The sequence below is a fragment of the Nothoprocta perdicaria genome, unplaced genomic scaffold (assembly GCF_003342845.1).
Source record: "Nothoprocta perdicaria isolate Ctin4 unplaced genomic scaffold, notPer1 scaffold_68, whole genome shotgun sequence".
Lineage (NCBI taxonomy): Eukaryota > Metazoa > Chordata > Aves > Tinamiformes > Tinamidae > Nothoprocta > Nothoprocta perdicaria.
Window position 1 is genome coordinate 590,702 of NW_020455954.1, and position 72,089 is coordinate 662,790.

Genomic DNA, 72,089 nt, shown 5'->3' on the forward strand with positions numbered 1-72,089 from the left:
GTGGAGTCTCCTTCTYTGGAGATCTTTAAAACCCGCTTGGACGCAGCCCTGTGCCACGTGCTCTAGGTGACCCTGCGTGAGCAGGGGGGGTTGGATTCGATGACCTCTGAGGTCCCTTCCAACCTTGGGCATTCTATGATTCTATGATTCTATGATTCTAAGCTGGGAAACATGGCATGTATAACAGTCTATGGACTGTCGTAGCTTTTCAGCATCTTCCACTTCTCTGTGAAGTATAAAAAAGGCTGTATTATTAGACTATAGTTATTTTGGTGATTTTTACAGTTATTTGAGGCTATATCAATTGCTATGGTAATTTTCAGCTATGTCTATTTGCCTATATATATATATGTGCTTGTATGCAGGATACTAGMCTTCTTGGAGGAGCTGCAGGCAAAATCTCTGTAAAAATGTATCTCTGGTAGCAATGCGGTCATCGCTGCTTCTTGCAGCACCAGCTCCCTAGGCTGTAATGCTCAAGAGCTCCTGAAGTCCATGTCAACAGCTGCCCTGCTGCGTCTCATAGTACTAGCTAATATGAATTTTAAAAGCATTTCTTACTCTTTCTTTTCTTTGTGGGTACCCAGCAGTTGGGCAAAAGTTTATTTCTTTTCAAGACCAAGGGATAAACCAGTGCCCGAAGAGCCAGGCTGTGAAGTGCCCATCTCCCACATTGATTGCAAGCAGGGATAAGGGAAACAAACAAGCGAAAGCCCGGAGCTAATAGAGGAAATATTTTATTTGTGCCCYTTCGGCAACAGCATGCATAAGGAAACCAAAGGCACAAGAAAAGGAATCCATGAACTCGTGTAAAGTGGAAGGGATTTCTTCTCTTGGAAGGCTGCCGTGAGTGGCAAGCCCCGACTTCCAGCACCCCTAGCTCTGCAGCTTGCAGCTCAGGCCGAGGACATTATGTTTGCATACTCAGGGCACGAAGAAAGGAGGTTTCTTTTTTTTTTTTTTTCTCAAACTATTTTAATGTAAATACAGGGGCGTCTCCAGCTAACCAGCATGGCAGTTTGACTGGGATGGCTGCCAAGGGACAAATTTAATGCAATGTATTTCATTTACTCCTAACAATGGGTAAATGGCTCTCTCTTTTTTTTTTTTTCTTTGCTGTTTAAATGGCATACCCACTGCTGCCTACGTGTCTTCCCACAGGTGTTACGCACTACGAACACTTCCATTTGTTAACATAAATTTGTTCGCTCGTGTTTGCTCCCCTCTTCTAGTGTGGCGGCTAAGCCAATCAAACGTACAAAACCAGACGAGTACAAACACTTCTTGCAAAGTGTGTGTGCAGCAATTACAGCACCACAGAGGAGGGTGCAGAGCTTTAATTGCGCGGGCTGCTGGCCAAAGAGTCGTAGCACTGAACTGTACGTCCCTGCATCAGCGTAGGGAAGGAGCAGGAATTGCCCTCATGCCTCTAGCAGAGATGTTCTTTTCTCCAGAGCCAAGCTATATCCTTGGCCACACATTTCGCAGTAATGATAGCAATGATGAAGTGTGACAAAAACAACCAAATAATTAAGAAAAAAAAAAAAAAACTTCAAAGCCTTATGCTTTCTGCAAACTCTTCTTTCAAGAATCTTTTTTTTAAGCATATATATCATATAACATCACAAAAGTATGTAAACTCAGCTCATGTAGTTTTTCCTTTGGTTGCAATGTGAAAACAAACAAACTGACCATCATACAGCTCGCCGCAGTGTTATGGTCAGTGCTGAATTTTCAAGTTTCCATTTGCTTTCCTATTGCTGTGGAATAACTGGAAGTGCACCCCAGACATCAGCACACAACTAATGCTTGAATTGTATTGTTTATAAACATCAGACATTATTTATATCACTCACACACACCTCTCCATGGAAACAAAGTAATCCCCATACGATTAGGATGCAATTTCTCTGCATAGTAAAGGTGAACAGTTACTTTGCTCGTGTTGTTTCCCATTACCGTTCATTGTCAGAGATCCCCTCCCAAGGACCTTTTTGGATCTGATATTACTTTTGATGGCTGAAGAAAAGTGTTTCAGTCTTATATCGATCTAACAKCTCGGAGCAGAAAACCTGCATCTGGAAATACTGATCTACTGCACAGGAGTGTTGTGACCTACTCAAGGATGAGGATTCAAACACACAAACCCAGGAATTTCTTCCCACCCTAAAGAAGATCACACTAGGCCACTGCTTCTAACCTTGCTGTTGCTGATTGTCAGTGGTTGTTAACTATCTGTTTAATGGCTCACGGCATAAATGAAGTTGTATTGATTTAGGATTCTACATATGTAAAAAAAATATCGTGAAAAGACACATAGCTTTCTAATCCTTCTAGTATGGTCAAAGTTGAATAGCTGAAAGACATAATTCCCTCCTCAGAGACGATCACTTATATGCACTACAAATCTTTAAGAGTAGACAGAGCTTAATCAAATGAATATAGAGGCAGAATTTTTAAAGGATATATATGCCTGCAGTCATAGATAGGCATCCCCTGAGATTTTCTTTTTAATGTAACTGAGAAAATAGKGCATTAAGACCTTTACTTTCCACCTGGCACTGGGAAAGGAGGCTATGATCCAAAGTAACACATTCCTCACCACAACAGTGTTAATGACAAGATTATGACACCTTATGAAGCAATAATAGCTTCCTACTCGGTTATCCCTGCCTAACAGGAGCCTCCCTAAAAGAGTTAATAGAAAGAGGATGCTAATTGATCGAAGCATCACACCAGACTGTAATAACCATGGCTGGAATTAATCATATATGTTTTAATGCAAGGAACTTAACAAAATTCTCTACTGAAATTAACAGTCTTCTCAGTCAGGATGTTCAAGAATCGGCTGAWTGTACCCTTGAAATTTTAATAAAGTGTTCACACTGAGGGTAATTTAGCAATATCACTGCAGCCAAAACTCCCCAAAGATGCTTTGTCTGTATCAGAATCGCAAACTTACTCAAAAAAAAAAAAAAAAAAAAAACTGTATACACAAACAATCATTATTACATGAATTTAGTTTATCTCCCAGCTAAATTTCATATAAGTTGACCTGCATTTTGTCTCATTAAAAAGTGCTTTTGAATTCAGGATGGTGGATTCCTTTGTGCAATCAGTGCTAATAACACTGAAAGCAGAATGGCTTCTATATTTCTGACASAGGCTCTTTTTGAGAAGGGGGGAAAAAAGAGTCTTCTCTCTCCTTGCAGATGTAAATGCTGCAAAGTACTTTGGGAGCCTTTAGGATAAAAACTGCTCTAGTAAACACAGGGTATAATTATCATCATCTGTCATCTCTGCGAATACATACATTTTATATTCCACTTAAAACAGAAAAAAAAATCTTCAATGGGATGTCTTCCAGTGAACCAATTTAGCTAATGAGAGTGAATATCAATGACTGCTGGCTAATCAGAATGGTATTAGCATAAATTTTACTTAATGAGGATGTGTTTGGCTGGTGCCAGGAGCAAAATGGTATTGAGTTAGAGTGTAAAATGCAAAAGATGGGTAAATTTCAACTGAAAAAAAATAGCAGGGCAAATAAACAGAAATTTAGTTGAGGTCACTATTATACTGGTCATTTTAAAACAACCCACACTTTAACTTCCCTTGAGTCTTTTCAAACTTTAGTATTATTAGCATGGGCTCTTATCAACCCTTTAACTGTGATGAATAAAACACCCTAGGGAACAGTTTGACAAGAGATTCAACTGAGCGCTTTTAACCTCGTGTTGATAGGTAGATGACTAAGGGAACTTATTTTCTTTTTAGTTTAAGGCATGCAATACACGCGCTCTGCTGCACAACAGAAGTATATTTTTTCCTTTGTGTATCGTGTAAGATTCTTTTCTGAAAAAATGCCCAGACACTGCTCTCAGCTTCAAAACGAGCAATGTTACATTGCCCTCTGCCTGCCCGTTAGCAGTCCTGGGTGGAAAATTCCCTTCTGCTGCTCTTGTCTTGAAGGAGTTAACTTCTAACAGCATCCAACCGCTGTTATGCAGAGTGCATTTCTTCTTCTATATATATGATCCATATTAGACAGTCTGAGAAGCCTGCATAAARATTATGAACGATTTTTGTCTACAGCAACGTAAAGGGGTTAGAGTTCAATGCTCTCACAAAATATTTAATCTTGTGAAATGTTATTTGTAGTGTCATTCTTGTATATACCTGCTTTGAAATTCCTAACCTTAGATTCCTCTATGTAAAGGAATATAGGGCACAAGTGGTCTTACCTTTGATATACTATAGGATCTAACAATATTTAACTGGTGAAGTCATTTTTGTTTCCAAACCTGTGTCTCAAATATGCTTGGGAACGTGGAAACTCACAATGCCCTTATTCATGACATCAAAATCAGTTCCATGGTAACACATTGTGATGACAAAATACACAGATTGCAAGGTCACAAGTCACACTTAAGAACAGGCAGGGGAGAAATTGTTAGCTTAATGAATAACATTAGCCAAATSCAATAGGAATAAAAATAAAGGAAAAATAAAGTGCGCACAGTAAACGCCCTTAAATGCACTTCAGAACCATTTCACCTTAAGTAGTTCTTCAAAGGCAGAAGCTTTTCACAGGTTTCACCTCTGCGGCAAACAGAAACAGATATTAAAAATAAAAGAAATTGGACGTACAGTAATAATTGCACGAGTAGTGCTTTCCCTGTATATGCACAGAGAGAAACAATGACTGCAGGGAAGAAATTTCAGCAGAAATGAAGCAGTTGGCCTTAAAATTTTTCATTTTATTTCCAGGATAAGCTCTGCAAAGCAGCTAATGATTCTTACACTTTACAATGACTTGGTTCTCACATACAGACTAGCCACTTTCAAACATAACTCTTGTATTTCCTTGGTTTATATTCAAGTCTTTGAAATATGTGTGTTAATCAAGTCAGCAACTGCAACATAATTGCAGCTTCTTCAAATGTATTTGAAGTGATTACTTCATTGCTATTTTACTAAGCAATGTAAAAACAACCCAAATAGACAAATACATAAATTTAGCTTAAGCAGGTAGAACTGCAAGCTCAATATCCGAACAACAGTCCAACAATTTAAAATATGTGATATTGTTTGTAACTTCTCAGAACAATTGTTTGAAAAGCTTGCAGCCCTAAAAAACATAGAAAACTAAAAGACAACCCATATTCATAGTTAAGGGAATGTTCTTGTACGTAGACTATATCTGAAGATGATGAAGACGTTACTGTACAAAAGTTCTTGTCCGTAAAGTTTCAAGAATACACTTGAATTGATATTTTATTCTAACTCTCATGGAGGTAAGCTCCTTTGAAAACTCTACTACAATACAGCAAAACAATCTTTGTGATGCTGCCATGTCATATAATTGGTACTGTAACTTCTATGCTTCCCACATTCTGAAAGGTCAAAGGAGAAGATGGATTTCCTTTAACCTCTTGTTTAAATAGCATTTGTTTTTTATTAGAAAAGAGCTTATTTTTTCACATTGGCATGGCAGGCAGCCCTATCCCAACATATCCTAACATAAACAGTGACTGAATGGCCAAAAAACAAATTGCAACTTAAATTCTACATGGAGAATTTCAGATTCATTTCCTTTCTCCCTGTCAGAGCAAAATACTTAAAAGCCTGGTACATTTCAAAAACATTTTGGGAGGAAGATATTTGATTTTGTTTAGATGGTGTAGAATTGGTGGATTATTCCAAAATAATGAAGCATGTTTTGGTAAGACATTAACATTTCCAACATATCGCTGCACTCTGCCAATGAAGGAGGTGGTAAAATCCCCCATATGTTATATAAAGCAGCTTGACAGTTGCATACATACTTACCACTGGTGGGGGGTTCTTCTTAAATTGGCGTCTATCATGTGATGCTTCATAAGCAAAGAACAGCAGGCCATGCTGCTTCATTCAATTGGGTTATGCTTTTACTCTTTCTTCCTGCATGTGAAAAGCATAACAGAGAACTAGCAGAGCAGAAGTAAGATGTGTTTTGTTAGTTGTCTGAAGCCCTGGGGCCCGGAACCGGATAAGTCCTGATATTATACCCTGGATTGAGCAGAATAAATCCATTTTGTGTCCTACAAACATTTAGCCATTAAAAAAATATGAGATAGAAAAACAGACTTTGCTGTCTGCGTGCCTTCTTGTAAAGCTTGCATTGTGGAAATGTCAGAATCATTAGCTCATTGGCATATATTTTGCAAGCTAATGCTTCTACTTTAATTCTCACTGGGGACTGCATGTCTGCTTTTCAAATAAAACCCAGACTGAAGAAGGTGAAGAGAGTTTAAAATGATGCTGTTAACACTCTATGATGGCTGATAACACTTTCAGATATGATTAATTATGAACTATCAGCAAGGCTGATAAAACCATGGCTTTTTAAGTACCTACGCTAATACCAAGTCCCACAAAAGTAATTGGAAAGTGTTAAAATTGCCTCAGAAATATTTGTGGTTCCTTTTAAATGCACACAGAGAAGTGTGAGTGAAAAGGCAGCACAAGAAACAAATTCAAAATGTAGGAGTCTGTATACAGTACAAGAATATAGCACATTTCCAAGATGACAAGTGGATGAATTAACACCTAAAAGAGAGAAAGAAGAGGGGGTCACAGAAAAGTAAGCCCCATACCAAAACATTTACTATTCTCTCACATATATTTTGCTGATGAATTGGGCATGTTCTGAAGTAAGAGGTTAACAGTAAMTGTGATAACAAGCAGAAACATTCTCAGCTCACAATTGTATAAATTAATTTCTGGAACTTGTGGCAATAACTCCTCTCTTTGACCATGTATTCCCCAAAACAGCTTTTTWAATCTCTCTCTCACAGTGACACACATGTCCTTTCTTTCCTGACGAACAGAAATTCTTCACTTCCCGACTTCTAAAAGAAAGATGAACTTCTTCACTTGTTRATCAGAATTTTGCAGAAGTCAGCCTATCATATTTATACAGTTTTGGTGGCATTGCCTTAAGTTCCTTTTTAGGCAGATGTTTCAGTTTTTAGTTTGGGGCTCTAATAAACCCCAAATAGCCTACCAAAATTCAGCCAAAACCTAGCAGTGCTACCTGCTTTTCTAGAACTGTCAGTTTAGACTCTATGAAACCACAGGCCTAGTATGATTTTGATAGTGCTTTATAAATCAGCCTAGGTTTATTTGAACATGAATTTAGAAGCAGTAGACAAGTTAGTGAACTTGAGCAAACTTTATGGCAAATGCAGTTTTTATCTTGAATTTCTAAAYAAGTCCTCAAACTAAACAAATCTTGTGCACTTTCTGTTTTTGCCCTAGACATCTTGCACAGCTCTAACTATTTGCAGATTTCTCAGTCTGCTTTTACATTTCTGATCCATATTTCATGGTTGCATGCTCCATAAGAATCCTACCGGATATATCTGGACTGACTTTCACAGGAACTTCATGTTCTGCGACACACTGGATTACAGTTACATCGCTCCAAAGCATGGGGAAATTAGCTGGGAACACTGAAAGGTGCCATTTCACCTGGCATTCTTTAAGCTGATCCATTTATCTCCCRAGTACTTCTGAATTCTCCGTAGGATTGGTAGCACACCCAGTAGACTTTTAACAAATCTAAACTTTTCTGTAAATAATCTTAAAGACAARATGCAGACCCAAACAGATCACTAGCCATGCATAAGAATAATTTTGTAGCACCATTGTTCAGATATGTTCTAAAACTCAAACCATGTTCCCATCCAGCAAATTTCTTAAGGTTTTGTTGAGCTCTTTTCTCCATCCTTTCTCATTTCTATTTATTTTATTTAAAATCATTCTGGCTCTAAAATCTATGCTGTGCATTACAGAAAAGAATATGAAGATTGTTCTGTGTTTCTTCTGGAAGTAGAGGAATGACAGTTGCATTTCTCCTCTGGCTTTTCTGTTCTGCAAGTAATCGCTGTGATTATCAGTAAATAACTCATTAAAAATGGAATACCTTTATTTAATTCAGTTTATGATTCATCCCTATTCTTCTTCAGCTAAAATTTGAACAGTTCAAGGCTTATTAGCCATTCTGAAATGTAATTTCAGAAAAACTTGAATGCTAAAATAAAATACTGCATGAAATAATTGGCAAAATTTATGCCAAAGGAACATGTTGTGAACATATTTACATGTTGTGCCATGTAAATAATCCTGACAAAACACTAGTTTATGACTAATAAGAGAACATCAGTCTTAAGTATCAGTACTTCCAGTGAAATGTCTGTGGACAGACAAGTTCATCTAGAAAACTGTGGATAATCCAAATTAACACAGTTTCTTCGAAATCCTGCAGAAATTTGGAAATAGTCTTTTTTAAAAAAATCAGAATTAGCTTTGCAAATTATCTCTGATTATTGGTTTAGTAGTGTGTGTGTGTGTGTATATATTTATATATAAAAAATATATGAAATAAGTATATTTCATATATATATTTAAATCGCTGCTCAAGAAAAGGTTTGCCAAATACTATCCTTCTGTATTTTCTTTCTAGCTCAAGCACAAGAGTAGCCAGAACATGATTTACAAGAAGAGCATATTACTGATCCTGAGACAAAGATGGTTTTTGATGAGTCTGGCCAAGTCTGAAGGACTAGATTTACGTGCAGGAGAAAAGTAAACCAGTTGCCATCTAAAATTACCCTACAGTGACACAGTTTTAGAAAAAAAAAGAAGAAACTTCTAGGATAGGACTTTCCTACGAAGTCTAGAAGGGTAGACTTTTGAGGCATTTATAACAAGTTTTTGTACACTGAGTCAAATGTCCCCATTTGAGGACTGTGAATTCTTAAATTTATAATCAGATTTTAATGTGGATGACATACCCAAAACTGAAAAGAGAAAGACTGATTTGATTTTGATGTAAAAAGGAGGCCCACAGAAGGCAGAAGCAGTGTTGGGCTACCCAAAGAGGAATACAGAGATGTTACTTGAACAYGCAAGAACAAAGTTAGGAAAGCCAAAACTCATCTAGAGCAAGGAATCAACTAGAAACGAGTTGAACTAGTTCTCAGCTAGAACAACGAGCACATTGGCAGCAAAAGAAATGTTAAGGAGAGCAAAGACCCTCCTTGCTCAATAGGGACCTACAGGTAAGCAATAGGGAGGAGGCTGAGGTACTTTGTGCCTCCTTGGATAGGGCTTGTTCTTAGGTCTCCGCAGTCCCTGAACCTCCTAGCAGAGCCTGTGGACCTTCACAGTAGAAGAAAATGAAGTTAGGGATCACCAAACTCATTCGGAGGTACACAGCCCCACAAACCAGAGCAGATGCATCCAGAAGGAGCTGGCCACATTGTGAGGTCACTCTCTACTGTCTTGAAGAGGTCATGGCAGTTAGAGGAGGTTCCTGATGACTGCAAAAAGGAAAATTCTTCTTCTAAAATGGCAACTAGGATACAGGTCAGTTAGCTTCTGCTTGGTCCCTGGGGACGCTGTGGAGCAAATCACCCCAAATGCCATTTTCAAGCACATGAAGGAAAAAAAGGCAACAGGGAGAAGTCAGCACTGATCTACTAAGGGTAAAGCATGTCTGAGCAACGTCCTTTCCTTCCGTGACAAGGTGACCTCTGTCACAGGCAAAGGGAAGACAGTGGAGGATGTGTGCCTTGGTGTTAGTGAGGGTACAGACACGGTCAAATCAGAAGACAAGCTGTAGGTAAAAAGAAACAAACGCAGGCAAGAGGAAAACTTCGCAAGGCTCTTAAAAGCTACAATCAACAGCTAAAATATCATTTTTTTAAAGATTAGATTTTGGAGTACAAGTTCCTTTCATATCCAGACAGTGTATGCAGTTACTAGCTAGCTGAAGTTAAAATAAAGGATTTGAAGAGAAAGCCTATTTATGATGAAAAAAGATTAATAAAAAACTTTCTTTGATCACACTACAGTGAAATGAAGCTATGATGTGTGGATATGAACTCCATGTGAAAATATAATAAAACCTTGAAGAAATAATATTTATAATTGTTTTCTTATAAAACACTTTCAGGAAAGGGAATACTTACTCAAGAGGTGAAAATGCCAGATATTAGGCTGTTAAGAAAGTGAATACAGTGGAAGGACAGAAGCCACTAAAAAGTAGAAAATATATTCTCAAATGTTTTTAATGGCTTAGAAAAGCTATCAACAGAATATAAAACACAGTTAACAGAACTCAATTTCCCAGTTAGACATGTGCCAACACATACCTAGAAGTGTACTTAAACAAAAACTTAAGGAACAAATCAGGTATTTTACTCTGAACATAGCAGAGACTACTGAAACACCTTTCACAGGAGTCCCCTCTCTAGCAACTCCACCTCTGCCTCCAGCCTAAATAGCTAAGCACATGCATAGGTACACAAATGCACATACCTACGCCGGGGAAGACATTTCTTAATAAGTGATTTGTGTCAGACACCTCTCTGCCCCTCACCCCATACTAGGTACTTCACCTGGGTTGTAGAAACTTTCTTTAGAAAGAGAATTCACGTCTGATATTTTAACTTTCCCCCTGTGAATACACTGCTTTACAGTAAAAGTATGTTACGCTACATTTTAGTTATGCTCTGCACTCGTATCGTTTCACAAAAAGATTTTTTAAAAAAATCTTTTGAAGATACTGAAGGCAAAAGAATTTACAGATGATATTTTGCTATGAGTATAAACCATAGAGCAGTATCTGTGAACACAGAGCTTATGATTCAAGCTTGGAACAGAGAGAAGTGTAAATTTAGGGTTAAATAATTAACCAAGCTCAGAAAAATATGACTGATCTAAGGGCCTCTCCAAGATCTTGGTGGGTTATAGATAGTTATCAGTATTTCTCTACTTGCAGAGAAGGAAAGCATTAAAGAATGAGAAACCTGGCTGAAAAATTTACATCCAATCCAGCTCCCAAAAAGTAATCTAAAAACATTAACCTCTAAAAATGCATAGGCAAGATGCTAATCACAGTAGGTACCATTAAAACAGTTTATAAAGAAGGTAGTGGTTCTCTTCTGGTAATTCTTACACCAAATTGTCAATCAATCCTTCTTTGCAAGACCTTGAAACACTTTTTTGAAAAGATGGGAACAACTGGAGACTGCACTCAATGCTGCAGTGCTGCAGCAAATCTAATTTAAGCTGAGTATCATTAAAAAAAAAAAAAAAAAAAGCAGAAAAAAAATCAAAAAAGCTCTTGTGCTTATACATGCATGAAAATGAAGGCTCCTTTATGGAATAGGAGTACTGCCAGAAGCAGACTGCAAGCCATTATGACAACGGGGAAAAATACAACGTAGATGGAAGAGGTTATTGTTTCAATTGCAGTTGGATGATTAATAGCTAGAATATAAACCTGCAAAAGACCTTATATTTAGCAGACACTCTGTCTGAGCTTTCAATAAAAGAGGGGTAGTACAAACACCAGAGCCTCATGTTGTCTATGTAAATATGTTCAAGAAAAGGTTCTTGGTCTCCAACAGGATGCAGTCTGTCACTGCAAGAGACCATAATGCAAACTGAGCCTCTGCACAAGGCAGTAAGAGCGATTAAGGCTGGCTAGCCTTCAAAATATAAACCTACTCCTTTTAACAACTCTGGAAGATAAATTTATTTTATAAATGCTACTTTACTCAAAGGTTCTACATTGGTTGTGTGTAAAATTTTAAAGTAGGAAATGCAGAATTGCATGCATAACAGATACGTGTGCAACAAGGAGAGGAGAAGACTGGTTAAAAACACATCTTACTTGCTCCAAAATTTGTGCAGCTGTAGGGAATAAAAAGACACCAACACAAATCTGAAAAACAGAAGTACTCAGAAATTGGAGGAGGGTTAGAAGARCAATTTGTCATTTTATTTTTAAGCAAGGTTAGACCTATAGTGCATATCTGGCATAGATATTTTTACATATGCAGTTGGATAACAATCCATGTTTTGGATTCTGAATTTCCAGAATAACACCATTAGAGAGTGCCAGCATTAAAAATGTCATCTCGTGTTTAAAATTTACCTTTGCATAAAAAAAATACCTCCCCTGGAGAACCAGTGATGCTATAAAAGCATTTTTGTGAATTTTTAAAAAGGCATTAAAAAAAAAAAGGCAGAAAATACACTGTGATAGTACATTCCATGCTTTAATGTTTCTAGTCACAAAATAGTGCACACAAAGTATTTGACAGCAAATACGGGTATAAAACTCACTTGTTTCCTGTAAAACAAGTTTCTTCATTTCTCTGAGATTACTAAGAAGGGTCATGCAAATAGTGGCCATCTTAAGGTTGCACAGAAGGAATAGGAAAGACAAATATCCTGAGGCTCCAACCTCCAAAAGAGAGTATATATCAGAAAGGAACTGACAAATTAGACACCAGTGGAAAGTCTTGAACAAAACATTGGGGAGAGCTACAGGCAAAGGAGTCAGAGCCTGAGAACTATGGAGGATTTGCTGTATCATCATTACTCATTTTTTTGCCTTCCTTTATAGGGAAAACAAAGGATAGTTGTTCATCTGTGAGGTTTACCACCTTGGCCTGACTCAGATTTTCTGCTTTTCATGTGAGCAACCTGGCTTTGAACACAGAGACTCATGTCCCTTTCTCCCAAGCTCTTCTTTTCAGCTGACAGTAGCTTACATTAGAAACAATATCTAACTTGTTGATCAGCAGCTAAAGACACAACAGTAGCCTCACAGAATTTGCAGTTCCAGTAGACAACCACGACAATGACAGATGGGAAAAGACAATGACAGATGGGAAAGGGGAGCCAATGGAAGTTGAATATTAAAAGATTGGCGGACGGGAAACCAACATACAAAAACTCCTCTGCTATTTTAGTTAGACCTCAACTGAGGAAAAACCCTCACAAATGTWCAAATTTACAAATTTAATTTAAATTTACAAATTTAAAGAGGTAATTAAAACCTACAGACATCAATAGCAGATAAGTACATAATTACTTATTCCTAGAGTAAAGGATGAGATTTGAATATTTAAGTGCATTTCTWAAAGTATTTTTTATGAGAGAAGTCTGCATCCTGTTTTGCTTGCCAGTAAAGAAACTAATACAAAAACTTCTGTAAATAAATAAAAGCAGAATGGTGGATTGGATAGGTGGATTTAAGAAAGAACCTATACATTTTGATTTACTTGGAATATCATACATTTTAACATATATGAGTGTAAACACTTAGCCATTTGTTRTATGTGTATAAAGGGCTTTTTCCAAACAGCATCATCTACCTTTTGATTTTTCAAGTATAACAACTGGGTTTCTATTTCTGAATCAGCCTCTGATGGTCATTCAGACACAGAACACAAGAATGTTTCCTTCTCCTTTTTGTGAGGCCTGTTTGATGCTGTTTCTTAATCTTGGATTAGCAGTTGACTCATATCAAATGCAAATCAAGCTCTTTTACAGTCTGAATCATAGCTGCTCTTGGTCAAGGGGTAAGAASAGATGAGAAAGGAAACATTACATTTCTGGACAATACTGATGACTGAGGGTTGGTATGACTCATACTTTAAGAGGCCTGATATGCACTTTCAAGTCAACAACACATGAGATTAAGATGTGATTTCAAACAGAGCTTTCAAAAGGAGAAGAAAATAGGAATTGAAGTAAGCAACAGAGCAACACACAGGCCACATCCTGGTGTTCTCACTGATGCAAGATTCCCATTGACATTAACTTTATGGTTTGCAAGCACTAAGCTGAGAGTTCATGGTTTAAGGCTGACTGTTAGTTATACAGGAGTTTCAAATAGCTCAAAGTCCACTCAGTAGAGTTTTTATTTTTTGGTCAGTTTTTGTGAAACAACAGGAAGCCAGACGGCTGCATGTCATTTTCCACAAAAGAAAAATTTGCTTCTCACATATATGGGCATCAAAAGGAAAAAAGTGGACATAGCTGTGGTTACAAGGAAGAGGCTGTGTAGAGGGTATTTGCATTTACTGAGATTTAAATGTGGAAGATAACTCAAAAAACAGCATCCAAAACACTGTTTTTGTATCCCAGGTGATTTTATTCTATACAGATAATTCACACAGAATTAGGAAAATGTACATGTATTCAGCAAAGCATCTCTCTGCTGATGAAAAAGATGAACAGAAACAACACACTATAAAATGAGCAAGCCATAAATGTACCAACTTTTGCTGTTTACTTTAGATAGGAATGGCCATTTTGTCACAAAGGTAAGTGAAAAGTTATTTTCTTTTAGTTCCCTAAAAATCACGAAAGAGACGTTTAACTATTTCTTTGAAGATAGTTTTAGTTCTTCCTTTAGAGACTATTTTGCRGGGAGGGATGGTTTGTTTTTTTAATCGAAGCTTGCTCAGGGCATTACCATCATACCTACAACCTACATTACTGCACATCTGCRCCTGTTGTATTTGGGAACACCAGATTTTATAGCAATACCTGTATTACTCTCTCTGGAGGACCAGGAACCAACATGTCTTTTGTGTACCAGCAAGATTCTGTCTTAATCCTGTAATAATTTCCTAATTCCTTTCATATTCCTGTCACTAGTGCTTAAAACAAAAACTTGGCAAAAGGGCTTGAAAACGAGGTCAAGGTATTGCTCAACCTATTAAAAAAAGAACAAGAGAGAAGAGATTTACTTATTTTTAGAGTTGCAATGAAACAAATACTGATTTTTACTTTTAAATAGCGTTAGTACCTTGCGTTTAAGAACATTTTGRATCAAAGAACAAATGCAATTGGCAAATTACTTGGCAATTACCCTGGGGTAATCAGCCAGTGATTATGTACAGAAATACCTCACTTCTACGCAGCTAACTTCTACCAAAAAGAGGGCTGTGAGCAGGCAGCCATTCGCCCATCCTTGTCCTCCAAAATCTCCACGTCCGCCTGCCCATTTCTTGTCAGATGTAACAGGGTATAGGGAACAATGTGGACTTGCTCTCCAGCTAGGGTTCCCAGGGACCTGAGCCATGCACTGCTTCCGTATGCTCTCCTTCCTGCTACTCTAGACTATGCCAATCAAGTGGATGAAACCACGGCTTCTGATGCAACAGATTAAACATCACGAATGAGGAAATCAAACAGCAGCTGAAATCCACATGCTAGACAAATATTTCCAATTAATTCTGCAGAAGGGGCCAAGTTCACTCCAAAACTGGCTTGGTAAGTAGAAACCAAGTGGTTGGCCAGACGGGTTTCATGTGGTTGTTCTGCACTATGTTCAGCCTGGCCCAGGGRAGGCCAGCCCTGTGCAAAAGACACTGTGAGAGGTGCACAAAGCTGGTGTGCATGCTTCAGGGCTGGCCCCTGTGCTACTGGGTGCCATCTGAGCAGTCAAGGGAATGGCATTTGGGTGCTGAGCTCCCTTAGGGCACCTCTGGGCTGCACTCAAGTGCCACAATGAAGAGATGTCTCATTTATGCTCTCGTCTAGGCAGGTTTTCTTCCTCAGCCCAGCCCTTTCAGGAAGAGAAACACATGCCAGTTTCTGTTCATTCAGCATGGTCAACTGAGGCGTCCGACTATCTACTTCACTGACACCGTTAATAAACGTTAAACCTTTTGTCTGGCAGAACTGTTCCTAAGTCTGTCAGCATATTGCTCCTTTAAATGCCATTAGATTTCCCACCAGAAATGCAGTAACTGCAGATCTAAAGTTTTGACTAGTACAGAAACCTGTCCCTGTAAAATACACCACACGTACTTTCTAATTTGAAAATATTAGCATCAATAACAAAATTTTTCACATGCTTTCAGCCAGTTCACCCAAGAACTCTTGGTTTAAATATTAAAATAAATGTGTCTGTTCACGAAAAGGGCCAGCATGCACTTGTGTCCATTTTTGCCTGTCGAAATTTTTAAAAAAGAAAAAAGAAAGATATGAAGACGGTTGTCTAGGATTTCCCTCTTCTTCTTTAATATTTCTCTTTTTAAAACTTTGGTTCAAATATCTTAACATGAACACCAAAATGCTGGAGGAATTAAGTCCCTGACAAAAACGACATATATATTTTCTAATGTTTCATCACACGTTACATACCAGTGCTGTTAAACCTCAGCCAAAAAGAGACAAAAAAAATCTGCAACGTCCATAGYCCCACTTGAACGTGTTCTACCTTCCTCCATATCACAGCTGGAAATGGATTTACCAAGGGCCACTAGTTGGTCTTGCTCTGCTAGCACATGCGACCACAGCACATTGCTTTGGGTCTCCAGATAGCAGCCTGGCCAGAGGAGAATATAAGATGTGACTAGGAAGCTGCAAGGGCTGAGCAAGATCCCACTGTGCTAGGACAAACAAACATGCACAGAAACAATAGCAAAAAGTAGTAGTGCTCTGGAGAGCTTGTAGTCCGAATAAGCTGGAAAAGAAAAGGTGGAAAGGAAAACAGACAGTAAAAATGTAGAATACTGTTGTGGCTGAAGTGGCTGCAGTGCCTTAGAAGTTAAAGCCTCGCTTACTTTGGAAAACTGCATCCAAAATGACTTCTCCAAGGTCATGTAGGAAGTCAGTAGCAAAGCCCAGGATCTGAGTAGCAATCCAGCACCCACAGGACCCCAGGACTTCTCCGAAAAGGCTGGAGGCAAACTCCAAACACTACCGACAATCAAACCATGAGATTAGACTCCAGTGAGGAAAAAATAGTCCAGCAGTGCTGTTGAAAACGAGCAATATGGCACTGGCGCCAATGCAAGCCTCAGCATCCAAACCACTGAAACGAAAACCATGGCAGCAAGGCATGCTGAAGAAAGGGACTCAAAACCTCACGAGCAGTTATGAGGGAGGACGAAAAGGATCTGAAAACTTGTGCTCATCCATACAAAACTGCAGCAAGCAGATGTACTGGTAGCAAGGTTCTCCTAGTGTGATGAACAACCCCTGGTTTGTGATTTAGTGCAGGCTTAAGATGAAAGAGCTGCAAATGGAAAAGAAAATGAGGATAACTAGAAATCAGAAAACAGAAGAAGGGCTGAGTGGGAGGGAATAGACCCAAGTCCTTCATTTTTTCTCATACAAGAAGCAGAAACTCACAAATTTAACAAACAACCTTGGATTTTTATATATATATATTATATATATATATTATATATATATATTTTAATCTGTCTACTTTTTTCATATTCAATTATAATGCCAGCAATAGCAAATCTTATACTACATGAGTTGGCCATCCAGGGAGGTAATGAACTGGTAAATACTTGATAATAGTCCTTAAGGCCTCAGACCTCTGCCCTGTCAAAGGCTCCAAAGTGTTGAAGGACAAACCAGCACTGCGCCTAGCCTTCATGGGTCAGGGAGTTAAGCACAGCCAAATGAAACTATGAGGAGTTTTTCAAGACCCAGGGCTTTTGGCAAGATCCAATTTGCTGCTCACACACACTGCAAATTTACAGCCCCATGCTTGTGCTTCCAYACCTAAGGAAGCATAGTGGCTTGATATACTGGCACATATGACTGGGAAGTGCACGAGAGCATACACACAACCAGCACAAAAACTTGTTTTTAACAATTACTTAAGCGACAACAGCAATTACTTTAGCTGCTATTCTAGATGCCTTTTGTCTGCAAGCTGAGGCTCTGTGCTGTCTGTTACATATCTCTAACAGTAAGACTTTGGTAGTATCAGATGCACACAATATCAYGAGCTTTAAAATTCTAGACGGGTCTGAGATGGGTCCACCCAGGATCTTATCCTAAACAGTCTATTAATGTTTATAATCTCGAAATCCATGCTTATTTTTCCTTTTCAGCATAATAAAAACTCAAAATSAGACAGAACAGAATATAAAGACTAAAAGGAATTACTTCCCTACCTGACTATGATGTCATTGCAGGTGCAGTTTTGGGCTTGCTTGCTTTTCCTGGCAAATTCTGCAAGCGGCCTGGCAGGACCTGAGATAGAGCTTGGGAAAACAGCTAGTAGGAAGGATAAGTGTGGACATTCACTGATGATGCTGGCATGTGGCTTCACCTGAGAAAAAGAGYAGCCTTGCGTTAGAGAATGTCGCTCACTGACATCACCAGTTTCTCCTCCCTGTATAAAATATCCTGACAATTATGAGAGCTACTCCACTGTGCTACAGATGTACTCACAAGTCCATCATTCTCCTGTAAATTATCCTATTAAATCGATTCAAATCTGGCAATTTTATTCAACCCATTTCCAACTATGTTACAATCTACTAGCCCGGCTGTCCTGTTCAATGGCAGTGTTCAATGGAAAACAAATCTTTTTCCTATCTTATATATATTAGCAGGAATGTTTCCTTGAAAAACACAGTCCTGTAGTTTTCCTTCATGTGTGCCCGCTCTCAGGAACAGATTTTAGGGGACAACTCTTGAATGTTACTGTGGGAAACAGACCTGCTTCTTGTGAGAGATATCTAGAGCCTCTGGAAAGGGCATTTGCTGGGCATCTGRAAGCATGCAATCAACAGGGAAAATCATTCAAAATGCGGAAGCACTTCAAAATCCTTTCTTTGCATAGCACAGGCAGTAAATGTCTCACTTGAAATATTGAAAGGAAACTCAGCTAGGCTGCTTAAAGGAACTGTGATATAGAATCCAGTAATTAACAAAGAGATTTTCGTTCTTACAAGGTAAAATATAGTGTTGCACATGACAATTTCTAACATGTTGTATTCATCTGCAGATAACAATGAGGGCACAGTTTAAAATAATGCGTGAGACTTCAGTGGAAGGAAAAATTAATCTTAAAAGGCGCTTCTTCCCAGCAAGGATGCCTGCCCCCTTCCAGAATGATGCCAGTCTCTCTGTGGCCCCTGGGATCCCCGCTAGCAGATCATATTTTGCAAGATGGGAGCCCGAAACGTGGCCTAAAGGGATTCAAGCCTATTGCTTATGCAAAGGGCGACGTTGGGTGGCTGCAATAGGAGCGGAGGGGAAGGAGCCCGGAGCCGGCCTGAGCTTTCAGCCGTGGGGATGCGCTGAAAGATTTTGTCCTGTGCCTGCTCGGGCTGCAGCGACAGCCGCGGCGCTGGCTCCGCACCGGCCTGGTTCCCGTGCTTGCCGCGCACTAGCTCGGCAATGAAGTCATTCAGTAGCCTGATTAAAATAACATCTTCTAATTCCCCTTTTTGTTGTAATTTACAGCCTCTCTCCTTTGGCTGAACCTGCCAGCCATCCTGGAGGTGAACAAAGGGAATGTGCTAAAGTTGCCAATTCTGGGGCCTGGTGTGAGAGAAAGCTTTTGTTTCCAGAGGTTGTRTTTCCTCTGGAGACAGTTAATCAAATGCTCCGCAGAGCATTGTAATTCTGCTGTTACTTTCCTATGGGTATGAACTCTCAGAGTCTGATCCCCGTGACTGTCTTTCAAATCCCCACCGTAAGCTAACCCAATTGTAACTTACACTAGCACCGGTTAAGAAAGTTCAGGCTTTTGCAAAATGGCTTTAGATAATTAAATTAGATCACTAGTATTGGGTGTTTTTTTTCATATTAGCACCATGGACACCAGCTAACTTTCCTACACAGCTGAAATGAGTGTCAAGAGCAGTTCAGCAGAAGGACGTTCAACCTTTGCAGACCATAAGGGGAGTTAAGGGGAGCCAATTCCAYGTAACATCAAGGCAGCAAACGGTTGGGACAATAGGATTGATTTGTCAAACGCCTAGAAAAAATAAGAGACGATCTACCCAGGAGCATCTAAAATGAACAGGTGATAAAAGTGTGTGAATTAGATTTTCTGATCTTCACCTTTTTTTTTTTTTTATCAAGCCTCCTCTTTCTTAGCAGATTGCCTCCAACCATAAATAAAATTTGCACATGCTGAATTCATCTGATGAATCATTTGTCCTTCTAAAAGCACACAGAAAACTTTCTCTGAAGTACTCCAATGATGCTGAAATACATTATTTTCTCCAGGTATAGCTGAACAAAATCATAAATTATTTCAATTTAACAGATTTCTTAAGTGGTTCTATTACAGTGTGACTAAACTATCCCATTAAACAGTCTAGGCAGAAGTATACTGAATTTACCCATGTTACTGACACTCTGGCAAATCTGGATGAAGGCTTTGCTATAAAGYACTATACTCTATTTTCTGTAAAGAATTAAATACAAAGGGAATTTGCCTGATGGAAAAATGGCATACTACTTTACATGCAAATATTTTAAGCCTCTTTTGAAATACAGATATTTGAATAAACAGATTTGTAAAGCTAGCATTTTTTTTAAAATAAACTAGAATGGACTCAGTTGCCAGTTATACTAGGTAAACATTAAATATGAAGATCATTCATTTATTTTTAAACTGCTATTTATTTTTTAAATGGTTCCATTACACAAATGCAAACAAAGTACACCAGAAACAGAACACTGTGCAAAGTCCCCTGAGCACTGTCTGCGTGCATATATCCAGGCCAGAATATGCCTTATGGGCATTGAACTCCAAATTATTTCAGCCTATGTCCTTGGAGAGAATGCTGTTGCATCTAGGATCAGTTCTGGGTGGTCTCCAGTTGCATCAGGAGAGACTATTTTAATACAGATAACTTAACATTGTGAAGTATTTAGTGACTCTTTGGGGAGTGATAATGGTGAGAAAATTACACTGTTTAATACACTTCCTTCACTATATCTATGAGACRAACCATACCAACACCTACCTATGCCACCTCCTGTTTGTGTGGAAGTGTTTAACCTCCATAAACTTTAACTCACTAAACTTTAGCCAGTAACTTTTATTCCAGTGAGCTGCTAAAACAAGCACTCAGGTTCTGGTGGAGAGGACTTCGAATTGGGATTCYGAAGTTTGAGTTTGCTCCCTTAATTTACTCCCGATTTGTGGCCTTGGTTCACTTTGCCTTTGCTTCAATTTTAGTCTTCACAATCCACCAGCAAACTCTTGTAGAAATCTCTACAGCTGTGAGCAAACTGGGATTTCTTGTGCACTACAGCCCCAAATCCAAACAGCAGCAGCAAAACTGATGAGACCTGTGAGATCACAGGTATTTGCTCCCTTGTCTCTGAGCAGTAGAAACTGTGAATTGATGGCATACAGCATCCTTTCTGCTCTCCCAGCACTATGTTTCCATTAAAGCCATTGCAAGAGATACTACAGAAGCACAACCGGTGCTTGGGATCTGTGACACGAACTCTGTGTTAAAACATAGTCTACCGCAGGAATTAAAGTAAAACGAGTCTCTGAGAGACAGCAGAGGAGAGCAATCCAGAAGCCAGTGTATTCAGATGCATCAAAAAAGACCATAGTCAATTACAAAAAAAAAAAAAAATGCTTGGGCATAAAAGCCTTTCACACCATCAGATGACTATGACTCAATATGACAGATGACTATGGCTCAATATCTACCTGAAGCATTTGCGATTTTATTTCCAGTTTATTCACTTTTGTGTTGTTAAACCCAAGACAACATTGAGAGAAAGCCGCTGCTAAATAACATGCTGGTGCTTATCCTTGTGCTTAATCCATACCCTGCTAAGTCACACACTGCTGATAGACTAACAGAAGTGACTCAAAACCACAAAGAGTTAAATAAAACAGGGTTTTATTTCCTTGTGTAGTGCTATTCTTTGAAATGGTAGGCTTTTGACTTATTCTTTGTTATAAGTGAATATTGTGTCACAAAAAATCTGTGGTGAAATCCAGCTCCTACTGAATGACAAAACTCCCAGCAAGGCCAGGAAGAGATTTCATCCCCTGTATCTATAGCAACTCAGAGGCATAAGTTGCATCCATGGAATCTTAAAGTCAGAAAGCAATGGGTGGCAATCATAATGAAGTTATTTTTTTCCCAGGATTCTTAGAAAACAAAAGACAAATAAATAGAAATCTAGAATATTTTAACATTTCATTTCCCCAGCTCCTCTTCACAAGCAACTACAAGTCTTCAGAGCTTCCCATTGCCAGTGGTCAATGATATCATTCACAGTGATTTTTCTACACCCTTCATTCGCTGGCCTTTCTTGTTACGGTTTCCTGTGGGCTTTGGTTTGATTTGTGTTTTTCTTGGCTGTGAGTTGATCTGAAAACATGAGGCTATTTTGAGCAAAAGTATTAGAGAACAAACAAACAAACAAACAAACTGCTTTTTTTTTCAGCTCCTATGACTGTGCCCCGAAACCTTCTGCCATTCCACATATTTCACATTTTTCTTTAAAAGTCAKAAGATAGTTACACAGATTCTATTTTAGCAATTAAATTCAAGCTGTTTCAAAAAGTGCCAGAGATGCTTAAGAGAAGCACAGGCTCTGACCAGACCTTGATCTCTCTTAACCAAAACAGACTTCCTCTTGCCACACAATGCCACTTAACACCACTGTTCAAGCATTGATTCAAATCTGGGAAAGCAGCCTTCATCCTGATGAGGATCCACTAGCATCTCCTGCACAGTCTCTTTGGGCTTTATCTCCTACTTTGGGCAGCTCCTACTGCTTACCCTACAGGCAGAGTCTGATGAGATTTCAGGACTAGGAGATACCACAAAGAACAGTAAAGGTTACAGTTCTCTCTATAGCCTCACTTTTTCTTCTCAGGAAACTTCCCAAGCTTGCCATAGTACAAATTGACATAGTATTTTAAGAGACTGTCTATGTATCTATGTGGACATCCAAAAATATATTTGAAAAAATATTCTAATATTCAATTAATGGTATTTTTCAACTAGTATAACACCGTAATCATGACATTACAGGACACTTGCATATTTTGATGTGGTCTTTCTATAATAACATGCAAGGCAATGCCATCATTCTGTCCAACTGAAGATCTGCATGGTGGCATTGAATCTAAATATTTCCAGCTGCTGAAGAGAATCTTGACATTAAAAGAAAAGAGAAGAAAGAGTCACCAAGTTGCATCTCTAATCTGTTGCAAGCTGTACTTAGCCCTCCCACCCTCAAAGTCCCCAACATTCTACCCTTAAGTCCAGAACTCTAGATTTATGCAGTTCTCCTCACAACTTCTGGCAACATTCATGAAACACCTTTAAATTATTATTAGGTTATAAGATGAAAGTTATTGCAATGGCCATTATTTAGAACTGCATTCCTTCTTAGAGGAGAAGGGCATATAGCAAAGCACAGACTAGGCTATGCATTGCATAACTACTTTGAAGGAACAATATAAAATGATTCAATAAAATAAGAAACAATTTTGTCTGTAGGATATGGGAAGTATAGGACGTGAAATGATCTGAATTTTCTGCATTGTTYTTTAATATATTTGCTGAGGAAGTCAGTTATGCTGTGCTCCAGGAAAGTAAGTGTACAAACAACCCCTCTGATACAACAGGCCTTTTCTGAGTTATCACTACTTACAATAAAGGTTGGAGTTTTTTAGCCACAACATCACACAATCACAGAATGGCTGAGGTTGGAAGGGACCTCTAGAGATCATCTAGTCCCACGCCCTGCTCCAGCAGGGACACCCAGAGCACGGGGCACAGGGTGGCGTCCAGGCAGGTTTGGAAGGTCTCCAGAGAAGGAGACTCCACAGCCTCCCTGGGCAGCCTGTGCCAGGGCTCTGGCACCCTCGCAGTCAAGAAGTTCTTCTTCACGTGGAGATGGAACTGCCTGTGTTGCAGCTTACACCCATTACCCCTTGTCCTGTCACAGGCCACCACTGGGAAGAGCTTGGCCCCTTCCTCCCTACATTCCCCCTTCATGAATCATGTTAATCAGATCCCCTCTCAGTCTTCTCTTCTCCAGGCTAAACAGGTCCAGTTCCCTCAGTCTCTCCTCATACAAGAGATGTTCTAGTCCCTTAATCATCTTTGTTGTCCTCCACTGGACCCTCTCTAGAAGCTCCACGTCCCTCTTGTCCTGGGGAGCCCAGAACTGCCCCCAGTACTTCAGGTGAGGCCTCACCAGAGCTGAGCAGAGGGGCAGGATCCCCTCCCTTAACCTGCTATCAACACTCCTCCTGCTGCAGCCAGGATCCCATTGGCCTTCTTGGCCACKARAGSAMACTGCTACCTCRTGGTTAATTTGGTGTCCACCAGGACTCCCAGGTCCSTCTCCATGTAGCTGCTTTCCAGCAGGTCGAGCCCTAATCTGTACTGATGCCTGGGGTTATTCCTCCCCAGGTGCAGGATCCTGCACTTCTCCTTGTTGAACCTGATGAGGTTCCTCTCTGCCCAACCCTCCAGCCTGTCCAGGTCCCTCTGAAACATGTCTGWTTCCTGGAGAGTTTTAATTCACTTAATGCTTTGGAAACACCCAACTTGTTGCTTGAAAAACTAGTCCAGGCTATTCAACAAAGAATAGAGAAAAAAGCTATTTGGAAAAAGCCCTTTACTATCAAATAAGCAACATAATGAGTATTTGGCAACTCCTCTGTCAAGAACCACTTGTCAGAGATAAACTACTGAACGATGATGTTCTTGCTGACCTCGCTGCCCACTCTGCAGCAGACGAACCAAAAAGCTTGAATATTGAACCCTAAGAGTGTATCCAAGCATCCCTTCACTAAAGGGCGCATCAGTTAGTAAGGTCAAAATTTCCAGTAAAACACAAGTAAAATTTCCAGTAAAACACAAAATTTCCAGTAAAATACAACCCTTCAGTACCTGTAGCCCTTAGATATCATCAAGGCAGTTCTTCCAAAAAAAAAAAAAAGTCTTTGAGCACATTGGGAGATACATTGCTTCTTTTAGCATTTTGTTGCAATGGAGAATTACTCATCATGTAATTACTGCTCCAGCTGCTCCAGTAACCCACTACAGAATCAGGCCAGTGACATCTATCCACCTGTACACATACTTAAAGATATCCAGAGAAAAAAATATAAAATATTATATATGCATTTATCTGCAGCTGATTTCTCTGCTGCCTAGCTAAAGCTGCTTTGATCTCCTTTTGGCCAGCTTCTATGCCCTCTTTCACTTCTTTTGAGGAAGATTCTGGGGGGTTTTTTTGTTCGTTTATTTGTTTGTTTTTTCCTTCATTTTCAGGGTTATTTTATGCTAAAATTCTTGTAATTATCCAAAATGATGCCTACCTTTAACTTCCTAAACCCTTCTTCTTTGAGCACTTCAATGGTTGCCCTTGTTTTTCTCAGACTTTCAAAAGAAATTACTTCCTGAGACATCAAGCACAGGCTCATATCTCTAAAATCTCATATGAGAGCACAGGCTCATATCTCTAGAATTACAGGTTTCCTTTCATGGATTTAAAGATCTTGAGAAGAATGCCTATACACTGGATTACAATTTTGCATCACTAGGCAGCAGTTTCTAAAGTGGTCATAAATATTTTAAATCTCTACCGGTCAACAAGCTACTTTCTTGTTGGGAAGCCCCAACCAATGCACTCAATGGCACAGGATCAAAATCTTAACAGATGTCTACAGGGCGTGTGGAAATACTTGTGAGACCTGTAAATCRTATAAGAAGTGGATGTGTGCCAAATGTATATACTTGGTGCTGTAATTTCACCAACTCTCAAAGTATTTCTGGGCTATAGCACTTTACATTAGGAAAAAAATAGAAATAGACTCCAAACTTCGATCTASTGTATGTGTGTTCCACCATCATAATGATCTATTTTAGAGTATTTCAWATATTTAACCTTCGCTCTGTGAGACAGAATATTCTTACCTCCATCTATCAGATAAGAAGCTAAACTGCCAAGTCTTTTAAAGTTAACCTGAATTAGTATGTTCATTGATAAATGAAGATAACAGAGCAAAGCCAGTTTCTTTTTTGGATTTTAGGCTGATGATTCTCTATCCTTTAAATTTYAAACAAAATGACATTCTCTTCAAATTCAGAGGTACTGACATCTGAATTGGTTTCATCACCTAGGACATTATTTAGACATTCCTTTCAGAATGATAACACTAGAAATGTGACTCATAGCTTTCTAATACCTTCCCAGATTTACCCATGGAACAGTTTATTCTCCAGTTGTTTAGGATAAAGCATCTCAGCCCAAAGGACCATAAAATATGGTCTAACACCCACACATCAGTGTTGGAAAAACATGTGGGCAGAAGTTATGTTGCAGAAATGCTCTTACTGGGCCTATGTTAATTTGAGCCAATTTCCTGGGTTAACTTTGCTGTGATGACCACTATTTTGTGCTATGGACCTCTGTGGTTACAGAAGAAATTTGTAATGAAACTTACGTTTGAACCCAACTATTTCACTTCCTAACCAATATCCTGACTTCTGGTCTATCCTTCCTCTCAAAATAATCACTACACATCAAAATGTGCACCTTCAGGACAATTAAGCTATCAGGCAGAAAATTTAAAATGATGGTAGCCAAGCTGCATTTCCAAGCAATATGAACAGTTCAGAAATAGTCAGAACTTTCTGGTGAGACTCATAAAGTTGGTCATACAACATAATATGCTGGCCACAACGTAGGGCAGACTCAGGTTGCAGTTTGAGACACTTACGACCTGCTAGAAGGTACAACATATTTTTCCTCTCAGAGACAAATCAGTGAAGCGATTACATCCCTGCCCTGAACTTCCGATTAAAGAATTTTCTCCATATATAAACATAGAGCTTACTAGCTTCATTTGGCAAGAGTAAATATGTCTCTCTTGTTGCTAATTGGCTTTAAACTTGCCCTCCACATATCTTTGCTAGATACTGGTACTGGGGAAACAAGGAACAACTCTTTGAAGTTCCTGTACATGCAACTGCCTCCAAACCTATAGACTAGCCTCATCAATCACTTACCAGCAATTTTTGGTCAAATTCATTTGTAATTAGATATTTTCACAGAATCACAAAATAGTTGAAGTTGATAGGACCTCTGAAGATCACCTGGGCAATGCTTCTGTGCAGACAAGAACCTCCCTGCTCAAGCAGGAAGATAACACTAAGTCATTGCTCAGTGGATGAAAAATGGCACCTGTGATGACATATATTAGCAGTGGGACTATCACAAGACATACTAATTCCTGTGAAGTATTACCAGAGCATGCATGTAATGTTCTTGTCAATGGTCACCTTCATCAACCTGAAGGACTACAGTTGTGAGGGTGTGAGCTGGATAGGTACCCCAAGGCACGATTCCATCTTCTATCTTTCCAGGTTTGCCCTGAAAAATATGGGCACTGGAGAAGGCTGGAATTGTTGCCTGGTCCACCCTGTGCAAGGGGTCTGTGCTGCACTGAGGCTGCCGCAATCACAGACCTCACCTGGCTTAGTCTGCACTTTAGCTGTGYTGTTACCAGTGCGAGGCCTCTCAGGCAGTGGGCAAGACCATGCCATCAAAACCTCCACCAGACAAACCAGACTGTTCTCTACTGGACTTAACACCGGTGTCSGCACATGATACATGAGCAGCCAAAATCTAAGAAAAGGCCATCTGACTCTCTTTTTTCCCCATTTGCTTTGTTTTATTTATCCATTTTTTAAAGCTATTTTTGCTACTCAGACTTGGACAGGGTTGGATGCACTAGTCATAACAACCTGATAGAGGTTCTCTGTTAAAAAGCCTTGTAAACAACTCCAAATATTTTCTCTTTGGAATATACTTGTCATCAACTATAATGTGGGAAGTAAGTTGTTAGAAAGCTCTATTAGGATGATTAGATTTCCTTCATATTCCTACCTCTCCTGATTACTCTAAGGGAGCCAACACACTAAGAAGTTGGAGGAAAACTTGATTTTGATCTCTGCCTGCCAATAAAAACTTGGAGGCTGCATAAATTTAGAATACTTTCCATATGTCTGCCCTGATGGATGGCAAAAGATCTCCTAGGACTTTATTCACTGCAGTTTTTAAATGAGGAAAGTGTGATTTCAAACTTGGTTGCATTTCACCTCAAAAGCATTACTAAACATTTTCATCACAAAAAAAGACACAAGCATATTTATTTATACATATTACTCTAGGGATCTGATGAATAAGTCACTCTAATACTTGTTTTTGCTTAAAGTAAGCCAAGGTTGTTGTTATTTTTTTTTTCCCATGGGCAACAACACAGTTAGATAACTTGCATAGATGGGAGCATTTTTACTTTTATGTAAATTTTTATGGAGGGAAAGAAGTTACGTTACTTTTGTTCTCCCACTTCCTAATTCTAGCAAGCAAATCTAGCAATCATGTTTCTTTGCTATGTAATGCTCCTCAAAAGCCTGAGACCCCTTTTTGTTCATATTTTGGTCATAGCAATGCTGGGGTATAGTAAGACTTCATAGATGCTGCTCTGGTCACGCACAGGTAATGAAATAAAAGGAAATCTCAGACTGCATGGTTTGCCTGTGTTCTTTGAGAAGTAGCAAAAGGCAGCCTATCTTCAAGATAGAATTAAAACCAGGTTAAAAAAGAGGCACTTTTAGAAGAACCATTGCTCCTTGCAGTGCTAGACACAAGTGAAGATCTTGATAGTTTGACTCCTCCGTGATATGGAATAATGTCTTCTCTGTGTGGCAACTCAAGTAATATGACTTGTTAAGTTAAGAATTTTACTTCAAAGGTTCCTCTTCCCTTCCTGAGCCAGAAAGCAATTACGGCATTAGAACAGGGAAAGCTGACATTACATTCTTACAGAGTCTCAATACCTTTGATTCACTCCAGTCATGTCCTGTGTTAACCTAGGATCATAACATGCTACTGCAATTACTGGAAAGCTTCACTGAAGTCAGGGGAAAAAATCAGTGTTATGTGAAAACAAGGTTATGCTAGAGCCTCAAATTGCTCCAGATGGACTGCAATGACCATAACTGCAAAATGTGAGCTACAGAGGGAACCTCTGCTGAGTTTCCTTTGCTGATTTTTCTTCTTTTCCTTCCCTCTTTTTGGTCTTCCTCACCCCCAACTTATTTTTATCTTCTCCGTTTACCACTGTTCTCAAGGATCCTCATCTGAGTTTGGTTCCTTTGGAACACGGCCCTGCACATAAAATTATCTAAAGCAATCTTCCTTTTATTCCAATATTGACATTCATAATCCCCTAAGGACTTAGAAGAAAAAAGAAGGAATAATATCATTTATGGGAAAAAAAGCCTTCATAAACTGAAGAAGGGATTTGATTTGTTAAAATAATTAAAAAAAAAAAAAAAACAGCCATTTGTGGACCATTTCCCAGGCTAATCCAACGTAATTCAAATGAGATACATTAGCATACAGAAAATAATAATTTTTTTCTGTAGGACCAAAAGAGAAGGTTTTGTTTATTTAAAATAATTGCAGCTGGGGGTTAAAGAACTTCAGCTGCATCAAGCAACCAGTCCTTGGTCAGATATTAGAAAAATGCTTCTACTTTCCTTTTTCTTCTCTATATAATAGGGAGGTGACTACAAAGGAAAAAAGAAATCTAGCAAGTCTGTTCAGTTTTTGATTATTTCATTTGAAGGACACAGGGTCATCTATACTCCCTTTGAGGGAACAAGAAGAAAAATGCCTTGTGCAAGTAAGAGAAGAACATCCTCCTCTTCTTCCTCTCAAGACAGGTGGTTTACTACCCTTCACAAGATAACTTTTGAAAATAAGAGTTGGATTGTGCTGATACCTAATTCTCCAATTTCCCAACCATCCAACTATGCCATTGGAATCAGAAAGATGCTGCATGCAAACAATCTGGTAAGTAAGATCACGGTAAGTAAGACCTCAGGGGTCAGTCCTCAGTCCAATCCAGTTCCATTTATTCACCAACAACCTGGATGAAGGGACAGAGCACCTCCTCAGCAAGTTTACTGATGATACCAAACTGGGAGGAGTACCTGATAGACCAGAGGGCTGTGCTGCCATCCAGGGGGACCTGGACAGACTGGACAACTGGGTGGTGAGAAACCTCATGAAGTTCAACAAGGGCAAGTGCAGGGTCCTGCACTTGGGGAGGAATAACCCCGGACACCAGTACAGGCTGGGGACTGACCTTTTGGAGAGCAGCTCTGTAGAGAGGGACCTGGGTGTCATGGAGGACAATAAGTTGACCATGAGGCAGCAGTGTGCCCTGGTGGCCAAGAAGGCCAACGGGATCCTGGGGTGCATTAAGAAGAGCGTCTCCAGCAGGTCAAGGGATCGTCCCCCTATACACAGCCCTGGGGAGGCCACATCTGGAGTACTGTGTGCAGTTCTGGGCTCCCCAGGACAAGAGGGATGTGGAGCTGCTGGAGAGAGTCCAGCGCAGGGCTACCAGGAGGATCAGGGGCCTGGAACATCTGCCCTGTGAGCAAAGGCTGAGGGAGCTGGGCCTGTTCAGCCTGGAGAAGAGGAGGCTGAGGGGGGACCTGATCAGTGTGTATAAATACCTCAAGGGAGGCAGTGAGGAGGAGGGGGCGGCCTCTTTTCAGTGGTGGCCACTGACGGGGCTAGAGGAAACGGCCACAAACTGAAGCGCCAAAAGTTCTCCAGGAACTAAATGAAAAAATTTCTCAACAGTGAGGGTGCCAGAGCCCTGAACAGGCTGACCAGGGAGGTTGTGGATTCTCCTTCTCTGGAGATCTTCCAAACCCGCTTGGATGCCGCCCTGTGCCATGTGCTCTAGGTGACTCTCAGTGTGCAGGGGGGTTGGACTAGATCATCTCTAGAGGTCCCTTCCAACCTTAAGGATTCTATGATTCCATAATCACACCAACATATGAGACCTTTATTTAGAAATAAGGATTTGCTTTAACCCATTGCTTGAAAATAGAAGCACTTTAAAATAGATTCAACACCTTCTTCCCCCAACTACCTTCTCTGCACTGACTTCAAGGCATGTCACTAAAAATTTCAGCTTTGCAATTTCATTTAAAGATTTGGTTTTAGTAAGATTTAGCTTAACTCCGTATGTACATATTCTTCCATGTTCACTGAAATAATTTTTCTAACAAATGAAACCTTCACGCCTATTTTACACTTCTCTGAAAAAACACCTAGAAGAAATCATGAGGTTTTGAAGCCCTATGGTTTTTAATAACTGTGACAACTGTAGGAGTCATGAATCTAAGTGATACTTTCATGTCGTAATTTTCTTGTTTAAAGTGTAGAACAGAGACCTAATTCTTCCTCCAAGCACCTGCAGAGTCAAAACTGAGTTGAAGATTCACAGTTCTTAACTCTTTGTCTTACTGCTTCTCTAGATCATGGGTCAACTGCCTCATAGTTGAGTATTTACTATCGGATCCGATACTTTCCAAATCTCATGGATCACAGAATCACAGAATCACAGAATATTCAAGGTTGGAAGGGACCTCTAGAGATCATCTGGTCCAACCTTCCTGCTCAAGCAGGCACACCTAGAGCATGTGGCACAAGGTGGCATCCAGGCGGGTTTTGAAGACCTCCAGAGAAGATCATCAAATCTCTTTTTTCTTCCCTAGCTCAAATATCCTTAACAGCTAACCTGAAAAACCTGTGTGATGCAAAGTGATTTGAATCAACTGAGTTTCTCTAGATTTGAGACCTATATGAGTAAGATACAGAAAAAGATAAAACAGACACAGCTGTCAGACTGTGTAAAGGACTCTGAATCATCTAAAACAAATTTACTACCACCTTTGATGAGGAACTGGGGTTAGCATCTCTCTCGCTATCTCTATTGTGCAAAATCAGAACAGTTATTGTATGAGGCTGAAAACCTCATTCACTGGGAGACACAATCCATAGGGTGCCCTCAACTGGATCTATCACCTGAACAGCCAAGGTTTTTCCCCGAACTCATGAGAGGTAAGAGAGAGTCTGAGACTGTAGAGAGCATCCTTTCCCATAAATTGAGTGTCAATCTGCCTTCAGTGGCAGGAAGAGAGAATTTAGCTTGAAGGATTGCAAGTCTTGGGTTCACTGTTAGCTGTGAGCTATACCTACATCTGCAGCATTAAGTAGGTTGCTTGAGAATGAGTACAAAGCTCTGAATCTGCATGTTAAAGAGAATGTGGAAACCTGACAAAAGCTACCCCAAACAACTTTGTTCCCTTTCTTGATGGACACTGCTTCACAACTTGTGCAGCTTTATTTCCTCTGTCCCTCTGCAATTCCCAAGAGATCTCCTGGTCTTCCRGCACATCTACTTCCAATTGAAAGTCAGAGTTTCCACAGCACATGGAAATTGAAAAGTGTGGAAACAATGTTAACATTAACTTTCCCAAAGAAAAGTTAATTCTAGGCTTTCAGAGAGCAAAAAAACAGCAGAGGAAATGAGGATACGAATAATACATTCACTTTTCATTAACAAACTTAGAAACAGCTGAATTTTCTAAGGGCTATGTTACAGAAGTTATTTAAATATATAGAAATAATATGACTACTAAATTAGTGTGCTCCAATAAGTCATTATAAAGTCCTTCCCTGTGTTCAGGTGAACATCAATTGGTGAAGAGGTGAACACTGACAATCAAACAAGGAAGGGCATTAATCTGTCTCTCTTGACTTGCATTGATATATCTTAAATCATTTGGAACTGATCAGTTTTACTTCAACTAGGAATTTAGACTTACATATATATATACTTATTTAGACTTAGGTATATGAAGTATAATAAGTGTTTGCTTTCAAGATCCAATTCTCCCAATTTTATATTTTGCATTCCAATTTTTTAATCCAATCATGCTATTATTAGACTCTCGCATACGTATGATCTACTATAGGACTAATAAAGATATTTGTCTACGGAATTTCTTCTATATCTTTCTTCTCCTCTGTTACCATGAAAAATGTGCTTCTGTAGGCCACACACAAAAGCAATGGGTGCCATAGATGTAATCAGTTTTATTTCATTATTTTTTTTTTAGCCTTAGATTTAGAAAATGCAAAGGCCTAAASAGTATAATTTTCAGGTCTTTATAGTGCACTGCTCTACCACTGCTTTCATCTTTGGATATTCTGCAGACAATTGGTTTCTCATCTCTTACAGAGAAAAAAAAAATGTATTATAAGCTCTTTGCACAATTTGAAATGCCCAAGATTTCTGTAAGATTCTGGAGTTCAACAGTCTAGGGAAAACAACCAAGGGGAATTGTCCCCATCAAAGGCAGACAGATGTTGCTCTAACCTTTTGAAAAAGCCCTCTCTTGGAAGTGTTATAGTAAATATGTAAATATACTTTGAAATCTAATATCCTTCCTGAAGTGGAAGCCCTGGAGTATAAGAGCTCTTTGAGAATATGTTTTCATTTCATAGGATTGTACATATGTGATACTTAGCTGGGACCTGTAATGCCAAGAGTCATCACTATCATGCTCTCTTGCAAGAAGATTCCAGGAAGGAAAGCTGTCACAGGGAATGGAGATATCCTCTTTGCGCTATATGTATTTGCACTGTGACAGCAGACAGAGATCTCAGACCAGGAGTTAGGAGTCCATTAATCTGACAGACACCATGAACAGATCACTTCTGCTTTACAAAATTTAAAATCATCTGAAATGTTTTCTATACCTTCATGCTGGGTTCCTTCATCTYACACAGCTTGTCATCTAACCATTTAGTTTCTACCTACAGCAACAAAGGACCTTAAAACAAACAAAAATCACAAATTAACAGCCTTATAGTCAATAAAACTGAGCTGCCCCACATCTGCAGAGCACTACATATTTATCCTTCCTTTGAAAATAATTCATCTCAGTCACCCCTTCTACCCAACAGTCTCAACAGGCTGATGCCTCTGATGAATTTCCCTGGAAGAGGGATTATCAGATGAGTCCCGGAAAATGACTGCATTTTCATTCCAGAGTCTGACTTGAGGCTAGATTGCATAAAAAGTCCTCTGGCTATAATGCCTTCTTCGAAATTAGATCCAATCTCTTCCTTTGGCTATGCTGAAAGAGGAACGAAATTCTTCACGTTCTCCCTAGATGAGTTGTGACTGCTGCTCCCCTAGACACTGAAGAGGATTGGGAAGTAGGGGCAGCAACTGATCTCTGTCCTCGAGAGATTATTTTTAACCGTAGAACATAGTTTGTTCTATATTGAGTAATAACATGTTTTCTGCTCTGTTTGGGTCAAAACCAGAATTGCCTTCAGGCTTCTACACTTTCTATTCATTGTGTCACAGTGGTGGTGCATGACAAGATGCTTTGGGGCCAAAAGAAGAGCAGAAATTTTCACACTCTTGTGGGATTTAACAAGAGCAGACAAGCAGAAACAGATATGTTACCAGCAAGAGACTGTGTAGTGCTACTTCCCACAGAAGCCCTGCAAGGTTAAGGCACAGGTTGACTATAAGCTGTTTTCTGTCAGGTCAGTGCACTGAATAGCATTCTTGGGGGTGCTATTTTTGGCTTGCAGTGAGTCAGGCTGGTGAGCAGATAGCTCAGAATCAGGCTGAATGACTGAAACCAACCCATGTTACAAAGCATTGCATCTTCTGTTCATATTTCTTAAATTTAGGGCAGGGGAGATCATAAGCTAGTCATTGTTTGTTAAGTGTCTTCCACAAACATTCCCATGGAGCACCTCCAGGAAAAGAGCTGTCTCCTTTTTCAATTCTGTCTTTTAACTCCTTCAGAAACTTTAAAACAGCATTCAAAGAGTTCTATGGCAAAAAGAACTCTTCCAAAAATCTTTTTTTTTTTTTTTTTCTGATATGCTTTACACCCCAAAATTTCAAACAGGCTCAGCAGGGTCACCAAAACTTTTTCTCCTCCTAAATGGGATTCTAAGATAGCATTTATATCTGTTCATTTTAAACTTGCCCCAAGAGTATGAGTGAGCAGTGGATATGTTGTGCATTTCACTCCTCCTCTAGGAGCTGGCCCTAGGGCTTCCTCTGAATGTGACTGATATTAGGGAATATCAGTCGTGAAGATATTAGGGAAGTGGAAGAGTGGGTGGCTCTACAAGGGAGGGTGAATTAGGAGCCAAGGATGACAGCAAGGCAGGTTGGTGTCCCCATTGACAGTGGGAGCAGACACAAAGTACCTGAGGAAGGTGAGCAGAGCAGCTCTGATGATGCTGATCAGGCTCTGTCTCAGCTCCAGTGATTACCAGGCAAGGCAATGATGATGAGGTTGGTCCAAGGCAAAGCCAATAGCTGAGTGTCTGAACCAGTGGGTTCAAGACTGGGTGCCTGAACTTGGCTACACCTCCTGAGCAAAGTGGGGAAGCTCATGACAAGACTTCTCATCACAGATTTTTTTTTCCTTTAAACAAAAGCACAGCAAGAAAGACTAGATTTACTTAATTGTTCTTCTGATTTTCATTAGGAAAAGACAGGACATATTGACAGTGCTGGAAAATCCACTGGTCATAAAAATGACTGAACTCCAGTTTTGACCCTCTGACCATTATTTTTGCCTTTCTTGCAGTCATAAAGGGTCTGGGAATTGAGCACAGGGGCGGGGCCTCCTCTGCACTGCACTGATTTGCTGTGTAGAGGCAGACACCCAAAAATAATATTCTGGGTCAAGTTCCTGGAGAGGGACTTGGGGATTTTGTGGTGGGGAAAAACTGGCAACTTTGACTCTGATCTGTAAAAATCTCCCTTCACCCCTTACACATTTATTGGCTTGTTTTCACACCTTGCCCTCTTTGAGGGATTATGAACAGTAACATGATGCTATCTGGAGCTTCAGATATTTCAAAGGTGCAGTCAAGCTTGTAGCAACCCCTTCCTCCAAATAAAAAAAAATTAGGAAATAAAAGGACTTGCCATACTTGCATTCCTAAATTTCTCCTGACATTTTCTTTTTGAAAGATCTGTGCCACTTACGTGTGTTCTAACATATCCTTTTTAACTCATGAAAATGCCATATCTGAAGCTTTAACTACCATATGTCCCATATAGACATATGAAGTATATTTCTTTTTTATTCATATTTTATTGGAAGCCTTACAAAGCACACAGAAGAGATGCCAGTACATCAGATTCATCATGCCGAGCCTTGATTATACAGACCCCGAAGCCCCAACACTGCCATACAATCCTTCCTTTCAGGAAATAAAAGCCAAAGACCATCTTTCCCTTGGGACCACTTGTGGGTAGAAGTTGAAGCCCTTATTACCGGAGGTTCCTTGGATACGATTTTACGTCTGAAAGATCTTCGTATAGCTGTTCACTCATCATAAGGTTCCTCTCAAAGTCTAGGCATGCTGTTAAAAGCAAAAGCAGCAGTCCAAAACCAGGGGAGTGCTCAGCCAAACGTCTGCCTCCAGCTCAGTAGCAGCCTCCTTCCCTCTGCACGAGGATGCAGCAGATGAGGAGAGAGCTAAGTGTGCAACTGTAGTGACAAGGAAGGCAATATCCTAAAAAAAAAAAGGGGATCCCATGAGCTGTTACTGCCTGTGTGGAAGCTTGATGTTACTCCCAATGAAACAGACTTGTCACTTGAACCTGTCTCGACTTTGTAAAGAGAAAAAAAAAAAATCAACAGCTGCCTGGGAGCTTGATGTGCTCTGCCATGACAAAATAGTAATTAAAAATAAATAAATAAAGCTGACTCTCATTGGCCTGACATTTCCTCCTATAGTTTGTGGTGTAAATCAAAGCAGGCATGAATTCTCTAAAATTTTAGATTTATTTACACGTGTTTGGGCTGACCATGTTTACTCACTCGGGGTTTCACTCCACCACTTGTTAATGCATTTGGCATGCTCTCATGTAAATAAATCTAGGATTTCAAAGGAAGGTCATTCTCTACTCCCTCTCTATGTAAAGGGAACATGCCAGAACTATGCTGAGGATATGGAATGAGATCACTCAAGATCAGAGTCGCCATGGGTGGGTAATGATGAGGTTACCCCTATGGTGCATGTAGATGTATTCCAAACCCTCATTATAGTTATGATATGTTCATATGAGCGCAACAAACCCATCTTTAAAACTGCTCCTTAATTTTAAATCTACTTGCTGCTTATTGGAAGCCGATATTGCTGTGATTTCTTGCTGATGTAATGCTAAATGGCAGTAAATAGGGGAAGGGAAAAAGCTGGGGTAGGGGAAATAGCAGAATAGAGAAAAGGGAATGCAAGGAAAGGACAGTGGAGGAAAATGTCAGAGAAATAGTAAAACAGCACTCCACCATGCACTTAAAGCTGTAGTTTCTGAAGAATTCAAAACCACTCTTTATAAATCATTCCTTGTGATTATGCACATGCACAACATGTAAGTTGTGTATGAAGACCATAATATCTACATATCTAACCAGGTCAGTGGCTATTATCTAACCAGCTTTACTGCACTTGGAATCAGATTCTGTTAAGTCTTGTTTTCCTTTCCTGATTTTTACGGGCTTTCTGTTACACAAGAGCTTCTTGAAATTTAGCCAAACAGGGATTTGTAAGAACTTAATTTTTTAGTTTTTCAACAAAAAAGAAACCAATATCACACAAGACAAGAGATGCCACACCAACCATACAAAACCTCTATCATTGCACTTCCTCAACAGATCTAGGCCAATAATGGTTCTTGCAGAGGCAGTATCCTGCCATACATAAACATAACTTCTGATACTATTTGTTTCCTTTTCTTTTTCTCATAATAAAATCTATGCTGCTTTCTAGGTTTATTTTTTAACATCATAGTAAAAAGTTTTGAATTTATTTTAATTATAATTGAATTTTCTTCCTTCTTAAATACATCTGGTTAGTTGGCATAAAAATGTCACTACAGCTGGCTGAATCCCTAGAGCTTAAAAGAATATTTCTAGTCACACGGGATTTAGTTCAAAATTTATTTCAGGATTATGCACACAGAGATTAAGGCAAAATAAAACCTACCAGTTTGTACTTAAATTTTAGAAACTGCTTTGAAAAACCCAGCCAGTAATAACATTTTTTTTAAAATGAAGYTAAAAATTTAATCTTTCTAGTTTTACTGCTGAAGATCTCTTGACTGCTAAAGATCTCTTGGTAGGAATTGTAGATATTGTGAAATGCCTGTTCACGTAAAGTGAAAGGATTTACTGAAGTTCTAAAGTMAACTGGTTAACTCTTTATTCATTTATTTGTATTTAGTCTTTTTTTTTGTTGTTTTTAAAGCTATGGCATTAATATTCCTAATTTTTTGGCTCATGCTCATACAGAGAATGAGTTTTCTGAGTTCGTAGTTCAGTGCGAATGCTGACTTAATCAGGAACAGAGTTAGGCCATCAGAACCTTTTGAAAATCCCCAAGCTGATCTGTACTATTACCTCACTTGAGTTGTGATAGCTCCTTCTTTGCCCAGGGATAAGGAACTAACGCTCTTAAGCACATAGATTTTCAGGGTTCAAGAAGAATGCCAAGAAGGAACTTTGGCATTGGTGTTGATAGAGGCCCAGAAATACTGGGCTTTTATCCAGCAATTGCTCAGTTTCTGGCATACCAGACTAGCAAGAGAAGTCACACCCAATATTCTGCAGCTCGTGTGACAGGTTGTGAGCTGGCATAAATAGTCTGACTCCTCTGAGACCAGTATAATTTTTTCAGTGATGCTACAACAGCTGAGCTTCTTATGTCACTCTGTACTCAACAAATTTCACATATATTTCTATCTGCATGCATATACATTCTACAGTAGACTGTACATTTTGCCAGCTCCACAGTCCTGAGGAGGAACTCTTTGTAGAGCTCCACGGAAAGCCCTTCACTGCCTTCAGATAGAACAGACTTGCCATGCCATTACAAATTAAACCTTCTTTTTCTCATCTTTCCTATCCTTCTTCACCTGTGGCAGCCAGTGCTGCATCCAAGCCTCACCATCTGGTCTGCAATAAAAACATCATCATCTGTGCATATCAGCAAGTCACAGTTCACACAGTAACTCAAAGTCAACTATCAGAATCTTTTCACCTCTCACCAGGCCGCAATACATACAGCTGGCCAATGCCAACAGTACTTACCTGCAAGTAATGACCTCCCAGTTTTCAGCCATGCAGCCTCCCTGCGTGCTACTAACCTTGACCATTTCTCTCTTACGAAAGGAAAGGAGAACGGAGCTTGGTGATGACAACTGAAGAGCATTAAGGATTTTGTAACTCTTTTTGATCAGTACGGGCTTACAAGGAGTTASTAATAACCAAGAAAACACATGTAAGAACCCCCCGTTTCCTAGTTTCTTGTACAGCAGCCTCAGCTGCATTTGGCCTCAATCACAGCTGTCACTCTCCCTTCCTCTAAGCCCTACTAGTTCACTACAGCGGACCCAGCACATCTAGGCCTCGCAGCAAAACTTGGTTTCAACTGAAGTCAAATTTTGTACGAAATTACCTTCTTAATGGTTCTTGGGAAACCCAAGAGTATTGTTTGCTGGGAGATACAGCACTTGAGCAACCAGCAGAGATAGGAGAATCTCAGAAAAACACACCAGACCCATGAACAGTATGAGTCTTATTTAAGCAACAAGCAAAGTACTGAGAAGGGGCTCTGGCAGCACATTCACCTCTTTCCTTCTGTTTTGAAAAAAAAGGACATTCTATGAACTACCTTTTTCCTCTTCTTTAGCTAAGGTTTTAGTGAAATGCCTTTCCAAGCCCATTCACTCAGCCACCGTTTCATAGTTTTCCCTAGCTGTGTTTGAGATGCATGCGTGGTTTTGCACAGGGTTTGTGGATATATCCGCTGCGGGAAGGCAAAGTTATTTTTAGACATATCCCAACGCATCATGGTGTTTATGTAGAAAATTTTGAAACAGTTGGTCAGAGAAACTTTGACTTTTACCGTGTTAGCACATGAGTGGGAGCTGACTCACATTTTTATTATCTGAGTGGGTCTCATGTACTGGAACCATCATTTCCAGTACTCATRTCTTTCATTTCTCACATCATCAGCTCTTCCTCTGCCTTTCTCTCCCACACATAATTCAACTTTCAAATTTCTTGAAATAAGAAAGGGGAAGAAGGGGAAGAAAGGACATTCTGTTCACTCTAGAATGCAAAATAAACCTTTTAGGGGTTAAAAACTGAGAAGTAGTTGCAGGGAGATAGACAGCAGGTAGATAATATTTTCCAAATTATTTGTGCAAAGGAAGGAATTTTGCTTGAAAGAATCTGGAAGACACAAAGGGAAGCCCCAGCAAGCAAAAGTTATCACATTTTTAACCAAGAAAAACTATTTCTAAGCTTCTTAAAATCAAGTAATTATGAACAACATTCAATAGATTTTTCTTTTTTTTTTCTCCACAGAGGTATTTTCACTTGAACATTAACATTCCTGAGACTTTTGTTACAGGAGATAAGTAAATATGGAATCATAAACTTGGAAGACAACACAGGATAACTTGCAATGCACATACCTACCCTAGCACAAGACCAGCTATAACTTTATCAGTTCTTTAAAAGTTTTGTCTGGCCACTGAAATTGTCTCATTTCAGCGATGGAAATGAAACAGCTTTCCTGTCTCAGTAACTGATTATTCTTACTGTTAAATTGTTTTTAACAGTTTGTTAAAGTGTTAAACTTTTTTTTTTTTTTATGTCCATTCAAAACCACTCCTTTTGCTATAGTCACCATTGGTGTAAGGAATGGAGTTTTTCTTTTAGTATTGTCCCTTATTATTATGGATGACAAACATTTTTTGAGTAAGATGTGACTTGAGCTTAAAAAAAAAATCCAGTATTTAAGATTTCAAAACATGAGATTTTTTACTTTGCTTTAATGCACTTCTCCACTTAGTGGTTTTAGTCAAAAGTATAATGAAAAAAGCTGCCTTTAAGGTGTCTTAAAGCCAGTGCCAATAAATCAGACAATGCAGACTACTCTCATGAGACTATAAGGCGGATTCCTGGACCAATATGGTTTTAAAAAAGTTAAGCTTTTGGATTCTTATCTAAACCAATCTATTTGAGGTTCACCCATCACTTGCTAGTAGTCTAGCTTGTTACCTCCTGAGACTTCAGCTTAGATCCTTGTTTAGGCCACAGTGAAAATGAGTTTGGGGTTTGCATCCTAGTGGACTTCTGTCAACACTGAAAAACCACCACACAACCCTGCACAACTGGAGACCTTTGCTTGAAAGAAAGCCTGGACTTTAATAACAGAGGTCACTACARACTGAGACACAAAGGAAAGCCCTATAGTTACATGAAGAATTTCAAATAGCCCCTGACACCGAGAAGTCCAGTGCCGACTGATTAAATTAATTAGTGGCCTAATGAGGACATACTGCTTGTCCAAACACATGTAATTCTGAATCAGTAACTTGACGTATTATCCAAAAAAAAATGTGATGAGACCTAATAGTGAGCAATGATCTACAAAAGAAACCAAACTCAGACACTGTATTTTAAATTAAACGATTGGGAATATGCTTTACCATCACTCTTACAGCTCATAGCTGCTAGGAAAATGATTTGTTGCCCAAAATATTTCCATACRAAGACACATTAAAATGACTGATATTGCTGACCTCAAGGGAAATACAAAAAATTAGGAAAGTAAGAGAAAATGGCATGTTAGAGCAGAATATGGATTTTAACTTTATCATATTAAAAAAAAAAAAAAAGGCCTAAATTAAAACAGAATACTGCAATTAATCTCTTCCTTCTCTTTCTGTCCTTGTCACTCTCCCTTTCCTCCTTCAATCACATACATACACAAAAAAATCTTTGGCTGCGCTATAATGCATGGACACAAAATGAAACCCCATATAAACAGGTGCTAAGCAGGAGTTTTTGCAGCTCAGTTTTGCCAATTGCAATGACAAAAAACAGTGAGAGCTTTCTCTTAACTCAAATGACAGCAGGGATTTTCCTCCAACTTTCCTAAAAGTCCGCATGTGGTTTTAAAGAAGATACAAAAAGATTTTCCTCATGTAAGAATCTGAGAAAAATCTGTAAGAGAACAAAGAGAATGTTGCACTGGGAAAGGTCATGCTGAATTTGTGGCATGATTCATCATTAGCTACAAAGTTACATTCCAGAATCTCAGATCTTATTAAGCGAAAATAGAATAGCTCCCATTTTATTTTACTTTATTTTACTTTATTTTACTTTATTTTACTTGATGTTTTTGCTAACATCGTTGCAATGATAAGCTTGTATTTTGGAAGGCAAACTTAAGTAACATAAAACTTCACACATTCAATATACACTCAATAGCAAGTTAAACATGAAGGAGATAGTGTGATCCATGACATCTTAARCACCGCTCCCTGCCCTCCCCAGCACCCTGAACTGTCAAACAGAATTTAATTCAAACAAAGGAACTGTGGCACTTATTTTATCATTTGTTTCCAAATAAAAGTTTAAAAGATCTATTTTGCTGATGCTATGACAGCTTTAGCTATAGGTAGATTTCTGAGAAATTCAGAAGTTCAAGGTGGATTATCTCTGAATAACAGCTTTCCTATACAGAAAGATCTACTGTAACCTAATAAACATGTTGCTACAACGGTTTTCATGGCAAAATGCCAGTTACGGAGTTGAATCGGAATCCACTTATCTAGTACCTTGTGATAAACCCAATATCTTTGATAGTGCTAAGTAAATAAATAAATAAATAGTAATAGTAATAGAAGCAAGAGATAGTAGCATCTCTTATCTTTTCTTAACGGAAAGTATTTTCCAAGGTAGAAAATTAAGCAATTCCTAACCCTCCTGCCATAAAAAAAGTGGTGAAAAGAAAGTGAAATCATTCAAAAGCTTWCAGAGATAGACAGAAAAATGATTCTTACAAGAGCTGTGGGAGCAAGAGTGTGGAAGGGAGCTAAGCTACAGTTGGAAGGCAACTTTTCCAGAAGAATCTGAAAATCAAAATGCACAAAGAAATTCAGTACAAAAGAAACCCTCTCAAAGTGCCTACCCTAGAAAGGACATAGCAAAGACACASCTGGCTTCTGTCGGAGTTTGGAGACAGTCAGAGTGACTAATGAAGCACAGCTTCAATGAAAGGAGCAGGGGGACCTCATAAGCTGGTAAGCAAGTCCATGAGACTATTTGATAAAATGAAGAAGTATCCTTGTAGATTATAGTATTAAGATTTAATCATTTGACTCAGAGTAGAATCAGGTATAGTCCTGACTGTTATCTTGCACATCCAGCACTGCTATCACCATTCATAAGACTCAGATAACACTTTTTATTTTCATTCAAGAGATCAAGAGTTCTATGGACTTAATTATCCTAGAGGAGAAGGCATGAAGAGGAGAGYGCTTGGACAAATGGAGTTTATTTGACACAAGTTCATTCTAGCCCTTGTGCCATTCAAGAAGTAACGTGGTAAGAAAACCTTCTGAGAGAGGTCCCTACATTTTTTTTTTTAAGTCTACAAAGTGAGTTAGTTTGATGTTGCCAATCAAAACTGGGTGGACTGTTAATTACTGCTAATCACTTTCTATCTCAGGACTAGAAGAAATGAGTTCATGGAGTATGACTTACCTGTGATGAAGACATGGATGTATTTTCCAGTAAGGGTTACTACATCGAATTCTGCTGAGTTTTGAAGCTGTGTATCAGTGCAGGATAGGCAAAACAGCTAAACTTCTCTGCAAAAAAAAATAAAATTGAATTTATGAAATAATGAAATAAGCAGCAATCAATGCAAAATAACTTAACCAATTTTTAAATAGGAGCATAAGAAAGCAGAGAAGGGTAGCCAAGTGAAATCCTCTTAAAATAAGAGGCCATTTAAAGCCTCTTTCCTGCAATAATAGGTAATGAGAAATTTACAAAATAAGCAATAGAAACAAACCATCTTAGCTCTCTCATCACTGCAAAGACAGAAAATGATTTTTTTATGTGTAYTTCATGACAGAATTTGTCATATTCTGTACTGTCTTACTTTCATGGTTACTCATGTCCATCTCAGATATATCAGGGAGCCAGCTTGATGCATTTGAAGTGAATGACCATAATCCCATTATCTTCCATACTAAAAATATGTTGAAAAATGAGCCTGAATCTAAGCAAGTTTCATAAAATAGTACTCTTAAAAACAGAGCTGGTTCTTGCAAGCTCCTGCTCCTTGGTTCATAAAGCTGCTGAATGGGCTTGCTATTGGGTGAAAATTAATCAGAAACCTTGGGGCATTAAACTCCTCATAGTGCTTTTCTTCAGGAATGTATGTTATCAGATGGGACTTCTGGACCCAATTCCAATTCAGAAATCCAGTTCAATATAAATGAAGATCTCTATGCATTTCCAGCTTTATCTTTGCTCTTTCCAGTGGTCCCAGAACACATCACTGTGCGATCTTCTTCAGCTTTGAAGCAGATTAATTTCAGTCGCTGTAAAATGTTCCCAATCATGCTCAGGATTTTCAGCAATCTGTAGCATGTAGGTCCTAAATATGTAGTTAAATCTGTATGGTAAATTTTTATTCTTTGTGGAACCTCATTTAATTGCATTTTAGTGGAACACCCTGCTTCCAAGTACGGGTAGTGAGTTCCACGGAACACAAAACTGTACATACATTATTGACCCAGCAACCTTTGGGATCAAGACAAAAATGATTTGAGCTCAATCCATGGACAATACATTTGTCAGAACATATTAAAAGCAGTGTCATGGATTGAATTTCAGGTTGAAGAAGTACCTAGACCCCTAACAGCTGGAACCTGGGAGGGTATTGCAGACAAGACCTGTGCTACAGCTGACACCCATTAATACCCAAACTGGATGCAAGTAGACATTAAGTGCAGCACAGTATGGAAATTATCAGTCCTGAAACATGGGTTCTCTAGTGAGTGATCCGCTCACATACAGTAAGAGCTGCTGTTAATCTAAATAACCTTAGAGGAGGAACAAGATGAYCAAGCAGGTCATTTTGAGGGGATCTCTGTTCAAAAGTCATGTGCTTTCTTCTCCTGAACCATTCAGAGGAGAAGCTAAGAGTCTTAGAGGAAGCAGCTAGCTATATGGAAAGAGATGGTGGCATAAAAGAGCAGAGTCTCTCTCCATCTTCAGTCATTATGGATGCGCTAAATTTTATGCCTCCAGAATGAAGCAGCAACCTGAGGACAACCACGGCATGTGACCAGCTTTGTCTTCCATCCAGGAAGTAATATGGCAAAGTTTATAACTAATCCCATCAGTACTGGCTGCATGCTCTGCAGCTCTACTCTATATGTAAGATGAGAGTGAAAAGGAAAAAAAAACAGTGGAGTTTACAGGCTTTTTTCCCCCCCTCTTCCTTACCAGCCATACCTGGAGGTACAGCCTGTAAGGAGAAATTGGACAAGAAATGGGTGTGCAACCACCTAGATTTCCTTAAGTACTACTTCTTTTCTTATACAGCTCAGAAAGGTGGGAGGTAAATTCAAAGGACATGCAAAGCAATAGAGAGAAAGCTGAGTTCATGATTGAACTGATGGATAATCAGTTTAGCTTCACAAAGAATCTCCTGCAGCATAAATCCAATAAAGTTGTATTTTGAGGTACACAAAGCTATACATCTCTCAGAAATTGTTATAAAGGAGGACATGCATTCCTAGAAAGCCATACTTATCAGAGATTACAATTAATAAAAGCACTTAATTCATGAAGGAATATAAATATGAGCAAGTTATACASTGCACTCACTATTTCCTGGTTATAAAGCAACTCTTTACTGCAAACATTATTTGACAAATATGCAGAACGGGCAGAAGTCAGAGTTACGATACTTGGCTTTGCCTTTCTGCAATTACAAAGATGAATTTAGATGAAACTGTTCTGCTCTCTGTGGCTCTAATGAAGACCACTTGCCTTGCCTAATCAAAAAACCAAGAAGTATATGTTTAAAACCCAAATATATCTTGGTTTAATGAYGCAAACAGGCGAAAGTTTTTAAGTGGGTAAACTTTCTTGCTGCATAGCCTCTGTGCACCTGTGCGACAGCTGGATTTAATCTATAGAGGACTGTATTTTAGAAGCCATTGCCGGATTTTAGGCTGGAAGCTAAATAGTGCCCCACCCAGTCATGTTCCAGTCCACAAACTACTTTTAACGTTTCAGTAAGGGTAGAACAATCCTGTGCTGTGGGCTAAAGAAATCCAGGACTGATTTATGTGTTGTTGAGAGTTGAAGGAGAAGAAAAGAAAACAGTGAAATTCAGCTGACGAGRAAGTAACCTAACCATCTAGTCTAGTGAAGCAAGATGAAAATCTGAACTTATCGATGAATGCGATGGCTTTTTGTGCTACATTCATTACAGAGCAGCCGTGTACAAACATGATTCTGATCCATATCAGCTATGTCAATAATATACACAATATTGTAAGAAATAAGGGCTGTATTTCCTTCGTATCTTTCAACAGTCACGCATGCGTCTGTGTTTTCACAGTCTACACCAGCAAACACATATATACTTAGACATAAAGATCAGATCCTCTGCCCAAAGATCCAACAGAAATATTCAAATGACAGAACAGTAAGCAAGTCTACAGGCTTTCCCGTCAGTGATTTAGAAAATCTATCTTTGGGCACTTTATTTTTTTTTTTCCCTCCCCCTTCAATCATGGGTAAAATCCTGATACCACCGATCTAAGTGGAGCCAGGTTTTTAACCATTAGTCTTACCATACAAATCCATCTGTTAAACAGATGGTATGAGATCAGGGTATGATCTCATACCTTCTCAGGCACGGTATCAAATCCATGCGATCACATCTAGAGTATCTAAGGCAGATGATCTGAAAGGGACAGGGCCATCTCAGCACCACTGCTTCATCATGAAGATGAAGTCACTTCTGGATTTGTAGAAGCAAGGCTTTCCCAACCAGACCACAGAACTGTCGTCTCACCTGCTCTACGCTAACTGAGACTCTGTGGCACTATTTCTATGAGCAGTTGGACACGCTGAGTGATAAACTGTCCCTTCTCTCTTCTTTTTGTGGCACTACTATTCTAGCACACCCCATTGAGGATCATTAGACTGAAGAATAAAACACACTAAAATAAAGTTAATCAAAATTGCTGGTGGAGAGGGGAAAAAAAAAAAAAAAAAAAAAAAAAAAGGATATGTTATCCCAGAAGCCCTGACATCCTAGTGGTTAAGCATTCATCTGTGGATGGGCCCCTGGATTGTGCTCCTTGTTTTGGGGACTAATTATGTGTGACCTGAAGACCCATCCCAACCACAGAGGTTAAGAAACCTCCAATCCAGTGAGGAGGACAGAGTTCTGGGAGAAGCTCTGTTTCACATCAAATAGGTCATTCAAGGCCTCATGAAATGTGAACAGGCTTTTCATTTTGATGAGGGAGGGAGGCTGGGAGACAAGCTGCAGTTGACCTGAAGCAAATGTTTTTTCTAAAAGTTTTGTTGAACTGGAAAATCAACTTTTCATAAACCCTCTAATCAACACAGGCTTTCATGTTAAATACCGATGAATGAAAACAGTAAGTATTGTATATTATGTTCTTTAGAACTAATACTATTTTCTTTCTTTGATCCACTTCTCCTTCGGAGTTAGCTTTGCTGACACTAAACTAAAGTGCGAGCTCAGAGGTATAAGGCGCACCTAATCCCATACAGCAGTCAATCCATGGAAAAGAGAAAACTTTCTCATTTTAGGAATTTACCAATTAGTTTCTTTAATCAATCACAAAAAGAAAGATTTCAATCTGCATATACCAAAAGAAAATTACCCACACTGCAAATTCAGAAATATAAGCAAATCCTCAATATGTGTTTCAGTGAAATGGCAGCTCTTTAACTAGTGAAGGTTTGGGGTGAGAAGACGAAGTCAAATTCCCGCAGTGTGAGAATGTGCACATGCCAATTACATCTGGAAACACACAAATTGTGGTATTATTTGGAGTCTGAAGGTTTGGCCACAATAGAATATAAGAGAGTCTTTCTATCAGTGACAAGTCCTTTCACAAGTCCTTGCACTGAAAAGAAAGGAATGCCAACACACCAAGTCACTTCTGCTTCTCCTGTCACCATATTTTTCTTTCCCATGCTCATCTGAGCCAGCTGTTACATTGTTCCAGCTCATCTTTATTTGAACAGCTTTATGGAATTCCGGAGCAGCAAGGCATCCTGTGAGGTAATTCACATTCCAGCAGATTGCTCGTACCATCTCAGACATATTTCATCACACAAATTTACAAGCACATACAAATAGCTGATTTACAGACTGGCAATTGGTGGACGGCAAAGTCCTATAAGTGCAGATCCTAATTTTCATTTGGGCTTTATTTTTTATTTTCATTTTTTAAAATGTCCTTCAAAGCAAAATTTAGCACATTATTTCCTTAACTAAAAGCTTTCCACATTTTCCTCTTTGCAGAAATTCCCAAGAAGCAATTTTGATGCAGTTGTCAGCTTTATGCAAAACTCTTTTTTAAATGGTAATTTGGTAATTTGAATGGTTTACCATGGTAAATGGTAATTTGAATTAGTTTAAATTAGTTGTAGTATTAGTTTTGCAACTGCAAAACAAGAAAGAGACAGAGTCACTAAGGATATGATATTCTGATATTCTCTTCTCTTCCTCCTGGACTGCATTAAACTGCAGAGCTTTAGACATAAGCATATAACTTATTTGAGCTGAAGTTTAGAATTTTAAAATCTAAGTACATCTTTCACAAAAATGCAACCTACACAAGTCAGAGAAAATTTTCAACTACCCCAATTTTTTCCACTGTGCTTGCACAAGACTCCAATCTTCTCATCAGAGAAGAGCATCTTGAACCTTTTCTCATGCAAAAGTCTGCTTGGGAATTACAGATTGGGAGCTCCTAGGCTTAAAATCCCTGTAGGGACCTGAGCAACCCAAAACCCACTTCCTATATTGAATTTAGTGCAAAACACAAGTTCCTTAGCAATTCTTCTTGTTTAAAGAAAACATTCCTATTTGATATACCCTCCGAAATGAAACCACAGAGTAGCAAGTTCAAATTACCTGAAGGAAGGAAATTCATCTTCAAAACAAATGACAGCAGAGATGGTATCGATGTGTGACTAGATTCAGAGAAAATTACAGCATAAAAAAACAACAAAATCCAATCTAAGGGATAATTTAGAGGAACAATGGTTACCTTCCCACAGAACACTGCCAACTCCCTGTGAATTTAGCAATAGAAAGTTTTAAAAATCACAGCTCTGCCTACACACGTCTTAAATTAAAAATATTCACTTGACAATGTTTCTGTTTCACCTACACCATTAAGGGCCTTGTCTGTATTGTCCTTGTCAAGGGTAACAGAACTGTGAGAACGTTTCAGTTCTGGCCTAGCATTGCAAAATAGGTGACAGGAAACAAACATAAAAGGACAACTACAGCATTACAAGATCTGCTCTCATACATGCTGGAGATGTCTTGTTTCTACAGCATTGTACTTAGCTCTGCGCTCCTATCCCACTGCACTTCATATTGCCATGCAAAGTTCTGCAAAATAACTTCAGAGAGCATGGACAGATGTTTCCAGTTTTGTCCAGTAGCATATTACAAAAGTATAGAAAGCAACTGAAAGTGAAACAGATTTTCTCTGCTAGCAAAAGCACAGCATGCCATGCCACAGACAGATTTGCTTATGTCTGTCCAGAGAAGGCAATGTAAGCGGGCGGTTTCCAAATCAGTGAAGTTATGCTGGGGTTCGATCTGCTCACAAAAGCTTTCTTTAACCTCTCTGAAAGCCTTTTATTGCCTTTTATTGCCTGCTATAGAAAAAGAAAAAAAAAATTAATACCTTCTACTGTGAAAGGCAATGCAAAATACTCCTGACACGAAGGAAAGCAATACTCAGCTTGTGAACCACTGCACTCTTAAATTAATTAACTCCAGGAAAACACTAGTCATAACTATTGTTTCAAAATAATTCATCTTTAGATTTCAGGGATGCCCTTCTACCCTGACATCTGGAAAACCACAAAAACTCTGAAAAAAGAGTGAGATAAGTTTCATACCCTTAATTCTCATTTAAAATTCCAATGGGTTAACACAATAGATTTACTCATGTAGAYAGACGTTTAAGACCTCATTAAAACCTCAGTCCTGTTTATATCTTCCAAATTGTGCTAAAGTTGCGAGACTTAAAAAAGAATTAAAGAAGAAAAGAAAAGAAAATGTGACCTTCATTCTTGCTCCAAGCATGCCTCAAAGGAATGAATGCTACATCTTCCATAGTTTTATTTGAGTGGGATGAGTGGGAGACACCAGGGCTGTTTGGGCAGTAAGAGCATTAGGGCAGTGACTGCTGTGAGCTACAGCTTCAGACACCCAGAGTTCCCTGTCCTATGGAAGAATAAATGACTATGAGACACTGCCAGCCTAGGACAACACAGCCCCAAGTTATCCAGTGGACACCAGCACTGCCGAGATGGAGGCAAAAAAACAAATGCTGAATGTCTGGCCACAGGAAGGTGTAATAGTATGTGCTACTGAACCCACGTCCTCGCCGCTGGGCCATTACCTTCCCGACACAGGAAATGTAACTCCTGTACGAAATTACCACCAGCCTGCAGATTACGCACACCTACGCAGGCGGTCGCATTCGACATTGCAAAATCTTGATTTGCACTACGGAAAGCAGTTCCCTTCATCCAAATCCTCCCCCTTGCCAAAGGCGCCAGGCACCTCTCTGCCCGCTGGGCCTTGCTCTCCGCGCTCAGGCCATCCATCTCCACGTAGGTTCAGCTGACGGGTGCAACTTGTATTGGCAACCGCCAGCCCCTATCATCGCGCTTCCCATGCGGCTGCTCCTAACTCCAGGCCTCTCTGGAGCGCCAAGCCTTCAATCAAAACAAATTGTTTGTTTCTTTCTGACCACAAGAAGAACTCTGGTTTCATTGTTTGCTTTGGCTATGTTGCCCGGGTAAAAACATGCTCTAATGCTAGGAACTCCACTCAGCCTTCTCTGGAGTTAAAGCCAGAAGGTTGCTGTTCTGACTGACAAAGCAAAATAATTCACAATGGCTTCCAAGGCCACGGCGCTCATAGAGTAACCCTTCTCAGTGTGCTTTACTGGTGCTGAAGTCTTACGAGGTGAAGGAGAAGACATTCACTGAAGGGCTTCAAAGGATGGCATGAGAAAGGTGTTTCAAGGACAGTGTGGTGCACTACGTAGTTATACTTGAGCTAGCCTGCAAATGGAAATCAACCTAGCTGAGATCATGGTGGGGTTCTGAGGGACCAGTTTGCTCCAGCCTCTGCTCTCCAGCACTCAGGTCTCTTCAGAGAGCACTAAGCTGCCCCACAGTATAGGTGTACCCAGGGGCAAATAGTTGTTCTTCCCTAACGAAAGTTCCAGAACAGAAAGAAAAGTAACATTTAGAAGACTCATCCTCCATGCTCTTACTTGTCTTGACTGTGGAAAGAGCTATCATGAATTACCCTATTCCTTCACACTCCATGCTCCAATGTTGCTCTCTTTGTCTACCACAAGCTTTAGCTCCCTGGTACATGTCCTCACCCTAAAGCAATGCAGAAACATAAGAGATATACCCTAGTGCAGGTCTGATCGAATAACCAATGGAACGAAAGGAAAACTAGACTGAATGAGACAAATCCGTGAATTTAAGCACTCTCATCTTTTGTATCAACTAATGCGATGTCAGGACATTGTAACACAATGTGGTTCCCTCAGGGAGGGCTGTGAGGGACTGGAGCCAGTGACCCAGAAGGTCCCATTGCTTCCCATGCTCTTCTTTCCAGGCTCCTTTCTTGCTCCATTTATTGCTCTCCTCAGCTGCCGCACATCTAAATTTAGGCCGTAAACTAGTTTTAACTGCAAGCGGCATGGGGCTGCCTCTCTGAGTTTATAATACACTCTAGGAGCAGGATAACTAAAACACAAATGCTTATGTAAATTTATCTTTGATTTTATAATCAATTTAGCTCACTAATTTGTTGCAGAAATTGGCTGAAGTAATGTGCCAAATGTGCTTTTACTGCCTCTGCCATAAAACTGACAAGCATAGGTTTTCTGGTTTTGTTTTTACTTCCTTTCAAATGCAGTAACTTCCCTTTTCATAAAATGCCAATATATTCTTTTAAAACTGTCAGGCTGCCATCAACCTGGTCATGATGCAGTGCCAGGCCATAGCCAGACAAGATGAGTTACAAGGTACTCTTTTCTCTGCCAAGCAATACAAAGATATTGGCACCTTTCTCAGGGCTGCAAATCGGCTCCAAGGGCCACAGAACTCAGAAATTTAAGAATAATTTCTTCCTCCTTTTTGTTTTTCGCCTTGCAATATAAGTGGTGTGCTGCAGAGAACTGATCGTTCTCATTAACAGCAGTCTGGCTTCTTCACTTTCTCCAGGTCTCTTCTCCACAAAAGTTCTGGATATGATTTCAATGCAATTGAGGATACCCTCCCCCATCCAAGTTACACACTGGATTCCTGAAGACTGGTTCCGAGGAAATGCTACTCCAGAGATCAAATGCAAAGCAGCTGCAGACCTCTGGCATGGGAGCCTACACAAAGGCCACCAAAATGGGAATCACTGTCTCAGCCTGACTGGAAGTGAATCAATATTCCTGTTCAGGAAAGGAAAGATCAGCAGTCTTTTATATCATGTAGAAAGATTAGTTCGAACACCACAGAACTTGGGTATTAATCCTTTTTTTTTTTTTTTTTTTCCACATAGGAGGGACACTGCAGATTGAATTAAAAGTCCATTGCATTCAAAGTGCACCACCAGGTAGTCAAATTCTTTAACAGAGGTAATCTTAACACAGCTCCTCCATTCTTTTTTCACCTCCTGCTTCCCTCCCTTTGGATTTTAAAGAGCACCAGCCTCTTATTCCGATAGTTCTGAAATAGCACAAGGATTTGCAGTGAAATCAAGCGTTTTCACACTGTACTTACTATTCCCCTTCTGCTTATTGTAAAGCCTAGAGCCTTGTGCACATAAACAGTGTGTCAGAAGAACAAGAAGACTCAGTACTGTATAATCATAAAATTTATAGTCAGCACTGCAACTTTAGCATACCAGTTATTCTCATACTTATTTATTAAGCAGAATGGTATTTCTAGTTTGCCAAACAAAGGAAAAAAAAAAAAAAGAAAAAAGTTAGCCTGGAATCTAATGGAAGTCAAGCTCATTTTGATTGTGCTTATGTACCACCAGCAGTAACAGACAGTCTCGAGATCAACTCTGCCCTGAACTCAATGTGGACAACAGCTTGTTTCCAACAAGGTAGTCCAAGGGTAAATTCAAGGTAGAATTTGCATCCACAGGAGCAATGTAATTAACAATGGTAGAGCTCAATGCTTTTGCAACATTCACAGGAATATAAAGTAGTAAATACTAAATTCTTTCACTGTAGTAAGAATATAGGGATATGCTATCAGGTATTTGCTGATAATGGTGTACAGAGTAATGGGTACAGAGTGATAATCTTATGGAGTAAGGGTGACAGTTTTTTCAGAATGACTTCTCAAAGTAGGAATATCCTTTGGATATTTCCAAAGCACTGAGTTAACTGAAACTACTCTTACTGATAATTGGTTATTAAAAAAAAATATATATGTGCATCCACATAGAGTACTTGTAAATATACCCATACAATAAGAAAACTATTCCTCACAAAATATCTTTCTGACAGCTTGGATCATCACTGAAATTTAGTCAGCTCTGGAGTCAATATAAACTATTTAGTAATAGACAATAGCCTTTTAACAAAGGCTTTGTCAAATTATCCTCTCTGGAAAATTTGAATAAAAATTTACAGCAATAGGATACAAATCCTCAGACTGTTAATGGATGCATATTTCTAACGTTCATAATTCCGATGTCGTCATCCATTAATCCAGCACAAGGCATCATGAGAAAGGTGGTTTTTCCAGTTATGTTTAAAAATCACTGACCCTGAAGCTTCTATTATTACTAGAGGGGTGGCAGCTAAATACCAAAGCAGCTTTGTTTTAGCTATTTGAAGTTTGAGAGAAGCACATGAAGACGACAGTTAAAGTTTTGCAAAAGTGATTCCTAGGACAACCATTCTGGAAGCGTAAGAAGAATGATTAAAAACAAGAGAGAGAGGGAAAGGGAGAGTCACACAGCTCACTGAACGCACAGAATGACCTGGGAGTTTGTCTAGTTCTACTCAGGAAGCCCAACGAAAAACTGAGCAAGGGAAAATGATATTCAATAAGGGAACCAGATGAATACACAGCTTACATGCCATCTAGATAAGAGATATTTACTTTCAGATAACTTCAAATTCAAGTGCTGAAATCAAGTATTTCCGGTCTCCAGCACTCTTGTGGCTTAGACCAACATCTGAATTGCTCCACTCAATGTAGTGGGAAAAAAATAAAAATCAAACAGATCTTGAGGTACCTTATGCTCCAGCTTGATCTGTTACGGATACAGTGCAAGAAAAAGATAAGGTATATTCAATAAGGAAGTCCTCAGGCAATACAGTACTCCAAACAAAGTAGCCCTCTTTTTTTTTTTTTTTTTTCCTGCTCAGTATATTTCATCTAAAGTATTTAACTAGAAAATGGGATTATATTAAAAAGAAATTTCCAGGGACAGTTGCACTTCGGCTGCACTCCAAAGCTCGGTGTAGATTATTAGACACAAGCTATGATCACAGAGAAACCAAATTTCCACTCTTAAATTTATGAAGTATAATTAGTCATAAATCTACATGGAAAAATACTTATAAAAGATTTCAGTGGTTAAGTAGCACCTTCCTTTCTGATGACATAATGCTATTATTCCAAATCCACCCTTGCTCAATAGTTGCTTCTGATATTAAAGGGCAGTCTAGTACTATGAAGAAATATTAAAATTCATGTAAAATTAGATTTTACATGCTCTTCAAGGTATCTTTAAAAAATGGTAAAGATTGTCTTGGTATACTTGGAATCCAATTTCTTTGCTAATACATAAAAAGCAATTAAAGGCTTCATTCGTCTAAGGAGCACTAACTCACTGGAAAGAGTTTTGCTAGATAATCAGGAGAACTCAATGAAAATGCACCCAGTAGATTTCAGTGGGTCAACACCAGAATCATTCTCTTCTTAAYCTCTCAGCTAGTCTCTCTGAAAAGTTTTCATAATCCTGAAAAAAGAGGTGGACAAAACAACAAGTCCTTTCTGCACAGGGCACCTACCAAATGCTCCAAGGCTCTTGGTCAACAGAGGTGCAAGAAAATGGGGCAAAGACCTCAGAATCTCTCCTTCAAATGCTTTGCCTCTTCTAGGTGAATGAAACCTCATGTTAAGTGACCACTGGGTTTGTGCCAGACCTGTAATAACACTGTTTACAAAAGACCAGTCTAGCTGCCCTTCTAAGTAAAAAATTCATTCTTCTTATAGATGTGTCATGTGGTATTGGATCTATAGACACYGAGTATTAATTACAAACAAGGCTCCAGGTACTGTGTAAATACAGAACATAAATTTGGTCTCTACCTCAAAGCATGCCCAAAGCACTAGCTGAGAAACAACAGGGAGATTCAAGCAAACAGTTAAAGGACAAATGATACACAGCGACAACAGAGAAAAGTATTAGGAACGTGCCTGCAACTCACTGTGAGCACAATGCCTTCTGTAGGTGTTCTAGTGGAGCAAAAGCTAGGAAATTTCTGAAGGAAAATCATGTATGTCATTTTGTATGACTAAAGAAGAATCTTCTGAAATACGAATAGCAGCCTGACAAATTTAGTATGTGGCTAGATATATATATATATTTTCAATAGTCTTCACTAAAGCAGCTCATAAAATGTCATCAGCATACCGTGATCATATGGTGGTATTTTTTAATTTATTTGTTTTGACATTTTGGTCTTTACTATTTCCACATTCATTAGCATCAACGTTGAACCAATTCTGCTTTATTTTGGCAGGCAATCCTTCATTATCACTCTAAACCTCCAAGTTTGTTCAGAAATGTCATCATGTAATTTGGGTGACAGCCAGGCATATAAAGCCACCTCTTACTGAAAGTTAGGAAAAAAATCAATTGACTTTGGAAGGGACATCAGGTAGGTTCAGCTACTTAAGTCTTACAAAAAACCAGCAAACATGAGGAGGAGATGGTGTGGCACAGGAAGTCTTACRTAAGCTATTTGCCTGCTCAACATTTCTCCCATTGACGTGTTATCACTCACAATACACTGATGAGCAAAGCTGTGCCAAGTGTTTTGAGACTGATCTGTTTGCAAGCTGATTTGATCTTTAGGTATATTTAACACACATCTCAAACAAAAAAAACATTCTCATGGAAATTTCAGGGTGATACCTCATAAACCCCACATACCTTACAGCTAGGAGGTAACACTTGCCACAACATAAATGAGAGCATGAGAAATCTAAATATTATTTAAAACAATTAGCTAGTAACTCTTCAAAAATGTAACTTACCTTGAACAGGTATTCCATTTTTCCCCCTGCTCTAACAGCATGGCAGGGCTCACAGCAACATTGTGATGAGTTTCTCCACTTGAACTCCCAGGTAGCTGCAAACTCTCACAACTTCTTCATTTTTGCTTTGAGATCCTTTGCCTCAGTAAAAAGGGTGGGGGAAGAAAAACAGAGCCAGAGCAGGAGCCGGAGCAGGAGCAGGAGCAGCAGCCGGAGCCGGAGCACGAGCACTAGCACGAGCACGAACACTATCTTTTACACACCTGCAGCTGATCATGAATGARGGTTATCTTCCTTTCAGAAATCCTCTAGTGTTTAGCTGCTACAGGTCCGAAGAGAAATAATGAAGTTTTGCTTGTTCCTCTTCCTGAGGGTTTAAAACATTGCTGGATTTTACAAACTGAACCAATAGGAGAGGGAAAGTGTTCTCACACCAAGTGCTTTCCTTACATTCTTTCCCAGCATTCATGGGGCAGGAAGGAAAAATAAATAAATAAATAAATAATAAATARATAAAGTGCCTACCTTGCAACACCTGGTCATTATTACATAGATAATCAAACTGGAAAGGCCCCACAGACCAATTTAAGTAGAAACTTGAACAGAAATCACACTGCCTTTTTCACTTTGGATTTTCCACTGCTTTGTATGTCTACAGAACCAGGAGCTGGCATTTTCAGAAAACAAGGACAGGCAAATGTCAGAACTGACATATTTAACTGGAGAGGAAGAAAGGTGAGACTTAGGGTGAATGGCAGGAGCCAGTTAGAAACTAAACACTTGTTACATTAAATAGAAAGAATCCTGCTATCTGCATAAACTGGGCCAAGCAGAGCCTGACCTCCACCTATGGAGAGCCTAAATTACAGGATATAATAAACAGAAAATTACTAGGGAACCCAAGTCAGGTTGGGCAGCAGCATGTTCTCTCAATCTCTCTTTCCTCGGTCTCACTCTCTGTCCCCAAGGTGACAGTTCATTCTCCCAATACCAAGCACAACTTGAGAAAGGAAGAACTCTCTGTTTTTCACAGCCAACATCCTTTTTCTCCTTTCATCCTGGCCCTAAGGCGAGGATGGTAGGTGCTGTTATGCTGTCCACAATAAGAGGAAATGCTRCCTCCTCTTTGCATAGGGAACCAAAGTCAAAAGGCTGCTAGGATTCTTCAGAAAAGTTTTAGCCAAGGGGAAGAAATATTCTGCASTACACATGAAGTGTCAGCATGCATTGTTGGAGTAAACTGAGGTCTGATCTTCTACTGTTATACATTTGCAAGACACCTTGCAAAGACAAASTTTGATGCCATCTTCATCTCTGCAAGGGGAAAAAGCATTAGTAGCCACAAAGAGAGAGTCTTTTGCCTTTCTGCAGGAAGGGTGTTACACTTGCTTCCACCTCGTCTACATCTCTTACCTTCCTCAGACTCTAATTMTCTTACAAAATTCTCCTACACAATTCTCTTACAAAATATCAGAAACAAGACTAGTAGCATCAGTGGTATTACAACAGGACAAAGCCAGAAAAAAAAGAGAAAAGAGTCTGTGATTACTTGACATGAGATGGGTGAGGAAAGAGACCCAGTTTGGGAGACTACGAAGTAAGTATGCTAGCTCACACTAAACTGTCTCACTCAATATTCTGCCTCTTATGGTACCCAGCAGCAGATATTTGGAGCAGGTGTATAACAAACATGGCAAGAATAGAACGATCCTCCTCAGAGCTCTCCTTCCCAGCTTCCAAGCAATCCATATTCCATGCTCCATGAACCCATGCAAGTCACTTTACCTTTCCRTGCCTCCCCTGGCCAGCCCTCCTCTCCCTATACCTTTTCTCCTAAGCTTTATACACTGAAGCATTGCTGGGCAAGGCCTGTCAAGCCACACACACGAACTGCGCCACCACTACTAGGCCCTCATATTAGGTGGCCCTCAACAGGGTGTGTAGAAGGAGTTGCTGCTTCAAGTGCACCTTCATCTGGAAAAGTCAAATTAAAAAATGTGTAAAACAACTTAGATTCTGCCTCTGCTTCACATACAGACTTAGAAGGATGATAAGTAGAACCATTCACTGTACTACTTCTCTACAATTTCTCTGTTGTCAGGAAAAGAAAAATGAAAATAATATTTTGCTGACTGTTTATCTTTCTTTTCACACAACATGAGTAGCATAGAACGAGCTTAGCAACTGAGGTGAAATATGTGAGGTATAATATAAAATCTACTATTGCATTTGCAATAATAATAATAATAATAATCCACTACCTTGCATTTGCAAGGACCAAACAAGCTGATGCTCCATCAAAGAGCTAAAATAGCCTAGAAGCCAATCACTGTCGTCCAAACTAAATGCAAACTAAATACACTATAATTGTTTTTATCTTCTTACTTACAAATAGGGCGAAGTTGTATTTGAAGGCATAGTTACTCTTAGGAAGTAATGGTAAGTATAAGCCACAGTCTTAGTGCAAAGTACTTGCTTTCAGAGGCATTTGGATACCATTATCAAAAGAGCATACATGATGCTAAAAGGATGAATTGAGCTATAATTGAGGGAAAAATTTGGCCTGGTCTCTAAGACAAAGTGATAGATCTAAAGTGATAGCTAGAGCCATATGAAGCACAGCTTTTAGGGGCTGGGGAGGAGAAGGCATCAAAATCATTAGTTTCCTACTTTAAACCTCCCACTGAAAATGCACTTTAAAATATGATACTAAACAGTCCGGCCATAGTCCTGATACAAAATACAGTACTACAGATGACACACTGGGAAAAATAAAACAAAATTAACATACCAATGTTTGTGGCTGGACCACTATACCATTACTAGCATTTTGCTTATGTAGTGATTCCATTGGTGTTTTGCATTACATGGCAAAACCATAGGTTTCCCTTCTAAGAAAAGAATTGCTTAATGTGCCAAATGGTACATCTGGAGAGAAGTACTGCCAGCCTGCAATGAAAAAAAAAAAAAAAAAAAAAAAAAAAAAAAAAAGATGATTCTGATGTCTGCTGGCTAAGTTTCTAAATGATGATGTTCCTAATGATATTCCTATGAAGAAACATATTCTGGGAATATTCTGGTATTATCTAAAACTTTTAGGCTGGAAAGCATCTTTAATCTGTTTTTCTTTTTTTTCTTTTTTTCTTGACAAATTCTTTAGGTGCAGGGGAGACAATTGTGGTTTTGGTGAAATAACTTTTATTATTTGCACTTCGTTTTAACTTTTTAATTAAAATATTCTATTGCCTTCCACTGTCAGAGACAATATCTTGCCCAGTATTCATTTGATCTTTGAATGGATAATGTGAAACGAATCTGATTTTGCATCATATAGTATTTAAGGTCAAGCATATATGTCAAAGAAAACTGGTTTTACGGACCTATGAGATCATCTGAGGCCAATTATAATATGAAGGATATCATGCTGCCACTGTACAGTGAGGCAGCTATTCCAAGCAATGACCTTGTCCACTTTTTGGGAAGGTTTTTGCACAAATCAGGCTGTTACAGGCAATGAGAATCCTGCACAGGGACCTCTGTGACCCTKGTCTAGTATAACAAGGCTCTGTGCAACTGAAATGCCCTAACTGTGCAAATTCAACTGGAGACATGAGGACCTCTCTCATGAGGACCTTGCACTCGAAGGTTTTAGCGTCATTAGTTTCAAACTAGGCCTTCTTTCCAAAGATGTTTGGTTCCTGGCATTTTGGCAGACGAAAGAAACAAGACCATATCCCCTCCTGCATGCATTGGACTGATGCATGTGGTCAGAGTTGCTACACTGAAGTCCAATGATCTAAAACTTCTTATTAACTTCTTTTAGTAGAAGCAATATTATTAAAAAAAAAAATTAAAAAAAAAAAAGAGCTAGGAAAGACATTAATGCAGCAAGGCACACCATTCCTTTTCATTTTAGGTTCAAGACACATCTACCCCAGCCGAGGGAATACAAAGACTCCTTGGAGCCCCGCTCTCTGTTGCTAAAGCTGTGCCAAACCATCTGAGTGCACAACTGCACAAATTCTCAGCCCTTTCAGAAGCTGAAGGACCTCTTTGGTTTTGAGGTTTGTAACAGTCCCTACAATACAAAAGGCATTCCAAAGAACACGGATAATGCTTTTCCACTAAAGGTGAATGATTTTCCAAATGAATACTTGCCCTGATTTCATGGTTCTAGGCATGCTTTCTAGAGTTTTTGGCATGAGATAGTTTCCAAACTATTGCTCTAAAAGCACTTGTAGCTGGTCTGCAATAATCTGTGGACTGTATTAAATACTCAGCAGGATGTTCAGTTCTGCTGGGTAAACACACTAGTCTAGTCTTTCACTAGGTAATCAGCATTAATGAATGCTGAAAATAGGAATTAATCCAATATTGATCTTTGTCAGAATCTTCCTTTTTTTCTTCCCTGCTTGGACATGTTTTCAGGCATCACGGGAAGCCTCTGCATTTAATAGTAGTAATGTGACTATTATACTATTATAGTTTGCTTTGACATTTATCGGGGTCTCCTCACAAAAAAAAAAAAAAAAAAAAAAAAAAAAATTCTTTTTCATGAAACGAAAGAAAGGAACTTTGAAAGAAAGCCATGAAGCCTGCAAGCCATGAAGCCAGACTGAAACCATGAAGTCAAGATCAGCAAATAGGAGTTTTACTCATCTTTCCTCCAAATACAGTGACATTTTTCATCTTATGTATCAGTTCCATTATTTTAATAAAGGCCAAATTTTTACATACCAGGTGGCAGTTTTCAGGATCACTCTCTAGCTCCTTCCTGAAAAAATATGTTTGAAAATTGATCTTATTAGGTTATTTCCCTTCTCCGACATAGAATATTAATGGTAATTTGAAAAAGATTTCAGAGCAGCATGCCTCTCTATAAGCAAATGGAGAGTATCTATACTCAGATATAAGCCACAAAAGTTTTAGAACAGCTTTTGGACTGATATCTTCAGAGTCTGATGTTATTTACTTTAATGTTCAAATTTGTGATATATTTTATTGGACAATCAATTCTGAAACATTTCCAGTGGCATTTAATATGCATCTCTTATTCTAGCATCAGACAAAACATCTACAAGTATGCCTCTCAAGACTGTATCATGAATTTCTGCTCTGCTTATTTTTATGCAGTGAAAACATTGCCTTTCCTTAAAATAACACAAAAGAATAAAGTTCACAGTGAAAATAGATGTGGCATAGTCTCATCCCGTGATAATGTAATAGTTCCTTAATATTTAACTTTTATAATAACAGTTAAATTAGATACATGCTTTCATAGACATAAACCAGTCCAAGCCTTACCGTTTCACAGATGGCGGATACAAAGATTAAGTGACTGGCCGAAAGTAACACAGGAAGCCTGTGGCAAAGCCAAGGGCCGATCCAAGAACTCCTGATTTCTATCCAGTGTCTGAACCACAAGACTACTGTGTTTTCCAACGGGTATTATTATTTAGTACCTGTATATATTGTCTTCGCCGTACTCTGCTAAAAGAGCTCTCAATACAGTTAGAAAACACCAGTCCTTATCTCCTGTAATTCCCCATGTCTGGCCTCACTATCCTTTACTCCCTGAACCCTAACCATGGTCAAGGAGCATGTTCTCCACCATTGCTCCCCAACATACAGCAGGGACAAGCTCACCTTTCCCCAGTCTGACTCCATTCCTGCTTCCCCCCAAACTCTTGAACTCATCTGCCTCATGATCCATTAATCCTACACAATTTGTCTAAACCTGACGGAACAGCTGCTGACCTCTCTGAGTGTGACACGTGAGGCATCTCTGCCCATTGCCATCCCGAAGGGGCTCAAGGCTTGGACCTGTTTCCTCGCTGATCCTGGGACACATGCTGCACCCACAATCAGGGGCTGCTGGTGCAGTAAATCTCTTCCCGAAATCTTTATGGCAAATAGATGTCCACAGAACTTAAATTCCAGGGAAGAAAAAGCCAAAGCCTTCACCTTTTACATGAAAAACGAGCACATGAAAAATGAGAGAGGGAAGGAGGAAGGGAGGGAGTCAGAAAAATACAATCAGCAGTTAACCACTTAATATTACTCCCTGGGAGTAATAATGGGAAATAAATAGACATTTGTGTCTTTGAAAGTCTCCCTGAAGTGACTTCTCTAGAACTTCTGTAAAGGAAGCACCAAAAAAAAATCAGAAATTCCATACCATGAAATGCCTTCCATCTTATCCTGGCATTGATAGTTTTTGGCACCTTATAGCCTAAACATGGATCGCTTTCATTTTTTTTCCAAGTGAAAAGGAATTGTAGCAGTTCAGAAGCCATAAAATCCAGCTTCCACAAATGTGCTAAATTGCCCAGAGAAAAGAACATACTTCAGAAATGTTTGCATAGAGAAATAAATGAATAGGAAATATTATATATGTAATTGTTAGTATAACATCATAATTAGGTCCCTTCTAAAAATTCCTTAATTTACACACATACACGTGTGCTTATTGTTCCATAAACCATTCGGATTTGTTTCTATTAACTAGATTCCATAACTTACTGAAAATGAACAGTTGGATTCTGTCAATGGCAGACAACTTATGATTAACAAGAACTTTTGGAACTGAAAGCTTCCTGGCTAACCATGGAAAAACACTTATTGATCATTCTAGTTCTGTGCCCTCCCATTCCTGAAAGAAGGCACATGAAAAACATGCATGTGTTTACATCAGTTAGAAAGGAAGTGGTATAAAGAATGACTCTAGTACTGTCTTATTCACAATTATTTCCTGTCTCTCTCAACATCCACTGATGATTGAGGTGAATCTGTGTAAACTGTTATCTTTGCTAAACTCTTCACAAATAATAAAATCTTAGCTATTTCTGAGCAAAATTAGGTCAAAACGTATCTATATCAAGAATACCACCATCTCTTTCTTATCCACCAGAAGGAGACAGCAAATCTGAATTGATATTTATAGAGGAAATGGCCTCAAGTAGTGCCAGAGGAGGTTCAGGTTAAATATTTAGGAAGAATTTCTACATGGAAAGAGTGGTGAAGCATTGGAACAGGCTGCCCAGGGAAGTGGTGGAGTCACCATCCCTGGCAATGCTCAAGAAACGTGCAGATGAGGCATGTTTAGCAGGCAGGGTGGTGAAGGGCTTATGGTTGGACTTCATGATCTTGAAGGTCTTTTCTTACCATAATGATTCTATGATTCCACCAGCACCTACAGAAACATGTTATTCAGGAATCCCAAATCTATAGAGATCATTTCATGGGCAGTTTGTTGTAATACTWTTAATTTATGCTTCCCTCCTCTAGCTCCCACAGGAAAGTGAGAAAACCGTGGAATAGCAATATCCCTCCTAAATATGGAGTGTCTCAGATGCTCCGCTCGTGATTAGTATGAGAAGAGCCAAGAAGCCAAGCATTTTCTGTGAGGGCTCCTCCTATCAGTGAATGAAATGGAACGAACCTGTTTCTTATGCTGTGCCTGTTATTTTTGTGCRTTGAAACATTTTAAACTAGGATCTGAAAAGAAATAAAGTAGTGGAAAAGATAGGTAATAAATAAAAGGAGGTATGTGACCATGAGGCAGGAAGTCTTGGTGTCCAGTGAATGGTCAGCAGATTGTGTCTTCAGAAAGAAATGACGCTTATCTTCCCTCCATACCAGCTTCTATACAAGGCTCTTCTCATCTCCAACAAATTCTTCACAGCAACAAAATGTCCTTGGCATGACCCACGTTTCCAGCTAGTAAAGTTCTCCTCTGTCTCCCCTATTCCCTCAGAAGGCATCAGTTTTCTATTTTAAAAATATCTGGTCACCCTATCTCAGCTGCATTATAAACAAAGACAAACAAAACAACCCAAAACAGTTTTTAGTGTGTGGAACAAGAACAAAACACTTCAAACCCAAAGAAGTTTCCAATAAGTCACTCATTGAAATTCAGGAAGGAAAAACCCCAAAGGGTAAAAATACCCCCACGTATCCAAGTTCTCTGAGGCCATTTCTTTCCCTCATCTGTGTTCCATCATCTTCTTCCTTATCCAAAAAAGTTGTGGTGTCCGTGGGAGTATGAAAAAACATTGGTGTGACCACCAAAAGGAACTCTCTGTCTGGCAGCATAAAGCCACGCGTTATCCAGCCTCCAGGAACTCAGTCTTGCTTCGACAGTCATAAATATTCTCTAATGACAAAGCAAAGGGTAGTCATTCATTCGGACTGAATAATACTTCGAAACCTTGAAAAGCACACTGGGATCTGTGCTCTGTCCCCAAGCAGAATCTGAGATCCTTTGGAAACACCCTCTGATTGGTCTTGTATGTGGATTACGGGCAGCAGGATACCCAGAACTATCCACTTCCAGTTATGAGGCAACCCTGGCAGAAAAGACTATCTAGCTTCTCTTTTTCAAAGATATCAACCCACCTGGTGATCATTAAATTTATCTGAGAATGCTATGCATCTTTACAKTTCTTACAAATCCTCCTCTGCCAGAATACTTTATCCTTCCTTGTTAGCCTCACTCAACCTTGAATATTCACAAGAAACAAGCCATCACACTATGCAGATGCAGTTTCGCAGGGCAATAAATTGAAATACCTCCTCAGTGAGAATGATCCATTAGCCTTGACCAAACAACACACACAGGCTAAAGCTGAAGACAGCATCCAAGCACTGGCTATCTGACTAACAATAGCTATGGCACACTATTAAAGATCACCCAGAAATTCAGTTCAGTTTTTTAGATTCGCACTTCTTTAGATTCTTTCAAAATGTTCAAGAGGTTCAAGATAAAACCTTCAGATAAAAGTTTTTAAAGAGGAGAGGGAAAATACTCATTACAATTTTTAACTGTACACTGCATTGCAAAACCAGCTACACTTGCCCTGAAACACCTTGTTGAATAAATATTCTCTTTGTGCAGACTATAGTTTCATGAAATGATCAGTAATCTAAGTCATAAAGGTTCTTGGCAAAATCATAGATGAGAAAAATATCTTTATGACTAGCTTTCATTTAGTCAGGGAAAAAAAAAAAAGATCTAAAAGTGACAGAGTCTCCACTTATGGCCTCCTCTTCCACCCCCATCCAAGTAGTCAATAATATAGAATCATAGAATCACAGAATGCTTAAGGTTGGAAGGGACCTCAGAGACCATCTAGTCCAACTCCCCTGCTCACGCAGGGTCACCCAGAGCACAGGGCTGCATCCAAGTGGGTTTTAAAGATCTCCAGAGAAGGAGAATCCACAACCTCCCTGGGCAGCCTGTGCCAGGGCCCTGGCACCCTCACTGTTGAGAAATTTTTCCTTAAGTTCCTGGGGAACTTTTGGTGCCTCAGCTTGTGGCCGTTTCCTCTAGTCCTGTCGCTGGCCACCACTGAAAAGAGGCCGCCCCCTCCTCCTCACTGCCTCCCTTGAGGTATTTATACACGCTGATCAGGTCCCCCCTCAGCCTCCTCTTCTCCAGGCTGAACAGGCCCAGCTCCCTCAGCCTTTGCTCACAGGGCAGATGTTCCAGGCCCCTGCTCATCCTCGTAGCCCTGCGCTGGACTCTCTCCRGCAGCTCCACATCCCTGTTGTCCTGGGGGGCCCAGAACTGGACAGTCTCCAGATGTGGCCTCCCCAGGGCTGTGTAAAGGGGGACGATCACCTCTCTCGACCTGCTGGAGACGCTCATCTTAATGCACCCCAGGATCCCGTTGGCCTTCTTGGCCACCAGGGGCCTTATGCTTACCAACTGTTCAATAACAACTTTACACTTAACCTGTGTACCTTCTCCTTTACTGGCAGTCTTTTAAATTAAACGTTGCCAATCAAGGCACAAACATGTAATAAAACTGACCTGGTTATTAGTCAGTGTAGTTTTAGAATTATATTTACATTTCTTCCTTTGAKAATGTCACTGACTGTTGACATAATGGAGGCCAAGCATGCATTTATGGTGCATGATATCATTGTGTGGCTAATAGAGGGAGTTTACTTATTCCACAGATGACTGCCACAAGAGAATGCAGTTACTCAATGATGTGTCCATGTGCCCATGGGAAGGATTTAAGTCATTTGAGACCTGTATTGGTAACTTGCCAGAGACCCCAACACCACCCCTCATTTGCACAAAAYGGAGGAACGGTAGCCATCTTCCTCAAGAAGAGTAAGTTGAGTGAGGACAGAAGTCATGAAAAGCCCCAAAAGCCCCCAAAATTCAAAAACTGGTCTGACTTTCAGATAATGTTTATAACTTGGAAGTTTAGAGATACATAAGTATACATATATATGTATATGCATGTATGATATATATATATATAGTGTGTGTATAGACATATTCATTAAAATATATTTTTTATATATATATGAAATCAAGCTTTTAATTTTCTGATTTAAGACAAAGATTAAGAGAAAACATTAGGTAAAAACAAAAATTAAATTCCTTTTTTTTTTTTTTCCTCCTTAAAGGGGTCCACAATGCAGAGGGTTTTGCCAGCTAGCCAAAATTTCTTTGAACATGCAAATGTCTGCTCATATAAACTGATAATGACATGCTACTAAAAAAAACATGTAACAAAATATATTTAGAAKAAAAATGAGCATTACTAGGAGGGAAGGCTGATGGCCAGGCATTGGAAAACAAACACTCTAAGAGTATGGAACTTCTAAGAGRGCAGGTCAACATGAACACAGGAACCAAAACTCTAGTGTGCGAGATAAATTGCATCAAAGAGAAATTACCCCACTAAAAATTCAAGGCTTGAAAACTAGATGCAACATCTGACTGAAAAATTTAAATACGAACAATGAAATCTTTTGAAATCTTTGTAACATCAGTATGATGGCTTTTTTTTTAGCTCATATTGAGTTACAGCAGAACATCTGACATTAAATTCTAGTGTGAGACAAAGACCATCTGAAACAGAGCTAAGGGCTCACTGAATATTGCAAACCATCAACTCAATAAATAAGTATAGCATCTTCCATACTTCTTAAGAATGCAAAGAGTCACAGGACGGTATTGAGGTTGGTGCACACCTAGCTTTAATTATCTAACTCCTTTCTTCCTTCTCTGAACTTGGAGGAGGCTCCTCCAAATCTTTGAAATCCAATCTCCAAATTCTTTGGATGCATGCATAAACAAAAATGTAGGTGAATGAAAACCTTGATCTTTCTTGGTGCTAAGAAGCCAATGGAAACTGCAACTCTCCCCAGTGATGAGAGCCATAATAGCATAAGGACCCCGAGTTTAAAAGGGAATGAATGAACAGGCAGCCCTGACTGGCTAGGGCAGTCCTGGATTTTAAATCCTGTTCCAGTATATGATAGGAGGATCTTTCCTAGATTTTTGAAATGGTTTTGGGCATTATTTTCTGTCTATCCTTTCTCAAGACCAGGCTCAGAAGGACTTGCTATTCTTAGCATGAAACAATTCAATCCCAATCCCCACATTAAGTAAAATAATCTGCCTCAATAAAGTGTATMCTATCAGAATATGATTCCTAAACTCAGGGTTTGTGCAACAACATAACATAACTATATATATAAAAAAATCCATACTAGTTCTGATGTTTGCAGTTTGTTTTTTCAAATAGATCCTTTCCCCAGGCCCTCCCTTTGCTGCTCCTCCCACTCCTCCGAATTTAATTTTTCCCATTTTCAAGTACCATTTAGAAATCTGCCCAATGGCAGGTGGGTGGAGGCGCTCCAGAGACTATGTTTGTTGGTAGCCCAGCAGTTATTTGTGGTTGACTTTTTGGTTGCCCACAGGAATTTCCAGGGTGGTGTAAACAGACAGATGTGGGCTCTTTCCTGCTATATAGATTATACCATAGAGAGATATCAAAGGAAAAAAATACATCAATGAATATTGCACTAGCAGCATTTCAAGCTCAGAACTTTATAATAAACATCTGCCTCTGAATTTATTTAGTTGTTGTGTACGAACATTTATGCCACCAGATAGCTTCTCACTTAAGAGATGATACCAAAACATGACATGCAGGTTTTTCTAATACTTCATATTCTTCATACAAACAAGTGAAAGTGAGCTTAAATAACTCAAAAGCTTCTCCTATAGCATTAAATGCTATCACTTCTATGACYTTCTTTTCCTAAGTATCGTGTTAGTTTGCTCTTAGTGAGCCGTCATACTGACTCTTCCCTTTGCCATTTTAACAGTCAAATTAAATGAGAGAGCTTCGTGGGTGACAAGCCAGACGCTTGACTGGTGCACATTAGCAAAGCTCTGCTCATTTCAGCGAAGCAAAGCTAATCCATATCAGTAGAGGAATTGCTCCTCCTTCGCTTTCTTTCCTTCCTACTGGTAGTGTTATCCAAAACGTCTTTTTGACATGTAATCTTTGTGTACCATGTGCTCATGTGACAGATACCCAAGGGCATTCCTTCTCTTGAAGCCAGCAGCACATGGGTAAAAACATAATGTCAACACTGCAACTTGCTAGTCATTCTTACACGGGAATTGYTTGCTAAACACTTCTTTCATCATTTATTTTCTCAGAAGGATTTGTATACATTTCTGTCATTCTATTTTTGCCCACGGCAGGTTACAGAGGAGCTCTGATTCATGGCTGGACCTAYATTATTTTAAGTAGAAGCAAAAAGGAATCTTGGTTTTAGCTTATCATTGCACTGTCATCCTTGCAGTTGCAATCACAATTCCTCTAACCCTTCTTGGGTAATGCCTTGAAGAATTTGACCTGAGCAGGAAGAAACGGGCATTGCCTCATTCCTGGGGCTTTGGTTTCTTTGGAGGTCTCCTTCCTGCCATTCTTGCKGCAACAAGAAGGGATTGGACTTGCCAGCTGCTTCCACTTCTTTCCATCTCTCCTTCCTTCATGACAGAAAAGCACCGTTTGCTTCAATAAAGTCATGTGGAAGATTGTCCCCTCCAGCCTTCCAATACTTCTTCCATGAGCAGTTACTTGAAGAGATAATTTCAGTGCAGTGGACAGGGCTCCTCCCTGCATGCGTGTTCAGGAGTGAATGTGCTAACACTGCCAGTTCCCAGCCTGGATTAGTTGGGCATTCCTTTCACAACACATGCAAATCCCTTCAACCACCTCCTTGGTTTTGATGCACTTCCACCTTATAGGCAGCAACTTATTTATTTTTTTCTGACTGCCCTGGCTTATCAGCCAGTGAAGGATACTGCTCATAGACCCCTCCACTCAGCTCCCAAAATGTTTGTTTTTAAAGCCCAGACCAAGGCCTCCTTTGCTTCTACTTGCCCTGTTTCCAGCTAGAGTGTTCTCAATGTGCTACTGGCTTCCTTGCTTCCTCTTGCTGGCTAAAAATAAACAAACAAACAAAGAAACAAACATATTCCAAAAAGCTACACAACAGTGAAGCCTGATCTAATCATCCTTTTGCCAGAGTCTTTTCAGTGGTAGTTCAAGAGGCAATGGCCACAAAATGAAATACTTGAATTCTGCCTGAATTTGAGTAAAAAACACTTCACTGTGAGGGTGCCAGAGCCCTGGCACAGGCTGCCCAGGGAGGCTGTGGAGTCTCCTTCTCTGGAGATCTTCCAAACCCGCCTGGATGCCGCCCTGTGCCCCGTGCTCTGGGTGTCCCTGCTGGAGTGGGGGTTTGGACTAGATGGTCTCTAGAGGTCCCTTCCAACCTCAACCATTCTATGATTCTGTGATCTACCAGTGAACTGGTACCAGAAATAGTGAAAGGCAGTCAACCTAGCTAGTTACTTAGAAGCATGCACCACGATGGTATCTGTAAGCAATAGTGCAGATTCCTTGACACCGCACTTTCTCTTAAAAGGCAATATATCAAGCTCTTATTGTACAGATTCTTCTTTATTCATACTAAGAATCAAAATCTTAAAATGATACACTGCTTTAGTTTTTCTACTCTAACCTGGAGAAATGACTGATTAGGTTACTTTCAGTTTCAGCTTTCATATTCAGACTGGGAATGTTTATTTTTGCAGAAACCACAACATTAAAACTTGGGTGAAAAAAAAAATATATATATATATATATATATTAGAGACACATTTCTACAGGGCTTAGTTCAGTGCTTGGCTAGAATTGTGTTACAATTGTTCCCTTACATGGAATTCAGAATACGTATACTGAAGCACATGTTTTCTGAAGCAATTGCCTTTGGTTAGAAAAGATGCTGCAAAATAACGTTTTTATATATGAAAGCTTTCAAGATCTTGCAAGTGGGTTACTGCAGATAGACTTGCAGGTCAACCCAAAATCTTTCTACCAGAAGAATCTTCTGTACACCCTGGGACACGCAGTCTAGCCAGGSTCAGAAACAAGTCTCGGTGTAAGACGAAGCCCAGGGTTCCCTGCCCATTTTGTAGAGGGAAAGGGACCACCTCTAACAGCAAGAAGATAGTTCAATGGGTAATTCAGTCACTCGTCTCACTCCTGACACTGCCAACAAGGCTGCTAATTAGTACTAGCTGCGATGGTGGTTTCTGTGATGTGGACAGCTGCTCACGAAAAGCTGGACTGAGACCACCAACTCACTTCAGACAGGCCACGAAACAGCCATCTGAGGGTAACCACGAGGTCGCTAGCAACTTGGGCTACATTCAAACTGGTGACTTGGAGGTGAAAAGGCTCCATATTCAATTACCAGTCCCCTGAGTCATCCCATCCACCCTCTATAGTTATTTCAAAGTGCTTTGGTAAGCAATATCTGAGGACATTACACGTGTTCAAAATGCTAAAAATACATGCCTAAGAGGGCAGGGAAAAGATCAAATCACCCMAAAGTAAATTCTCCTTTCTTCCTGTTTAGGAAAAAAATAAATCTCAAAGCTAAAGAACAGTCTAGTTTCTCACAAAAAGCCTTTCTCCCCTTTACTGTTCTCATTGATTTCTAGCAGTTATCTTTAAAAAAACTAAGAATAAAGAAGCAGGATTTAAAAATAACTAAATAAAAAAGTGAAACTTTTGTCTTTTAAGCAGTCAAATAATTAGCAGAAAGAAGAACAAATATTTGAGGATGAGGATATGAAAAGTGAAGGACAAAACAAAACACTTCAAGATGGCAGCACTGCAGTGACACCACGCAGGGGTCCCACCCTGGGCTTCTCAAACTTGCACACGTGTTTGAAGAGGGGACGCTGCTCTCTGGTACGCGGGGACATAGTGTTTTCAGTGCAGCTCCCGAGCGCCAGCCATCTAGTTTTGTCACCTATCCTGGGACCCGACAACTCTCCCCAGGGGCTCGGCTAAACAAGCCTCTGGTTTTTAAACAAAGTGGATTTTAATTGAGAAGCACCTGCGGAGAGAGAGTCTGCTGGCGTTATTAGAAAGGAAATTTATCCCTGCGGATCCTAGAGGCAGGGGGTGGCAAAGAGAGCAGAGAGAGGGCTYGCGGGCATACGTCATACCTGCGGCACACTGCTATTCCTTTCATACAACCCCCTTGAAGAAATGCGGAGGATTTGACTGCACCCCGTGAAGAGTGTTTTTCCCAACGAGCTGTTCCCAGGGYGCTGAAAAGCTGTCATTCATAAAAAATTATTGAGGGGGAAGGAGGCAGCAAAGGGGAGTTCAGAAGGCCAGGGATGCCAGGGGAAAAAACAGAATGAGACCCTGTGTAGAGCACGCACCTGTTTGTGGCCACCATAATAGCTTAACTAGAAAGCTTAAAGTCCCAAACCGGCGGGGGGAGAAGGGAGAAAGAGAGAAAACATAATGAAAGCCTGTTCTAATATCAAAATCCACTTTAACCCATGGAAGGCAGGCTCATGATGCAGGGCTGTRACTTGGAGCAAAGTACTGACACCACAAAACATACAGAACTAATACAGAACCTTTAAACACATAGGATACACATTAAATAGACATGGACTTAGCATAAAGATTCAAAGAAGCACCTCTTTATATAGTATGCGTGTTTTACCCACATACTTACGGGTGACACCAGTGTCAAGGCTCATCTCAAGGGAGTAATAAACAACTCCCACAGCAAAGAGCTTGCCAGGCAAGGCAAGTGAAGTATTAGTCACCCTGCAAGGGTTTGGAAAACATACCATTATTCAGAATGAGAGTGAATATGCTGTAATTTGTAAGACACAATTAACGAAATCCCTCAGTGCTTTGTAGCTGTGTTATGCACACACTTTGCCTTCAG

General features: G+C 39.5%; 1 long non-coding RNA gene across 1 annotated transcript; it reads right to left on the reverse strand.

The window, feature by feature from the left end:
• Nucleotides 1-35,749: 35,749 nt before the first annotated feature.
• Nucleotides 35,750-56,075, reverse strand: LOC112956901. Its single transcript, XR_003251124.1, has 3 exons — nt 55,995-56,075; nt 43,125-43,231; nt 35,750-36,075 (listed from the first exon to the last, which is right to left on the reverse strand). It is a non-coding gene; the product is annotated as an uncharacterized LOC112956901 (long non-coding RNA).
• Nucleotides 56,076-72,089: the final 16,014 nt, after the last annotated feature.